A 71,130-nucleotide genomic window follows, 5' to 3' on the forward strand; every position below is an offset into this window, starting at 1 on the left:
ATATAACAAACTCATACATTGTTGAATACCTTATAGGCAGCATTGTTATTATTTTCTGTCTAATAACTCACGGTTGATTGAATATCAAATCTTTCAATTACAAGATAAACAATTTGCAAAATGGTTCAGAACACATGTAAGTACTATCACAAACTTATTATCTATCGAGATGCTTAATTTTGTTACCGAATTTTTTATTACTATTCATTGTTGTACTTAATGTACAAGGTTTATAAAATGAGAAAGAATGCTAACGTTACATTATCTTAACTAAGTCTGGATCCTGAAAAAAAAAGTGAAGTGCTACAACAGATATTTTGTAAATAGATATATGTTTCATACTAAAAAATATGGGCAAGGTAGAAAGACATATAATAGTGGAGTTTGTGTTCAAAGATCGAATTCTAGTGAGTTTGAAGTTGACTATTATGAGAAATTAGAAGATGTAATTGAACTGCAAAATCATAGCGAGCATAATAGAGTCTTTTTATTCAAATGTTATTGGTATGACACCACTGACAGAGGAATCAGAGTAGATCTCCATCATAGTTTGGTCGAAATTAACTCAAAAGCTAGACTCCACAACGTCAACGATGTCTTTGTTTTTGCTAGACAATGCTAGTAAATTTATAACACATACACCCCGTCTTTTAGAAAGGATCGTTCAAGAGTTGATTGGTTATCCATATTGAAAACCAAACCCAAGAGTTATATCGAGATTGTTCAGGATGAGAACAATGACTCAAATGTCGAAGATAACGTCTTTCAAGTAAGTGAGTTGGTTTAACTATATCAAGTTGCTCCATCAATTGACTTGAAAGAAAATTCAAATTTTCATGTTTTTGATAATATTTTTGTTGATGTTGACGCTGAGGAATTGAATGTTGTTCTGAGTTCTAGAAGACAAGTACAAGTTGATGAGGATGATGATAATGATGATATCAATGTATAAGATTGTGTTAGAGCTGACGACGAGTCAATTGAAGAAGAAGAAGACAATTCTGACTAACTATGAAAACATGAAAGTACTGTAATGCCATAAACAATAATGTAATAGTTATTGATGAAATTCTTAACAAAGAAGTATTTATTTTATAATTGTTATGTGAATTGGTGTTATTGTGTTATGCGTGCAACTTTTAATTTAAGTATTTTCAGGATGAATTGATAGGAAATATAAATACAATCTATCATTCACTGTGTAAAACATCGATGGAAACATCGACAGTTTGTGTTCATCAGTGTATTCCAGAGGCGAGCGAGACTGTTCTCGCCCCCTAGCACTGTTCATTATGCAAAACATCGATAGAAACATTGATGGTTTGTGTCCGTCTGTATATTCCAGTGGCGAGGGGGACTGTTCCCCTCCTCCTGACATTATTCACAGTTAATAACACTGATGGAAATATCATCCATAACACTGATGGAAACACCAACAGATGGTTTCCGTTGGTGAATTTTAGAGGCGAAACGAATTGTTCCCCTTCTCATGTCGATGATGGCAATTACTGAGTGTCAAGTTTTCGAGGGAATTACAGATGGATTGTGAATTCCAATGCCTTGTTAATTAATGCATCTCTGACTGTGTACTGTTTATATTTTTTACCGATAGAATCATAGATAAACCGCCAAAAATCTAGAGGGTTTTTTGAAAATTTTAGTGCGAAATAAAAATTTTAAGGTGAATTTACAAAAGGGAATTACCGAGGGATTAATTAAAAATAATATTATTTAATAGTCTGTCGGTGATTCCGTTGGTAAAAACATAGTATAAAGCCGAGCGAGACTCTGAAAGTTCATTTTTCTCTCTCATTTTCATTCTCTCTTCGCTCTCTCTCTGCTAATCCTCTCACTCAAATCCTCTCTTCTTAGTTTCAAGTAGTAGAACTTAAGGTTTTTACCATCAACACGATTAAAATGTATGTATGGTGAATCTTATGACTTATAAGCATTTTTCATTCCTAAAGCTTATATTTGTTGTTATATTTTTTTGTGTTTATTTTATTGTCTACATTACAATAATGTTTTATTGTGTTTGTAGAATTTTAATTGTTATTGTTAAATTTGTGGTATAAATGTTAATTGAATATGTAGGATTAAATTTTATTTATTTTCTATTTTATTGTCTACATTGCAATAAAGTGTTATTGTCCTATGAATTGTAATTGTTATTGTCAAATTTGTATTATACATGTTAATTGATTATGTAGAATTTTTTTTTTCTATTTTGTTGCCTACATTGCAATAATGTTCTATTGTTGTGTTGAATTTTAATTGTTGTTGTCAAATTTGTAGTATAAATGTTAGTTGAATATATAGGATTAAATTTAATTACAAAAAAATTCTTGTCAATTTAGTATACAAAACTTTATCACATTAAAAATGAGATGAAATTGAACAATCCAAAATTATTGGTAGAAGGAAATTAAAATCAACAGGGTTTGTTGGATATATTTTATATATTTACTGGATTGAAAGTTCCGGGTAGTCTCCAATATAAGGAAGGTGTTGCCAATTTTATTTTTTAAAAAATAAAATTGATTATGCAAATATTCATAAAATTTGTGTAGATGTATAGGGTAAAATCAAGTGCACGTCGTGAGCACATGATCACAGTTAGTTCATCTAGTAATGATAACGACAACAACGTGTCATTGAGTGCTAACCAAGAGGAGCCACCTACATCAACTCACGACACTGCCTCTTCTAGTGCTGTTCCATGACCTAGAGGTAGTGTCCTTTCATAGCGAGATCCATTCATCAGCAAATACGAGTTACATTGGAAATGATCTTTCAATATAAGTTTGTTTTGCTTTGAGTTGGTTTGCGTTTAATAATTTATAAACAACTAATATTTCATTAATTTTATTTATTTTCAGGTTCACAAACAATGAGGTCATCCGGGTAATAGCATCGATATTTAAATCATCGATGGAGATTCCTTATTTCAATGAAGTCAGGTTTTCAAACATCCTGATTGGAAACCTCATATATGCACGATTTACAAGATTTCAGGTTAGTGTTAACTTAAAATTTTAATTATTGTTTATGTAAATTCATTTACTTTATTTAGATTATTGATTTATTTTTCATGAATTGTTAATGCAAGGGTAAATTGAATGGGATAGAGAAAAAGACAATGTTGCGAGGAGGGTTTGAGAGAATCATTCTGCAATTAGGTAACAACAAAAACAATACAATAATTATTTTTTTTATTTTAAATATTAAAATTTCATTTGTCACTAACTCATATAAAATATGTTTTTATCATGTAGGTTGCGTGATTTTTGGTATGAGATGCAAAAAAAAAAGCTAAGAAATATGCTAGAGAAAATGCTCTGCCATGCTGGAATGGTGTGGCGGTTTGGAAGGATTTTAGGTCGCCATACATTCCAGAAGATACATGGGCGGAATATATTCAGCACATGATGTCCAAACGTTTCACATGACTCTCGCAGTCCGATACGGGGGACCGAAGTCTGCAAATGCACGACTCAGTTACCACGCACACCGACGACTTTGTTCCTTTCATTTCGCATGCGAAGCGGATGATAATATTAATTTTAACCACATCTATCTTTAATTAATATGTTGTTATTTATAAATACATTTAACTTGCAACATTTTTTTCCAGGTTATGGCTCTTGAACGTGAGCCGAGTTTAATGGAGCTTTTTGTGAAGACACACGTGCGAAGTGAAGATCGTCAAAATAGGATGTAACAGTTCGTTGACAACCATGCTCAACACTTTGTGGTATGTTCGTTCAACCATTTTCTTTTGTAAGTTATTATTTTCTTGAATTGATTTGATGATTTTAGTTTTTATTTCTAGGAGACATATAACAGCCGATTGATGGAGAGATATAAGGATGATCATTTGACCCACCCAGATTTTGATCCGAATTTGTGGATGGAGACAAGATCGGCATCTGGTGGACCCAATAGAAATCAGGTGTGCGGACTCTCCAACATTACAGCCAAGAACTTACGAACAACTCGTTATGTCTCAACCGTTAGGAGCTCGCAATCGGTATCGAGCACCCAGTCTCAAGAGTTTGCGGCCTTGCAATAACATACGACCCATCTCGCCAAAAAATATGAGCGACTCCGCCAAATCATCATGGACATAAAATCACATATGAGTGGTACGTGTGCGCTCCCTTTTTAGCCGTATGGTCTCGGGAACGACCAACCTCCTTCTCCTCCTCCAGTGTCGTCATTGTTTTAATTTAATTTTATTGAACATATACATTTGTAATGATTATTTGGATTGTATATTATTTAAATTTATTTTATACAATTTTATTTTTTTGTTCAAAAGATTTTTTTTAAATATATTTTTTAATTATTACAAACGGATATACTGACGGATTATATCATTCAGTATATTTTAGAGATTTTGAAACAATTTACTTCATACGCCACTATCGTTGACGGAATAATTCTATCGATATTTTACAGAGGGTTGGAATAAAATTACAATAAATTCCACTACCAATCACCGATAGAGTAATTGAAAGAGAGTTAAAAAAATTGGTGAAAAAAATAGACAGCAGTTGCTTAGTATATTCTAGCAATTAACAAAGACAATGGTTAATTACAAAATAATAAAACTAAGAAGAGCAACAACAATACCTCATTTTTCTTAGGCAATGTTTAGACATTTTCTTACATTTAAAAATAAATTGTCAGACCCATGATAAAACAGGGGTCAATTATCAAGTCTACATCTAAAACAAATCATAAACGATATTTTATATTTTGGTACAGATTAAAAAGGGAAAAGGAAAAAAAATACCTACTCAAGTTCAAATATTGGTCACCATCTCTATATGTACATATATATTTTTTATTATATAATTAATTCCTATATCCATACCAGGACAATTAAAACTAATTACACAAACTATACTCAGTTGGCACGATCATTCTTGTCAACAGCAGACGCGGATGCATTCGTAGGAGTAGAAAATGGCAATGAAGGTGGCGCAAACATTGTCATCGAACTTGGAGCTGGCTGAGAATTTATTGAAGACGTCGTTTTGTTGAAGTAGCTTGCACATGGATTACCGTTAGGAGGTGATGATGAGAAGCTATTAATAACCGGTCCCCGTTCCGACTTTGGAAATAAATTATTAACAGCACCTAGATTTGCAACACCAGTGGCGCTACTGCCAGTTCCAGTGCCAATGATAGAAGTGAGAGCAGCTGCTAAAGCAGATTGGAAACTTGGGTCTGCTGTAATTGCCTTGGTTGCAGCAGCTATGGTATCGGCTGACAGGGACTGCTGAGAAGTAGCAGCTGCCAGGTCATTAATCTTTTGCGTGTAGAACTGATCATAAATGTTACTCTGATCCATAGCTGGTCTTCCAATGTTTAAAGTTCCAAGTTGGTTAATCCTGTTGTGAGACTGGCCGGAAGCAGGGAGGAAACCATTGCCCCAAGGCATTGCATTAGACGAATCAGAGGAGCCAAAGTTGAGGCTTGTTGAAGCAAATTTTTGAATGGTAGGCCGGTAGCTTGAAGTTGTAAATCTATTGAAATGAGATGAAGCACTGGATGGGTTTGAAGTGAGGTCAAGAGTGATTGTAGGGTATGGAGATGAAGATGACAGTGAAGAGTTGTGCAAGTAGAATTGCTTTGATTTTGAGTTATCGGATAGATAGTAGTTTAGTCCATGGAGGTCAACGGCGATGGTGCCGGAGTTATTGAAACCTGCAGTTCCTGCAGGGCTCGATGATGATGAGCCAGACAGTAACATGGAAGCAGCTGCAGAAGTTGTAGACGCCATAGCCGTGGCAGAAATAGGAAGTGGGTGGTTGTGCGTTCCTTCATAGGTGGTGGTTAAGATGGACATATCTTCAGCACATCTTTGTACCTGAATTTACACAAGATGCTATGCTTACTTAGAGTTATTGAAAAAGGTAATAAATTACATACTGCAGGTTCAAGCATTGTCAAATAAAAAATACAGCACGTTCTGTTTTAAAAATGGAAAGGAAGATGGCGCATCAGGCCGTTCTTAATTTTTTTTTTATTTTATATAAATACCGTTCTTATTTGAGAAGGTGATTTGTGGTTACCTGTTTCCGTACTGGGCATGATGGTGCAACAGTGCAGCGATAGTATGCTCGAGGACATGGGTTCCCTTTGGCAATTTTTTGCCCATATTTTCTCCATTGGCACCCGTCATTCATCTGTGTATATAGGCATCCCTAACTTGTCATTAATGCAATATTATCATAACAGACTACATTCATTAAGGAACAAATTTCTCTGAGCCTCGTAGCTTAATTTGGGTGTTAATTATGTTTATATATATAACATTTATGTGTTATATAAGATTTTAAAATATAATTTATATTATTTTTTAACAATTAAAAGTTTTTTGAACTTAAAAACTTGTAGATAGACATATTATTTTATACTTAATTTTTATCAAATAAATAAAATAGTAAATCAAACTCGTAACCGCTTGATTATCAAGATTCTAATATCATATAATAAAATTATCTCAATCCAAAAACTTAATCTGGTAAATGAGGTTTCAAAATATAATTTATGTTATTATCTAATATTAAGCAATGTGTGTTTTTTAGTAGTAAAAATATATATTATCACATAGAATCAATCTTCTAACTAATTAATTAATGAATCAATAAGAAATTATTTATATTTTTATTTTATTACTTGATGAGGAAGTCTCGTTTGTTGAAAAAACATAGATAAAAGAAAAGGATTGAATATATCAAAGCTTATAATGACGTGTGTGTGTGTGTGTGTGAAGTTAACGTCCGCATATTAATACTCAGTATATACTAACCGTTGGGGTATCGCATCTAGCTCTGACAGAAACCCTAGCTTTCTTTGCAGGGTTTTGCTGGGGAACTTCATCATCTCCTCCTCGCATTGTCTTGAGAGCTTTACTGGGTGGCCAAGTCTCCCCGGCTTCTTCCTTTGGGTCACCAAAACTGTTCACGGGGCTTGGATTCGGCAAAGTCTCATTCGTAGCAGATTTAGACGCTTCAAATGTGCAGAGTGATCCAAGAGAGAGGCTTTCTTTAACTTGCTCATCGTGATTTTTCCCCTGGCTAGAAGTTTTATTATTCTTTCCATCCCTTTTAGGTTCACTCGAAATTCTTCCAAGGGTAAGCGACACGAGCTCGTGTTCTTCAGTTCCTTGATCATGATCATCGACAGTATCTGTAGATTTCTTAGTTTCTTCTTGCTGCATAATGTCATAGAATTGCACTTGAAGGGTCCGATAATCCTTCACTACACGATCCAAATGTATTTTTAGCCTTTGATTTTCTTTTCTTGCTTCACCCATCTCAGCTCTTGCAGATTCAAGCTGATCATCCTGCACATGCAGATATTGAGAAAACAATCTTAATGTTAATATTGTTTCTGATGATAAATTAAGCTACAATCTACAAGTGTGAATACTACATTAGTGCCACCATCCATATATATGGGACCATTATCTTATATTAAAATTTAATTTAATTAAAAAAATAAAAATTATAAAATTCCAATTCATAATTAATTCAGATACTAAACCAAACAATTATTTCAATTCAAAAACATAATGTCCTGAACTCTAGCTAAACCTCGAGATGAATGGCCTTTCCATATATACTCCATCGAGTACTTGAGAAGTAGGTATGTGGTCTTACAATGGCCACAAAAAAGCTTTGAGAAATATTAAACTTGAGATTTCATGGATATGATGAGCTTAAATTTGATTATTATTATTTTTTGAAAAGGAGAGAATATTAGTTCCAAATTGAGTTAAAACTCATTGACATCTATCCTCATGAATTTAAAAGCAAGTGTGCCGATTCATTTAAATAGGATCCAAAGAAAACTGAGAGGAATAAGGAAATTTCAGGCATAATTGTTTAGTTTAGATATTTTAATATTTCTAGGAATATATATATATATATATATATATATATATATATATATATATATGATTGGCAATAAAAACGTGAAGAAACGATTCTAACCTGTTCCTTTTGTTCCTTTTGGCAGGAAGATTCTTTTGCATCAGCTTCCATGGTGGTTCTTTCATTTTTAGTAGCTACAATCACCTGTTTAAGCATTGTAATTATCAAAAAAATTATCCCAACTTAATAATTTAAACTGTTAAGTAAGATTTCAAGATATAATTTATATTATTCTCTAACACATTTTCTTAAGTGAAAGCCTTTGGAGCTTGAAACTTACACAAGTTCACACTACTTTGTGCTTAATTTTTATCAAATAAATAAAGATGATGAAATTCAAACTCATAAACACTTGATCATCAAAACTCTGATATCATATCAAAAAACTATCTCAACCCCAAAGTTTAAACTGTTAGGTAAAATTTTAATATATGATTTATATTATTCTCTAACATTAATTAATAAAAAAAACCAAAAGAGAAAAAACATGGTGTTAAAATGGGTAGGGTTTTGTCAACCCTTACTAGTTTGCAAAACTAAACAAATAAAAAAATCTTTCTAGTTTGAATTCAAAAGTCAAATAATGGAGTAAACCCAATGCTTCATTTTTATTTAATCATACAAGAAAAACCTAATGCTTCATTTTTATTTGATTTATAGAAGAAAAAAAAGAGAGTGAAGCTTCTTGATCGGTAGACCAATCCCTTGAAGTTATATAAACAAAACTATACCACCAAGTTCATAAGACTGTTAAATATAGATTCTTAGGTCTCAGAATCTTAAAAAATCTTTGATATATATTCCAAGAAGTCATTTTCGTGTGGTAATATGGAAATATGATTGGTGTGGTTATAGTTCTTGATAAGAATTGTCTGATCGAAACTTTATTAATTCATGGAAGGAGAGCCTCAGATCCAGTCTATTTATTTATATAAATCTTAAACTTGTATTCAATACTGTAAAGGAGAGCCTCAGGAAGAGAGAGGGGGTGTCACAAAGACTATCTGCTACCTGCTTGCCTGAGTCTCTGTGTTGTGGTGAAGATGATCTCCGGTCATCATTTTCCTGGCATCCTCTTTGACTTCCGACCTGTAGCAAACAATAAGAAGGGCAGCCATGAAGATCTTGGCATAAATGTAAACTTTAAACTGTAAATCAAGTAGAATTTTGCATTATACACAAAAAAAAGAAGAAGATCTGCTCTACAAAGAATTAGTTAACTACCATAAAACAAATTGAATAAAACAAAGATTTTGGAAAATAGTTTCTTGATTCTATATATATTCGGTCCCTCATGTATTCTTGAAATATCTCCATGTAGTTTTTTTTTTCTACTTTCTAAAACTTAGTTGATATATATTTGATCGGGATTCATAGAACATGAACTTCACTTCACTTGTGATATTCAAAATAAGATTTTTAATCAGAAGAAAGGATAAGGGGGCGGGCGGATGAATTCCAAAAGGGAAAATATGAATCACAATTAGCAAAAGAAAAAGCTTAATTAACCTTAGCAGCAGCAGCAGCAGCAGCAGCAGCAGCCTCTTCTCTGCAACTACCTTCATCACCACTAGAATCAACTCTTTCATCCTCCTTCAGCACAACTTCATGACGAGGTCTTCTCATGGCATCCTCCACATCCATTTTTATCATTTCTTGTTCCTGTTTCCAACCTCTTTTCTTTATGGCTCTCAATAACACCCCCCCTTCTTATATATATTTAGAGCATGCTATATTTGACTCTTTATATATATATATATATATATATATATATATATATATATATATATATATATATAAAGAAAAAGAAATTCAACCCTCGATAGCCATACAAGAAAAACACTCACATAAAAAAATGTCAACCTCCAATCCAACACTACAAACAACTATTACATGCATCCTTCTATCTCCAGCCATTAAGAGTAAGACAACATGTTAGAGAGAGAGAGGGAGAGGAGAGAGAGGCGTTGAAGCCGCAATGCTCGGGCCCCATCTACTTTGAAGTTTCCTTCATTACAAAAGTCACAATACATTCATGGTCAAACTTTAGCTACCTCCTGTATTACCCTTTGGCGACTGCAGTTTCTATCCAGATGTGGGTACGCATGATTGTACAGTTAAGATCGAGGTCAAACATGGGCTAATGAATCGATGCTATTGGTCCAAGCAATTGACCTTCAGTAGCGTATTAGTAGCCAAGATTCATGAAACGACAGAAAAATAAATAAAGAAAGAAAGAAAGAAAGAAACAGGGATTGGTTGATGGAGCGTGAACTCGGTACAGCCTACTTAATTGGATTCTTGCACGTTTCGTGCTATTTGAAAATTGAATGATATATAGTTTATTTATTAATTACTCGTCGATTATTAATATTGCAATTTGTGGTCGATGACATATAATTAATTAACTAGCAGCAATGATAAATACTTTGATGATAATAAAAAAAAATAAAGTTTTATTATTATAATTTTTATGTGTTTAGTTAAAAAGAACAAAATAAAAATCAGAATAGAAATCAAGAAACGACACATTAATAAAAATTAAATAGAATATTTTTTTAGAGACTCGATAATAAAGATAAGAATGAGAATGAATTTTTTTATTTAATAAATAATATATTACTTCTATTTAAGAGTTTTTGTATTTGATATTATAGAGTAAAATATAAAAGAAGGGCTCATATATATTGAAATTGACTTTATATATATATATATATACACACACACATACATACTAGTTTTTATTGAGTTTAAAAGCATTAACAATTCATGTTGCGAGGATCAGTCTAAGGCTTGTTTGAACACCTTTTCATATGAGTTCTGGAATTAAAACGTTGACTTTGTGATAGATACCAAGAGCAATGAACCATTGTTCCAAAAAATAGTTGTGATTAGTAATTTGATTTAATACAACTAGATATCCGATATAATTTATACCAATTGGAACAAAATAATACTAGAAAAAGCCTTGCAAACATATACATTTTATTATTATTATTATGAAAAATTTATCGACCGAAATCTTATTTTAAAATTAGTTCAAAAAATGGACAGAAAGTCTTCAACTTCTTAATTGCTTGGTTGAAAGACAAAGAGATGAGAGAAAGGCCTTCAAGAGAGTTGACTCTTTTTTCTTTTTCTTTTTCTTTTTAATATTATTGATGTAGAAAAGGGGTTCACCTCGTTTTTCTTACCGGAAGTTTTGTTTGAATTTCAAAAACTGAAAAACCTATGTATGTTCCGGGAAGGTTAATATTAAGCATAATTAAATCCAAGATTTCGAGCTTGATATTCTTTGTTTTGATAGAGTCAGAGCTTGTGTGGAAATATCGTGAACGAAAGAGACTGGTAAACACAAAATGATGACGAAGATCATAGTGGAAAATATCCTGGCTGGCTACCTAAACAATGTCTGGATATTAGAACTTGAATGGATTTCACTGTGTCTCTAGGGTTTAATCAAAGGTCAGAACTTGGAAAGCTGCGTTGCGTTTTGTTGGTTTCTCTCTGTCTATTTTTTATTTTTTATTTTTTATTTTTTTAATGTGCCTATTTTAAATCTTATAATAAAAAATAGCATGGCAATCTCTATGTTTTTTGTTGTTTTTTTATTTTATTTTTATTACAAGTCGATCTATATATATATATATATATATATATATATGAGTAGCTAGTTGTTAATGTTGCGAGAGAGGAAAAACTATATTTAATGCCCATCATAACAAAAATGAAAAGCTAACTTGGACAACTCTTCTTATACAGGATGTATAAAAGTTCAATCCTAGTAGTTGTCTCTGTAGCTGAACTAAAGTTTTTTCTTTTTTTTTTTGCACAAGAAATGATATTTAGTTGCTGCAAGTATATTTTAAAAAATAAAAATATATACAAATTAAATTATAAACCCGACTGAATCAAATAAGCTGGCTTTATTTTAATTAGAAAAAAAAACCGACAATAGATAGATCAAATTTAAATTAGGATAACTTAGGGAAAAAATGCTTAAAAAACAAACAAACGATATATCTCAATTTACAACCTATTAAATACAGAAGAATGAAATTGGGTAAAAAAATATCATTAAAAATTGGTTCTGGTCAATCCGAGTTAGCATGATAAACTTGTAATCTTGATCATTAGAGTCGAGGCAACTTGAGATATCCTATCAAACCCGCTGCCCAAATCATGAGATTAAAATAACCTGATAAAAAATAAAAAGAATTATAAAGCTTTTATTTTAAAAAAAAAAACTCGTGTTAACTTTTCAAACACGTGACTCGAGTCATTAGACCTAAAACACTTTATCTGGAAAAAATCATGAAGTCCAATTTGCAATCAACCAAATATTAAAAGATGAAATTGAAAAAAAAAATTAATTATACGAAACAATTTAAAAAATAACAATTAAAAGAATGAAGATCAAAATTGAAATAAAAAAATAAATTTTATATTATTGAAGGGTGACACTGAACATAAAAATCAATTTAGCAAAAGGATAAAAAAAAATCAAAAATGAGGATTAAAATTGAAATAAAAATAAAAACAAATTTTTGATTGAAGGTTAAAATTGAAAAGAATAATAACTTTTACAAAAGGAATAAGAAAAAAAATAGAAATCAAAACAATAAGAACCAAATTGAAAAATATAATTCCATAAATTTGGATTGAATGATGAAATTAAAAACCAATAAATTTTTTACAAAAAGGTCAAACAACAAAATTAGAAATCAAAAGAATAAAGACCAAATTGAAAAATATAATATTTGATAAATTGGGATTGAAGGATGAAATTGAAAACAAAATAAAACTTCTACAAAAGAGGCAAGAACAAAAAATAAAAATCAAAAGAATAAGGACTGAAATTGAAATACAAACAATAAAAAGTGCCAAACTGTAATTTTGTAGGGAGAAAAGGGAAAAACAAAAGGTCCATCATTGACAAACCATATCACCAATGTCAACATGTGTCGCTCTATAGGGAAAAAGACATGATTGTACTTCAAACATGATAAAATGGTATTTTTGGATGCTAGGAGGAGCTGCACACATTGCCCAAAGTACGCGCATGCCTCTTATACGCCTTCTAGTGTCGTGCACATGCATGTTCTTTTTTGTTGTTATTTTTATATATGTAGCCAAATATGAAATTGCTCTTGAGATAATATGGTAATAACGAAAAAAATCATTGTGAAAAGATGAAAAAACCCTTTAACTCCAGTTTTTAAATTTTTCCCAGTCATGTTGTTTGTTGTGTTTTTCTCCCCTTTAATTGGATCAACAACAATGATTGTGTGGTTTCTAAGGAGTTTGATTTTTCCTCGTACATTAGCTAAAATAAGATTTCTTTAGCTCTTCTGATATTAAAATAGTATTCTTTGTTATTATAAACTGTTTTAGTAGCCTTTTCTTCTTTGAAAACAAGTTTGTTAGCCTTTTTAGATTTTTTTAATGTAATAATTTTATATGGTCTCCTTTCTTTAAGCTTCACGGCTAATATGAGGTCTCACTAGACTTCTTCAAACTTTTTATAAGAGTTCAAGTCAATCTTTAAACGAGTTTTTGAGACATAATTTAGATAACAATTAGGTAAGTTCCCTTAAGTAGATTTTTTTTGCTGTTTATGTTAAAATCTTCTCATAATAAGCAACATCATCTATAATAATGTACATGTCTTGGTGTTTTGTTCCCATAAACCTTTTCCTAATGTTCTATTACATCTTCATCAGAATGAGTTTAATGCATTTTTTCTCTATATAATTGCAATGTATTTGGATTTAAAAGTTTTAAAATGAAAAACATAGCTTTTTGTAGCTTTTTATAGACTATTTTGGATCCTGGACTATATTGGTTAAGTTATTCAATGTCATTTTTGGTTTTGTTTTATGAAAGTGTTCTTGACAATGAGTCTCTATCTCTTTCCAACTATTGATAGAATTAGGTAACAACGTAGAGAACTAGTGAAAGGTTGTTTTAGTGAATAATGAACTAAATAAAAGGATTTGTTGCCCAGTCACCACATTGGTCATTGGATTTAGGAACGTGCTCCTCTGTGAATTGTTTTTCCTTTTTATAGCTATTTGAATCATCAATTTTTATACCTCTAGAAATTGTATGCAACCTATCAACTCATTATGAATATGAATGATTATATATGCAAGCTTAATTGTTTATCCAATTTCTATCCTTTTTTTCCTTAAGTGTTAGGATAGTTCAACTTTGTCTATATTTTCCTTAGCTTGCTAATAGACAGTAGAGGTTTGTTGTGCAAAAGAATTAGAATTTTTTATTGCAAAACAACCTATGAGGCATTAATTTCCTTAAGTTGTTGTGATTTGTAATATGGATTACTAAGCCTTGTAATTGACCTATGGTTACCTATATACTTGTGAGGCATCGGTGTATCAATGACGATTATGACTAGGCTTGGCTATGATTACTATATCAATACATGTAATAAGAATATTTGATATATCAAATTCTTTCTCCCTTAAAATCTCAAATGTTCTCAAATCACACATCTACCTATGGTCTCATTTGTATTTTGAAAAATAAATTTCTTTTAGAAAGTGAATTTCATAGCAAATAGTTTTGAAAAATTATTTACTTCCAATATTTGGTTGCATCACAATACAAAATAGCATACAACCATTTTTGCAATAGAAAATAAGACAAACAAAAAATAGTTATATTTTTTAAAATAAAAAAATTTCTTAAAATTAATATCGAACATTTCCCGGTGATAGTTATATTGTATTAAAAATAACTTGGTTTTCTATATGGCAAGCTATTTTTTTTAATAAAATTTATATGAGTTAAGCTGTACATATTGTGTATGATAATGTTTTAATGTATATATAAAGAATAATAAAATGGGAGGATGTTTCCCTTTTGCATTAAGAAAAAAATTCCTTTATTAAAGCTTTTTTTTAAAAGAAATAAATTTAGCTGACTAATTTTTCAAAATACAGCCAAATGTATAAAACATAGTAAAATATTAAAAAAAAACATATTTCAACAAACAATTAAGAAGAAATTTATTCTCCTTTCATTTTTATTGTTCATTATCTCACAAGTCACTCTAGATTCGCTTAGTGACTTGCATTTCTTTTATCCTTCACATTTTTTCTAATATATTTTTTTTCAATTTATTCATTTGATATTGTGTTTATTATGGATTGAACTTCATAATTTATTTTTATTTGATTTTTATAAGGCTATTGTGGTCTAAAAAAAGTCCAAACTTTAGGTTGGTGCTTAATTTTTTTTTAAAAAATTAATTTTATTGTTTGCAGGAGATTAAGAGTTAGGGAATAAAAAAATAAAAAAAAAAGGAAATGACAGCCTTTTTTAGATAATTTTTAGTCAACATTTTTTAGCCATAAGATTTATCCAAAAATCATTTTTGGTCCTTTTAATTTGATAATTATACATTTTTATCCCGAAATGATATTTTGTTCACATCTTAGTCTCTGAATTTGAAATAAAAGAAAAAGTTATGAAAAATGATGGAAAAGAGAGAGAAAAGTCAATTAGTGGATTTCTATTAACAAAAAGGCCAAAGTTGATATCAAAAGTGTTTCCCTTGATGGAATGAATGTGATTGATGTGTTTTGGGGTTTCAATATTGTTGGAAAAGGCAAATTCAAGGTTCTGAAGGTTTTTTCTCGATTTGTTTATGTGTTATTTTAACTGATTTGGGGTGTTGTTTTTGTTGGGGATTGGTTTTTTAAGGTTATAAAAGTGTTTTATAGGTTTATTAGGTGAAAATAGATAAAAGAAATCAAATTTTTGGGTAAAAAATTACCTAGCTTAATTTTTCAGTCACCTCTACGGTGATTGAAAATTGAGCAAGTAGATGATGAGCTATCTGTCCTTTTGCTATGATAAAAAAAGTAAAAGGCTAAATGCATGGACCTAGTCTTTAGGCCTACAAACAAACAATATTACAAAAAAAAAATTGAAACAAACAAAAAAAATTACAAAATGAAAAGAATAAAAAAATGTAATTAGAAATGATATCAAGAAAAAAAAAATGAGGAAAAGGCTTAAATTAGCTAATTAATTAAAAATTAAAACGCTAAGGACTGAATTGGAAAGTGAAGCAAAATACAAGAATAAGAAAAATGCAATCATGGAAGAAATTGTGAAAAATATTGAGAAAATAGTTGAAATATACTAAATAATTAAAAATTAGAAAGCTAATGATTGAATTGGAAAAGACGACAACATGCAAGGAAAAAAAATGCAATTAGGGTTGAAATTATAAAGAAATATTAAGAAAGGGTTGGAATTGGTTATTTAATTAATAATCAGAAAACCAAAAATCAAAATAAAAATAAGAAGAAAATAGAAGGATCTTTTTTAGAACATGAAAGTTCCTAATTAAAGGAATCAGAGTGTTTTATGCATGAATGGCATAAAATGATATTGTTTCGTGCTTTAATTTTTTTTTTAAAAGAACCAACCTAAAAAGACATTGTTTTGGGTATGCATAGGAGAAAAATGTCTTCTTTCCTATGCAGAACACATGTAGCCTTGCAATTCTTGTGTTGTATGAGTTTTTACAGAATTTGGCCTCATTTTATCTTTGCCTCATTTTATCTTTCTCATGCCTCTAGAAAAATCTAAACAACACACCATTCTCCTTCCCTGCATTTGTACTTAATGCTCAACCAAAAAATACATGTTTTGACCTTTTGAAACCACTAAAAAACTAGTGCAAAAAGGTAAACACAAACATGCTTAGTTAAAGTGTACAACTATGATTGAAGGTTGATATTATCACAAGAGAACTATTGGCCATGATTAGTCCACCAATAAAGATTTCAGGAGCTTTATTATTACCCATAAATAAAGGAGCAAAGTAAAAAATAAGAGGAGTCAAACTAGATAGAGAAAATATCAAAATAGAGAGAGAAAAAAGTGAGAGTTTGAGATAAGAGAAGTGAAAGAAAATATGAGAGGGAGAAACAAAAAAGAAAATATGAGAGGAAGAAAAAAGAGAAAAAAACTGTAAACCTAAAAAAAAAGAGAAAAAAAAAGAGATTTGGGTTGAGATAGGAGGTGTTCTGAACCAACTAGTAGTAGAGGAGAAAGAAGAAATAAAAAAATAAAGAAAAAAAATTTAAAAAAAGAAGAAAAATTCAAAGAAAAAACCACACTACCATCAACATGCCACTATCTTTACTGTCACAGCAACTCCTCCTTCATCTAGAACCAACCTAAGGTAAGCCAAATCATTTTTCCATCTGTTTTCTTTTTTTATTTCTTGAAAGTTATGCATGATTTACTACTCAGAAATACAAATAGTTTACTTATTACTATTCATGCATGGCCACTACACATCCATGCATTTTTATTTGTTTTGTATTGATGTTATTTATATTTTGTAAAACTATGTCTTCTTTTTTTAACGTATGTGCATTTAAATATTTATTTTTAAAAAGGAACAAAAAACATAGACGAGTTTTTGTCAAGTTAAAGTCATGTTTTTTTTATATATTAATTTCGGGTCTTAACCGCTAGGTCAATGTGCCTCGTAGTTTTAGGGACCAGCATAGGCCTAGAATGATAGTCTCAACCTTAAAATAAGTTTAATAATGAGTCAACAAGTTTTCATCAGGTTTTTATTAGGCTTAAATTTGTGTTTTAAGGGTTAGGTCGACATGTCTTCTTGTTTTAAAGATTGATATAAATCTAGTGTGATATTTGTAAACCAAATACGAGGTTAATAATAAATCCATGAGTATTCTCAAAATAGAAACTAACGTTGGACGATCATAGTATTTTTGTTTAATTTTTGTTAAAAAAAATATAATAATATTAAAAAAGGTCAAATATTTTTAAATAGATAAATAAATAAACTAAAAAATAATTGAGTTGTGAGATTCTTGATTCAGGATCTAGCATTAACTCAATGAATTTCCATAAATAATAAATGACATGCAAATAAGCTTAAAAAATACTCTGGACAATTAATAACATGTGTAAAATAAATTTTAAAAAAATACATAACAAATATAACTTTTTATTGAAAAATTATAATAAAAATAATTTTTATCTTTTTTTTTAATATAACTAATCCCTTAATTATATCTCTCGAACCACTTCGTATTGTATTATTACTAATCTCAATCTCGTTAAAGAAGTAGGTGTTGACATCATTATCCATGTTCCCCTTTCATTTTGGATATTATACTAGTTATATGCCCCGCACGATGCCGCGGGTCAATTATTTTTTGTATTTCAAAAAAAGCTAAGATCTAAAAATATTAGGTTTTTTTGCAAAGTTATACCTAAGAATCTTAAGTTTGGTTGCAACGCCTGATCCAAGAGTAATATTTATAATATTAACAATAACATTAAACTTGGGTTAACCCTTAGCATAAAAGTGTCTGGATTGCAATACCAGACCCAATAGCATTGGACGTGGGTCTGACTGCAAGGTCGTGTCATAAAAGTGTGATAATTAAATAGATTAGTTAAAAAGAAAAAAACAAAGAAAAAAAACCAACAGGAAGAAAAAAACTAATGAAGAAAAAGAAAAAAAATGAATTAATTGGGTTAACCTGTCATACCTTGAATTCGCATCGTGAAAGTTTGATAATTAAAAATAAAAAAACAAATTAATGGGTTAACCTAGAATTAACTGAGCTAACTCGTTAAACCAGGTTAACCTGTCAAACCCGGAATCCGTGTCATAAAAGTTTGATAACTAAATAGAAAAAAAAATTAACATCAACAATTTAAATTAAACGAAAAAAATTAATTTAAAAGAAAAAAAAGCAAAAAAAAAAAATTCAGGTTAACTCGTCAAACCAAGTTAACCCGTTAAACCTCAGATCCGTGTCATGAATGTCTGACAACTAAATAAAAAAAAAGTGAACATTAACAAACTGAACTAAACGAAAAAAATTAATTAAAAAGAAAAAATCAAAAAACAAATCCGGGTTAACTCGTCAAATCATGTTAACCTGTTAAACGCAGGATTTGTGTCATGAAAGTCTAATAACTAAATAAAAAATATTTGATATTAACAAACTAAATTAAACAAAAAAATTTATAAAAATAAAAATAAATAAAAAAATTGACGGGTCAACCCAGAATTAACTGGGTTTACAAAACATTAATAAACTAAATTAAAGAAACAAATTTGCTAAAAAAAACAAAAAAAAAGCAAAAAATAATTTTCCAAAAGGCATAAAAAAAAAAAAAAAAAAAAAAAAAAAAAAAAAAACCGTAAAGCAGCAGGGACAATAGATCAGTGTTTTACTGTGGACTGCACAGTGCAGTCCACAGTAAAACACTGATCTCTTTTAGCTATTGTTATAATTTTTATGTTGAGTGCGACAATATTTATTTGCATATATAAACTTAAATTATTTTATTATGACTCATGTTTTAGATTTCGGTTTCATGCTTCTATTTTATTTGGTATTTAAAAAATTTGGCCATTGATCTAGTACGGCGTCGCACCAACAACTGATCTAGTGCGGCCTAAGGCTGTACAGAGACAGATATGTGTTCTGTGCAAGACATTTGAATTAATTATCTGGGTAATGCTTCAGTAATAAAAATTTAAAATTAAAAAATTTATTTTTTTTATAGTTTTAAATTTAATTTTTATAATTATTTATATGATGGTCACTAGAAATTTATATAGTTATTAATTTTAAAATTTATATGATTAGATAAAATATGTACAAGTTGACCCTCACAATAACCTAACAATAAAAAAGATTTGGATTTATTCATCGGAAGGAGAATATATCCGGGTATTTTTTTCTTTTCTTTTTATTTCTAACACATTTTGCAAAAAATCTTGGGAATCACGGGTTTGATACGCGATTGGGAATCGCGGGTTTAACGAAGAATCTAGCAGCAGTGAAAAGGGAGGAACAGATCAGAAGCTCTGGTTTTGAACCAAATTATCACAATGGCAACACACCAAAAGTGATTAGCAGAAAGGGACATGAGGAACCCAGCCTGCGGCTTCCATGGAGTAGTGCCGCCGCAAAGCCTGTTAATGTCCTTGCAAATCAAAACCCTCTTCAAGCAGCTTAATAGCAAGCACGCTGACATACCCATATCCATATCCACAATTGAATTCTCTCCTAAGAGCACCATATTATGAATGGAGTCGGAAAGGATATGGCTGCTGTATACTGCTGAGAAACAGGAAAGAAGAAAGAATCTGACAAAATCAACACCACCTCTTCCAACAATCATCGCAATGGAGTCGGAAAGGATATGGCTGCTGTATACTGCTGAGAAACAGGAAAGAGGAAAGAATCTGAGAAAATCAACACCACCTCTTCGAACAATCATCGTTATTGTTTCTATTGTTATCCTCGTTCTTGTTTGCGCCTCTCTCCTTGCTTCCGTGTAGTTCCATTCCCACCAATACAAGAATCTTTAAAGATGTTTGAGTTGAAGTAGGATAAAGATGTTTGAGTTGAAGTAGGATCCACCATGGTTAGAGGGGCAAACCTCAATTCAACTCCTCCAATTATATTTGTTTTCCTTATCAGTCCTCACACTACCACTCTTTCAATTGGATCCCCATCCTTACATCTTTCCTCGTTCAGATCCTTCTGCAATTTCTTAAAAGTAATCGGAGACAACATTATGTAGTGCATTAACTTACCTTAATTTCTATCAACTCTTAGGTATGAAAATACCCATGCCCTAGATATAAAAAAAAACTGTGAATGTGAATTTTGGCATTGAAGAAGAATTGAAATATTGAGATTAATCACTTATTAAAAACCAAAATATTCTGAGGATTTTCTGACCAAACTAATAATTAATTGGGTAATTGATTTGATATTAGATATGAAAGAGTAAAATACCATTTCTTTTGAAAAAAAAGGAATTTAGTTTGAGTAAGGAAAACAAGCATGTGCACTGTTTAACGTTAATTCCAATTATTTTAACAGAAGGATGTAATTGGAGAAAAGCTATACATATGGGGATCTAATTGATAAAGTAAAAAAGTCAGAGGACTCAGTAGAATAACTATGAATAATTGGGGACTAATCTAATCTTTCCAAAAAAAACAAAGAAAGTGGCATTAGAAAGTGACAGGCAGAGCGGCTAAAAAAGTTCCAGATTACCACAAAAAAAAAACTTATAAAAGCAACAGCCGTAACAAGGCGTTGAGAGAAGACGGACCATTCTTACCAAAAGAGCAGGATGATGTATGGATTCCTAGTATGCAGAGCATCCCAAAAGGCTACAAGAAATTGGCTTGGCTCATTCAATCTCTCAAGGTGTCCTTTGTTTTGTTTTGTTTTTGAATTGAGGATTTTGTAACAATTGTTTAAATGAGGGGGGAATCTGTTGTTGCAGATCTGTTCATTCCTTACCTTTTGCAACAGTAGATGCTGAAGGTATTTCTGGCTCTCAACCTGCTAAAGTACACAACTTGGGTACGTACTAGCTAAAATAGATTCTCAAGTTTTGGAGGAAATGATGATTGAAGAATGAATGAAAATGTTTTTTTTTTGGTATAATAGTGCAGGGTAAATGGATAGGATCTTCAACCTGGAATACAATTGTGGATCCTTTAAATGGAGAACCATTCATTAAAATTGCTGAGGTAGATGAAACTGGAACTCAGGTATGCGTGTGTCACAAACATCCTTTTAATATGTTTGGCCTTCATTTCTACTGAACTGTTGGGATAATTATTATGCAGCCATTTGTAGAGAGTTTGTCGAAGTGTCCGAAGCATGGACTGCACAATCCCTTTAAATCACCAGAGAGGTTTTTTCTATGTATTGTTGATAGACTATATCATGATTTGTTCCTTGGAAATGGAAACTTGATGACCATTTTTGGCAGGTATCTTTTATATGGAGACATAACTGCCAAGGCAGCCCGCATGCTTTCGGTTCCAAAGGTTAATTGTTCTGAGTCAAAGAACGATGTCTTCATTCTTCTTTTTAATGCTTTTCAATTGGAAATTCTATTACTGATTCTTTTTTTGTTTAATTTTCTTTATCAATGTTGATGTAATCCCTTTTGTGATTATTTCAGGTTTCTGATTTCTTTACCAGGTTAATTCAAAGGGTCGCTCCTAAGAGTTACCAGCAAGCTCTTGGTGAAGTGCAAGTTACTCAAAAATTTCTGGAGAATTTCTCAGGTGATCAGGTAAGTTAAGACAAACTTTTCTAAACAACAATTGCCTCAGAAAGGTAAATTCCTGCTGAATGGCATATTGGTATTGAATTACCTAGAATATGATTTATTATGCTTTGTTTCCCATTTGAGATGAATGGGTGTGGTATTGATCATTCTATTTGAGAATTTTTTCTGCATGCATAGCTCCCTCTCCTGCACTCTACAGCTAATAACAATTCACATTTTCTTGATTCAAATGGTCCATTTATAAGATATTTTCTATCCTACATGTTCTTTTTCTTTTTTGAAGATATTATTTGCAATGTTTTGCTGACTTTCCTTCAAAAACATTTCTCTGCATGTCACAGGTTCGTTTCCTGGCAAGGTCTTTTGCAGTGCCAGGAAATCATCTTGGACAGCAAAGTCATGGTTTCCGGTGGCCTTACGGTCCTGTAAGTACTTCATGTGCCATATTTTTCAGTTAAATATAACAATTTGGAGATCAATAAGGGATCAAATTATTTCTCAACCAGTTTATTCCATCTGATCTTTAGTCTAGCTTAAGTTACTCAATATGCAATCAGTTAATGCATGCAAAAATTTATAAGAGAGCAGTTGGATATTTTTTAAATTCTTTTTTTTTTAAATGCACTCAGTTCACCATTCACATGTATGAAATAATTTGTATGCAGGTTGCAATTATTACTCCGTTCAATTTCCCACTAGAGATTCCTCTACTTCAGTTGATGGGTGCGTTATATATGGGCAACAAACCCATTCTTAAAGTTGATAGCAAGGTATGATAGTTGAAGATATGTACAATTGTTGTTTTGTTTCCACTTTCCATTTTGAGGTGTTTTTGTGCAGATTATGACTTCATGACCTGATACATTTCTTAGGTGTGCATTGTTATGGAGCAAATGATACGCCTACTTCATCACTGTGGAATGCCTTTGAGTGATGTTGACTTCATAAATTCTGATGGGAAGACGATGAACAAGCTTTTGTTGGAGGTTGGTTCTATAGGATATGACCAGGCCTTTTCTTCTTCTTTGAACAGTTACTGTTAATATCATCCAAGACATTTTTGATGTAGCATAATGCACTTTCCTTTACTTAGTTTAGTTCATATATTTTTGTTTAACCTATTAGGTCCGACTTTTCTGGTGAAATTGTTCTATGCCGTGGAGAAATTGCATTTCTATTCTTCCCTCCTGTGTTGTATCATAATTAAATATTGTTGTCATTACTAAACTGGAAATTGGAAGAGTTTCTTGAAGCCAAAGTTTTTGTCTGTATCTTATTCTATGATTATTTATTGTGGAATTAAGGCATTGGAAGTGTGGTGGAGGCACAAATGTACATGATGATAGTTTTATCAGACATTGTACAATAACAGATGATGATAGATATTTGTGGATCTGTCCTGGTGATTAAAATTTTCACAATAACGAATTCAGGAAAAATCTCAATTTTTTTAATAGATGTCTCTATGTAACTCTTATAGGCAAATCCACAAATGACCCTCTTCACCGGTAGCTCAAAAGTTGCAGAAAAGTTGGCTGTTGACTTGAAGGGTCGGATTAAATTGGAAGATGCTGGATTTGACTGGAAAATTTTAGGACCAGATGTTAATGAGGTATCTGTAGTTTCTTGCAAATATTATTTACTTTCAACAATAATTTTTTTGTGGATCAAGGCTGATTTCAAATCATCTCTTTCGGTTTCTGAGTGCAGGTAGATTACATTGCTTGGGTTTGTGACCAGGATGCATATGCATGCAGCGGTCAGAAGTGCTCTGCACAGTCAATTCTATTCATGCATGAGGTTAGCTGCTTTAGGTTTCTATGTTTGGTCTAGTACGCCACTCGTTTGTATCATGATGGCTGAGTTATTATAAGTAAATCTACCTTTTACCATTTGTGTAGCTTTGCTGCCACTATCTTAATTCAGTACCTTGACATTTGGTTCTTTTCTTTTCTTTTCTTTCTATTAATATGCATGTGCACTGGTGTAGAACTGGTCTGCTACTTCACTCATATCCAAAATGAAGGATCTCGCAGAGAGAAGGAAATTAGAGGATCTAACTATTGGCCCTGTTCTCACTGTAAGTATGGATTTTATTTATAGAATGGTGTTAGGTTCACATATGGTTTCTTCTTTCCATACTTTTCATCAGTTAGCCAAAATTATTTAATAACTGAGTTATAGCTTGTTGATCTTACTCATAATATCATGATTCAATATGCTAACTGCAGGTTTTTCTGTTCACTTGTTGCAGTTAACAACTGAAGCAATGCTAGACCATATGAATAAATTACTTCAGATTCCAGGTTCGAAGCTGCTTTTTGGTGGAAAACCTCTGGAGAATCATTCCATTCCTTCCATATATGGCGCTCTCAAACCAACAGCCATTTATGTTCCTCTTGAAGAAATTTTAAGGGCCAAAAATTATGAGCTTGTAACAAGAGAAATTTTTGGACCATTCCAGGTAAACGGAGAATTCTTTTTTCAATTGTCATGCTTCTAGCTTTATTGTACCTCTTACTAAATATTTCTTATGAGGGCTATTTCTCATAGCAAAGATGGAGAAGTGTGCTGATGAAACCTGACCAAGCCTTCTAATTGAAATTTGTTTTCAAAGTTTTACCATAAGGTTAATATTATTCTGTGACCTGTAAGTTGGTGATGAGGGGTCCATATGAAACTGGTAGTGAGATAATTTAAATTGTGTTAATTTGTATATCTTATTTAGTTGAGAGGAAACAGCCTATGACTTTTATGGGGAACTACCAGGAAATAGGACATGGATTATCTGCTGCTCACCTCTAAGCCATCTTTTACAGACAAAAATACGGGATTAATATAACTATAAAATATAAAATGACGGGGTGGAAAATTGTGGTTTACTGCCTGTGCCATATGGTTTGAAAATAGTCTGACTTTTATGGGGAACTACTGCCAGGTTACTTGTGCTTGCCTAAGGATCCTGTGATATGTGTAATTCATGTAACTATTAAATAACAAACCAGGGTTTGGAAAACTGTTGTTCATACCTGTTCCTTGTGAAGGTATATTATGAGTGACTTGATATTAAAAGGTTTTGTTATTCACCCCCATGCAATCCAATGTTGTGGTACCCAGGAAGCATGGATATAGCGTTCGGATACAAATATGATCAGTACAGAAGTGACATTTACTTTCATGAGTTTAAGATATGATATGGCAAGGAGTCGGATAACTGATAAAAACATTTTTTTCTTGTCATTGTGCATGGAATATGGCATTTTGTTTCTGAATTATTAAATATATCGAGGTTGCTATTCATATTAGCTTAACTTCAATAAGTATTATGCATCTGCCAATTTCTTTCCATTACATATTTGAAGTATTCGATTCACATCAGGTAGTGTATCTATGCATCTAATATGGAGAGATATTATTAGAGAAATATCTGTGTGCTTCATGCTACTGAGATACGACATCGTAGTAGAGAAATATCTGTGCGCTTCATGCTACTGAGATATGACACTTGATTTTCTTCTCTAGTAAATATGTGAGTGTATTTTTACAAGAAGATAAGTTCTATCAACATGATGGATCCATTTCTATTTGATTCCAGGTTATTACTGAATACAAGAAAGATCAACTCCCAATGGTTTTGGATGCTTTGGAGAGAATGCATGCTCATTTAACAGCCGCTGTAGTTTCAAATGATGTTCTGTTTCTTCAGGCAAGACTCGAAAACATCTTTGCCTCACACCCCACCCCACTCCCAATAGTGAATTTGCTATTGAAGTTTAATGTTTCCCTAAATGATAAATCTAATTACTCACTTTCAGTTGGTTTATTGACTACATGTATATCCAGGAAGTTATTGGCAAAACGGTGAATGGGACTACTTATGCTGGATTAAGAGCAAGAACAACTGGAGCTCCACAGAATCATTGGTAGGATATCGAATCAGAGTAGTTTTGTTGTTCAAGTAAGCTGAACTGCTTATAAATGTCAAAAATACAATGATGTGTGGCAGGTTTGGACCGGCTGGAGACCCGAGAGGTGCCGGGATTGGCACCCCAGAAGCAATAAAACTTGTTTGGTCTTGCCATAGAGAAGTGATATATGATTTTGGTCCCCTTCCAAAGCTTTGGGAAATTCCACCGAGTACTTAAGGAGTTGTTTTGACTAGAAAGAAAGGCTGCAATACTTGATTGCATACAGAAAATTATTGCATGTATCCTTGAACCAATCAGAATTTTCTCTAGTCTTGAAATAAAGTGAAATTTTGTGACAAGTTAAAGAAAAGATTGTTTAGACCTTTGTTTTTTTTTTTTTTTTGGATTCGAGGAAACCCCACCCCCTGGAAAGCGCACTTTGTGGGCTCAGGTGAGTGAGTAAAACCCGGGCTGTCCCAGGCTCTTACAAGAGGTGCACGCCCTGACTCAAACTCGAGACCTGCTGTGCAGGTCTTAAACCCTTTGTCACCACGCTACATCCTTTGACGCTGCTTACTTTAGACCGTTAAATCATAGGTTACATAACAAATAATATTTATGGGTCTAAAAATTATTCATGTTTTGGATCAAAAATAATATTTTTAGGTTTAAAAATTATTTTACAACAAATTTAAACAAATTCTAACTCAATCTCAAGATCTAGAATCAAAGATCTAAAGCTTGAAGCTTAAGGCCTCTAGGCCTAAGGCTTGGGACTTAAGGTCTAAGGTTTGAGACTTGGGGCATTAGGTTTAAGGCTTGAGGCTCGGGGTTTGAGGCTTCAGCTTAAAGTTTATTTTGTTTAGGGTTTTTTTTTTGTAGATTATTAATTGATCGAGTAAAAAAACTTCAAATTAAACTTGTGTTTTTTTTCACAATTGGTGTGATAGGTTTTGGAATTTTTTTTTTGTTAGGCTTGTGGCTCATGAACTCCTGTAAATCAAATCTCTTATCATAGCAAAGACTCTCTGATACATAAGTTAGTAAATTATAGTAGGAAAATAATATATAAAAAGGGAACATAAAGTATGTGTTGTGATTATTGTGTATGGTATTGTATTGTGGTTTGTGTGATGTTACTTGGTTATTTGAGATATTTATACACCTTAGGTAACATAAAATTACATTGTGGAGAGTAAAGTTGCAGTTATGTTGTGCAGGATTTAGTCATTAAGAAAAATTGTCTTTACTACCCAAATAGCCTATAAAACGAGCTATTCATGTAGGTACTATACTGGACAAGGTAAGCGTCATACTAGTAGTAGGTGAAAAAGTTTGGCACTGACACTAATAATTATGCACCCATACTAACAAAGTGTAAGAAGAAATAAGTTGGTGCTTTGTAAAAACAGTAGGGGGTTAAAGTAAGACAAACACGAGTATGATAATGTTTTCTTCTCTTCTTTGTTAGGTTTGGTTGGGCTACATTTGGGGGGTTGGTTGGGCTATTTTTTCTCTCTTTTCTCTTTCCTTCTTTTCTCCTTGGTTGGGCTTTCACTGGGCTTGGTTTGACTAAATTTTAGTACTGAGTTAAAGAGTCATTGGAGAATTATGAACTTAAATGAAAAAAAAAAAGGGTGTGTTAGCATGTATGGAAGGTTGTTGCCAATTGGTGGTGTATGGCTCCATCTTAGCTCTAATAATAGTCTTTCTTGATATTGTTGAAATCATCTCAACAAACTCCTTTCAATGGTATGATGCATACACATAGCAAAGTCACGATGATACTCTAGAAACCTATTCTTTCTTTATTTTTCTCTCTCATCCCCTCGATTTTCACACTTGAATTCATTTGTTTTCTTATGACACGCTAGCCTTATCTTTTAATTTTTTTTCTCTTTTAGGCTCAGCCAGGTCAAGAGAGGGCTTGGTTGGGCAAAAACTTAGGCTTAGTTAAACCTTTTTTCTTTCTTTTTTCTCTTTTTCTCTTTTTTATTTTATGCATGGTAAGGCATGTTTGGGTCTATTTATGCTTTTTCTCGCTCCCTTTCTCTTTCTTTCCTTTTTATTTTTATTTTTATTTTTATTTTGAGCTTGATTGGGCCTTTACCCTCAATTGCCCACCTAGTCTTTGAGAATGCTTGCATTTTAGAGAATTTTTCTTATATCCAAATTAAAAGTATGTCCAATGGATAATAATGATGAGTTTTCATAAAGGCCATTTATATGGTAATTTTTTTTTTATTATGAATGTTATTTCAGGGAGGTCATTGTATAAAGATATGGACACTTCATTTGAAGATATAGAGATTTCATTATAGAAATGGAGATTTCGTTGGAGGAATGAAGATATCATTCCTCCAACGAAGGTAAGTATTACCATAAGAAAAACACATAAAGATAACTCGAGAGATGATATTGCTTCTTTCTTATATATAAAAAAGTTCAAAATATTTTCTTAGGTTAGTAGAGGTATAATTCTTGAAAATTATACAATATCAAGCAACACATTATAGGATACAATGGCCTCTTTCCTTTTTTTTGTTTGAGTTGCATTTTTTTTCTTTATAAACTATTAGAGGTAACCATTAATGATCAATCTTTATATTTTTTTAGGGTAAAACAATTCTCAATATCATGCCTATTATTGTGATGAAAGAGAAAATGTATTGGGATCTTGTGTGTTAGCATAACTCTTTATAGGAGGGAGATATTGTAAAAATTATTTTCTTTTTATGAAAATCAATATCTCAGTATGTATGGTGATCAAAGGTATGGTTATGAGTTCAAGAAATGTTAGTTAATCATTATTGGACTCTTTCAAGTTCCTTTTGGATGCTCTAAAGCTGTCAGTAGACTAATGACGCTTATGAGATTTTGCTCTTTATTTTTGGAATGATATTTTTCCTTGGTCACACTCGTTTTCTCTATGCAAATGTGACTTTTCATTGCTTGTTTAACTTTAAAAAGAGTTCAGTCGAGAAGCTTGTACATAATAGTTGCCTTCATTTCCATAGAGAATAGTTGTAGACCTTGTTAATCAAAACTTCAATGGCAACAAGTTCGAGAAGACTCTCCATATTAAGCGTTTCTTTGTTAAATATTTTAAGATATACTATTGTGTTTTCATTTTCTCGTTATGTGATAATAAAAAGATTTGTTATGCTCATTTTGACTGGTATACTTGTGTTTAAGTGAGATATGATTTTAGCACATAGATCATAAAAATTGAGGACATAATCGGGCTCTAAGTTATAGTACCATGCTTGAGCAGACCCACAAAATGTCAATGAAAATATTTTGTACGTAGCACTATTATTTTGTGTTACAAGTTTCGAGCTACTTCATACATTTTGTAAGTGTTCTTTTAGGTCTAAGTCCATCATTGTTGTTTAAATTTACCTTCTTGAATAAGCAATTCTTAGAAAGATGGACATGCAATACTCAATTTTAAAGTGAAAATCTCTCATTTAGTAGGGACAACATTCATTTTTAGAAGCTCATTTCATAACTAAGTATTAAGGTCTTTTATGAAAAGGAGTATATAAGTGAGAATCAGATGAGGGTCAATGGTGATAGCCACTCTTATGATTGAGACTTGCTAATGTTTTTCTTTTAGATCTTTAAAGTTCATGCCTAGAGTGTCTAGTTTGAGGATGTTTATTTATGGTCATAATGACTTCTTTGTAGGATTAGAATACAAGTGTTCTTACATGAAGTGAAGCTAAGTATTGTGTCACCACTTTTTCTTCTTTTTTATTTTATACCCTTTGGGCCTCTACCATTATTATCTTTTCTCAATTCATCTAAACAAAACTCAACATAACAAATTATGACATATTTTGGTGAACAAATTAATTTGAATTAAAGGGGCTGAAATAGCATAAAACTAGTCTTGTTGCTTAACTTTGGATATGGATTTAAGTTGTCAATAACATTATTGCAAGTTTTTTTTAATAAACTTTAGTTGCAATCTTATAATATACAAACAAGACTCAGTTGAGACCTAATATGAGTAAAAACAAATCTATTTGCTAAAAATCTTAATCAACATTGTTATCTTAAACGTAACAAAATAAGCTTGAAACCTCTCGACTTGATTATTTGTATAAGTCAAGCTTCAAATTAATAATGAGGGAGTTGACCTGACATGACCAAATCAATTTGATGGGATCAAAGACAACTTGGATCATCGATTAAATTGTGGGTTGACTTAAAAAAAATACCATGACATATTTTCTTATTTAGATTTTGAGGCAGAGACGAGACAAATTACTCCATAGTTAACTTGGGTTAAAAGAAAAAATCGTGACCCGAGTAATGAGGAAAATCAAAATGCATTAGCCTAGACGGTTATCTTTCATTTTTTTCTTCCTTGTCCATTTTCTCTCCTCGGCTCATCCTACACTAGGCTTGGGTCGAATTGAATTCGAGTCTAAATTCAAGAGATATTAGATAATAAGAGATTAAATTGAAAGAAAATGGTTTAGACTAAGGTGGGATGCAATTTTGGACTTACCTGAAGAGATCCTATACAATCAAGGACCAAACTTATCGAAGGAGTCAAAAAATAGTCAACGCGTGTCGAATACACACTAACATGTGGGAGGACTTGCCATGTTTTGACGACAAGTGCAAAGTCATTTGGCCTCCAAAATCGATCATCCTTGGTGTCCTTAAAAGCTTCTTAACACTATCTTCAATTATAGATGGTGTATGTCGATATTTGTGTTATTTGATGGTGTTTTCAACGAGTTTTCTTTTCTATTTTTTCTTCTTCATTTTTCCTCTCTCCTCCCATTGAATTTTGTAGCTTTTTTCTTTTTTTTTTTAAGTACTGATTTTTGCCTTATTTATTGATAACAATCCCTTGATTTTCAATCCCTTGAAAAATTGAAAAATCCGAACAACACAAATGCAAAATTAAGCCCAAGAAAAATGGTAGAATTGTTTTTCCCCTAAGAAATCGACATCAAGCTTGTGGAAATAAATCATAAAAAACGATCGCAAATAAATAAATGCAAAAGAATTAAATCAAAAAACAAACTTTGATATAAAACATTTGGCATTATGCTATTCCAATTAGTTTTTCTTAAAGCCAGGAGGGAGCAATGATTTCTTATCAATTTGCTTGGCTTCGAAAATATTATGGCTGCATTTACCTTCTTCTTCTCCTCCTCCTCTCTCTCTCTCTCTCTCCCTCTCTCTCTCTCTCTCTCTCTCTCTCTAAAAACTTGAAGCTAATATTCTAAAAAAATTATATTTTAATAAATAAAATTGAAAATATCTTGTTACGGGAAATAAACTTAATCCTATTCCTTAAAATTATGAGGCGACTAAATCAACTTTTATATAAAATGTTCTCATGTATAATTAAATACCATCAATTATACAAACAATAAAAATCAAATATATTTTTTAATAATTTTCTTTAAATATAAATTGAACGTGCTAATAATATTTATGCTGTTATCAACATATATAACCTATCCTTATAATCATTATTGTGATAAATATAATATAATTTACAAGTAAATATTATATAGTTTATATTTTGATGATAATAATTAAAATATAGATTACTTGGTATATATTATAATATAAGTGATCTTAATACGTTTTGTTATCTAGACAAAGTATAACATATACAGAATTATTGTATTAAAAGATAGAAAATAATTTAAAAATAATACATTTTACAATACTTTTCATAAATTTAATTTATTTATAAAAAAAGATTATCATAGAAAATCTCATTGATAATAAGATAGTTTTAATCTTTTAAGCATGATTTAGTCTTTGTCTATAATTGTAAATTTATCATGTTCTTACATGATTATAAACTAAATAAATATGCTTATTTATTTAATTATTTTGTGAATTATGGACAACAAAGGAGACAAATCTATGCTAGGATGGTGGTGATTTTTTTTTAATTCAACTCCAATTGTTTTAGATAATTAATAAAACCCTCTTATAAAAAATTAATAAAATATTTTTTTTTGTATCCATCTAACTCCAAAACAATTTCTCCACACTAAAAAATATATTATAAGGGGATTTTCAGTAATTATTATTATTATTATTTGTTCTTTCATTCACAAATAAGAGCATCTTATTTGTGAAATGTTAACCCGGTTCAATGTCTGAACCGGGTCTGAGAAGCCTGGGAGAGAGCCACTAATGAAAAACCTCTTAAGCCTAAAACCCTAGCATCCAAACTTATACTCACTTCACTGAATTCCCCGCAATAGCCGCTCCAACACTGCTGCTCTCTTCAGGTTTGCTTTCCCTTCTCTTTTCTATTCACTAACGTTTTGCCTTCTGATGATGATATGATATACAGATTTTTTGTTTAATCAATCTGAATCAATCATGGGTCTCTTTTCTTTTTCTAACGTTGTTTTGTTTCATATCGCCTTAAGCTACCATAACGATTCATGGGTCTCTTTTCTTTTTCTAACGTTGTTTTGTTTCATATCGCCTTAAGCTACCATAACGATTCATGGGTCTCTTTTTTGTTCCCATTGTGATATATTCTTTGGTTGTCAGAATTTCGTAAAAATTAATGTTGGCATAGAAGTTCTTGTGAATTTTATATACTTTCGGATTAGTTTCTAAGATTATATACTGCTTCTTTCACAGGTTTTGTGAATTTCTTGTCATCATGTCTTTGCTCCAAGTGATCACAAAGGCCTCGGCTGATTCTGACCATGTTGTCTCCCAATCTGAATACCCAATAATTTTAAACACAGATGATATTTTCTCCAATCTGAAGCCAGCACTTGAGAACCTGGATGCCACATCACTTGCCAATCCTGTTACTGGATGGCAACTCTCACAATCTGATTCCCAACTCATTGATTCTGGAAAGAAATTCTACACTAAGCTAAAGCGGAAGCTCAAGGATCACAGTAATTTTAACAAGGATGGCTTCTTTGAAATTCTTATTCCATTTCTTGAGAAAATTGGGCACAAGGCTGGTATTGCAGTGGGGATTGATTCCTCTGATGCTGCTTATACTCGTGTGTTGATTGAGAAGGTTGGTTTTTCGATGGGTAGAGATGTGGCTGGTTTGGTTATGAAAGCGTGTATTAGTTTGGAGATCTGGGATTTGGTGGAGACTTTGATTGTTAATCGGATTGTGGATCACTCTTCATATTCGGATTTGGTCATGAGTCTTGTGATGAAAAAAAGGTCTGACTTGCTTTCCCTGACCATTCAATACGCTTCGGATTTTGGATTGTCTGAGTTGCTTTCCATTTTGAAATATTTTCTTTGTCCTTCGAAGGATGCTTACAGTTGCATGGTGAATGTGAGGAAGGAATGGGAGAGCCAGGCACTGTTAGCTATTGAGATGGCAACCGATAAGAATCTATCGGAAAAGAAATCACAAATAGCCAAAGATGCTTCAATATTGCTTATGCTTGCACATGATGGGTTCTTAACATCTGAGCTTTGTTTGCATTATTTATTGGCATCGCCAATTGTTGATGAAGCGATATTGACATCTGCAATTAGTAAACTGAATGGTAAAGAGATGATGAGTTTGATTAGGTATTTGGGGAAATGGCTCAGGAAGTATGAGATGTTTCCTCAGGCAGGTCCCTGTCCAAAGGCTTCATCTGCATTGGGTCTAAAGGCCTGTGATTGGGTTCCTAAACTTGAAGATATTGTCAGATGTCTTGGTTTAGTGCTGGATGAAAACTTCTCCTCACTGGTGTTGCATCCTGGCTTCCATGAAGAACTGAATTCTATTGGGGGATTTGCTGCTTCTCTAGCCTCAGAAGCTAAACTCAGTTGCACTGTAGCAAATGTCATTGAGAATTTGAGAACCCAAAGTAAAGGTGAGCAGATTTAGGAACTTGGTAAAACGATTACTGTTCTACAATCGATGTAATTTCGCCTTCATTTTGGATTTAAGCGGGGTTAATACTAACGTCTCTTGTATTTTTATGATTTTGGGACCAAAATTTTGTCTTCGGTGTTTATCATCTTCTGGTAGACAGAGCAGCTAGTGATTGCCTTGAACAGCTTAAATCAAATTTTTTGTGTTACCCTGTTTGCGAATTTCTGTGTGGTCAATTCGTGGCTCACCTATTTCAGATGGGTGACAAAATGTGGGCATGTATTAGCTCATAAGATGAATGTAAAATTTTAGTTTGCCCACGTTTCATTGGTTTCCCGAGGCTTTTAAGTATCAGCTTTCGTTGAAAATTTTTGAGTGCCAGGTCCCAGGCTTGGATCTAATCTTCCGCTTGTTAAACCCTTTGTCTCAGGACCTGTATTAGGTATGTTACCATGCATATTCATGAATCAGTTTATTTTATATCGATGCTTCTACACTACTCATTATTCATCGAAAAAAAAGATTTAGATTTCTATATGAATTTCAGATTCCACTAATGTTCCTTGGTCAGATGGGGCTCGACCACTGGTAACCAAGCAGCATCTCTATGGCAAATCCATTGGCTATCAGCCTCGTATTCATTTTTCTTGGTGAAAATAGGTGTACCATCGGAAGAAAAGTTCAGGTGTAAATTAGTACTTGTTGATATTTGAGATTTTGAGGACTGCAGCACATACCCCATGCGTTTGTTTGAGACGCAAGTTGACAATAGCATCAAGTCAGTCAAACTACCGGACAAAAATTACAATTGATGCGAACAAAGTAAAAGACATTAGTGCTGGAAACACATCACTGAAATTGTTGAGAAAACCACCATTGAAAAATGGGATGCAATGCGCATTTTTTTTCAAATTTGACATAATTCGCGAAAGTGAAAACAAGATTTGTGTGAGACTGTTTAACTAAGCTGCAATTTCATCAATCTAATAGGCATTCAATTGTAACAAAACCCAATAGAGAAATGGGTACAAGAGAGGGCACCATGAATCTCAGTCAGTGGCGCATGAGATGATTTAAAAAAAAAAAAAATCGAATGCCAGCTTTCAGTGAGCTAACAACATGAGACAGCTATTCTTGCGTTTAGAGGGATACAAAAATTCTACAACGAGACAACATCCCTCATTAAATGAAAGCTTTGGGTAAGAAAATAATAGAAGCCCTGCCTATCACCTAAATAGATTCTTTTGAAGAGTGTGAATGAAAGCCAGGAATCCTGGCATGAGTTTGCGGTGTGACAAAATACACCAAGAAATATGCTTTCTCAACTTCTTTTCTCATCCATCTCATCAAAAACCTTCTGTAAGTGCAAAAACTCGGCCAGCTAAAGGCTGTGGTAGTCTTTGTACAGCTTCTTGGATTTCCTAGTAACCACAAGTGAAAATCAGCAATTTACTTGGGAAGATTGAAAACACTCGACAACATTGCATGTAAAACAACAAATGAGAAACGAATAATGTCAGATTCACAATCTAATCAATTGGTCCGTTCCAAAGAAATCATCATTAGAATATAGATAGAAGAACTAGAAGAAAGAAAAAGTGAACGATTCCTACAAGTCAAATGGTGCTATCTAACTATAGGTCAATATCCAAGCACAAAGCTGATAATTTCATCAGCTTGAGATTGAAATTCTAACATTTAATCAACTTCACAAAGCAATACAAGACGTTGTTTAAGGGTGAAAGTTCCTCATTTCTTGGAGCCCCTTTTCTTTACTTTAATGGTTATTCCTAGAGTTTGGATAAAGGCATCTAGCTATATCCCATAATAAGCACAAGGAACCATCAGAAATATACCTTCACTGTGTAACGAGCTGAAAAATGAATTAGAAGGATTGCTTTGTTCTGAAATTTGTCTGCATAGTTAACTATCTGAAAGATGTATATCAGAAACATAATGTTACTAGCTTAAAAAGATATGCATTGCAGGCAATAAAGAAGAGAGATAACTTTACCTCAAATAGATGAGTGTGCCCATAATCTCTTGCATGCTCAACTGTTACTGTGCCATCAACAAAGGTGCTCTGCACGAGACAGGGGACAATGAGATGATAAACATCCATATGTCTTATGTAAATGCAAACTAAAACAAAAAATTTTTTATCAAAATTATTCCCAATCACCATGATGTTAGCCAAGTTAGAGTTGGCAGTTTCATAAACAAAAGGTTAGACTATTTCAGTAATAATCAACAAAACTAAGGCTTAACAAGCACCGTGTGGAGTAAACATGCGAGTTTAATAAAATTAACTTTGATGCGTCTTTTGTTCCTTAATTGTTTTCATTTTCTTATTTCAAACAAAATATGTTAGGGCCACTTTATGCATAAAAGTTTCTCTGAAATTCTTTGCAAGTAAACATGAAGTTTGCCATTAAGAGTTGGCAGTTAGAAAACAAAACACAATTCTTTAAAATATCTCATTAATAATCAACCAAGCCTTAACAAGTACTATGCAGATATGAATTTTAAAAAATTATATTTGATGAGTCTTTTGATCATTTTCTCACATGCAAGACACCCACAGAGGCATTTCAATAATTACTAGCCTTATTGAAGTTCATGCAAATGAGAAAAGAAAATGATCAAGTCTCCCAACATTTAAGCCATTCATTCTTGTTTGGTCTAATGATTCGGAGATGCACAAACCAAACACACATGGTTGAGAAAACTAGCAGCTTATAATCACCAACTAAAATCTTAAAGGCACAGCATGAACTCCACACATACAATAGATAGCAGAAAAGTCCAACTCAAAAAGAAAGTGATCAAGGTAATAATATTCAGCTACCAGCTGTAAGCTAAGCAGACTTTTACAATGCATGTGATTTTACTCGTTTATGATTACTATACTTAAAAGCGGAAGTTCACTTCATAAACATAGGAGTTGAAGATGAGAAAGATATCAAGTAACAAAATCAAGAAATAATAAAAGGGATGTACCTCCATAACAAGAACCTTGGCCCTCAAAACATCAATATTGGTTTCATCGATAATGAAGTCTGACATGGTGTCACCAGTAAAGGCGATCTCAGGAGAAGTTACAGTGTTTGTAATCTGCCCATGAGCTTTTTCAGGTGATGAATGACATATAGAAGAGCAACTAATCTATAATAGCAGTAAATGCAAAAATCACAATCATGAAAACCTAAATCTCAGTGATTTACTCTCTATCCTCCCCTCTTAACATGAAGAGAAAAAGGGGTTGTTATAATAAAAAACATGCATCATGACTTGGATTAAAAATTTGCGAGAGAAATGCCTTAAAGTTAAACTTAAAACATCTGTTGGGGAGTTTGGAGGGGGAAAATGAACTAAGGCTTTATGAATTTGGTTGAAAAGAAAAATGTTTCTTCCCGTCCAGTAACTGTAAATACGAACCTCAACACCTGATGACTTCAAGCTTTTAATCTCATTCCCAGAAAGGCCAAGGTACTCCTGCTTAAGTTTCTGTTTCACAGAGTAAACCACATAACCCTGCAATACCTCAAGTAGAGTACCAATCAAAGAACTCAGCATGGCTAAAATTAGATGCTCAACCAAAAGAATATTTCTTAAAAATTAAGAGAAATATAAGAGCAACCTGACTTTGAATTGCGTGGTACGTCTTGAATGCTCTTACTTTAAGGTCCTTTCTCACATGAAACTCTTGTCCTAGAATTACAAGCTATGTTATCAACACGAGTCAAAATTACTAACAAATGTATGTAACCAGGGGAAACTAAAACATACAGCTAAGGACACAAGACATTACCCACATCGAGAGCGATAAGGTGATGCTTAAGCTCTGATCCATCAAGTCTCCTATGCACCTCAAAGAGTTGCTCGACAGTTTCTTTGATGCAAGTGGGCACAACAACTGTTGGAGGCTTCATTCGGTATAAGCCACGGGTGGCAACATACATAGGCAGTCCTCCCTAACAAAAAAGCTTGGATTCAATTCCCTTGCAAATACATTACATATAAAAAAAAAAATTGAAATCAGAACCAAGAACATTTCAGAAGGATAAAAAAAGGAGCTATATTGAGAGAAACTTTCTTGAAAAAGAAAAATTGAAGGAAAAGAAAGAACTGACAATATGATCCATGTGAGCATGAGAGATGAAAAGGAAGTCCTGTGAGATAGCGCGTTGTGGGCATCGACCAATATCGAAAGCCATATTGAGAGAAGAGAAAATAATGCAAGTTTCATGCCCTCCTATTGACAATCCCTCCACTGGGTACCCTTCAATTATTCTTTTCGTCTCTTCTTCCTTTCTCTTTTCCCGAACTGAATCATCACTCTCGTTCTCTTCTCCTCTTTCTTTTCTTCTTTCCATCTCTTCTCTTATGGACAAATCCCCCACGGAGCACGAGCTAGAAGGGAAGAACAAGGGGTTTAAATTATTGGGCAAATCTTAGATTAGTACCCCAACTACATGTAAATTCTTAATTAGGTCCCTTAACTACTGATTTTTCAATTATAGATATGTAAAATAACACCGAAAAACAAGGACGGTAGTTAAGAGAGACGATCTTTAGATACCGTTTGATAGTGTTGTTGCGTATGAGGTTAAAGTAAGTCACATTAATATGCATTTGGTTATGTTAAAATCGAGTTTTATTTTGGTGGGACCTATCAAGAATTGAGGTTGTACTTGTGATTGAACAAAAACAAGAAAATTGAGCTTTGCAACAACAACTCATCTCATTTTTCAAGATTCACCTACAAAACACATATCCCCTGAAGAAAAAAAAAGTCGTTGGAATATCAAACTTCCCAAAACCTTAACGATTCATCTGAAAAATTACAGCAAAAATACCTTGTAATTGTTTTTTGACCGATTATATCCCTCGTCTCTCTCACAAAAAATTCGAGATCTTTGTCTCCTCCAACTATCTTCTCTCCTCTACTGTCAAAAATAATTTCCCTTTCTTTTTTCTACTCGATACGCCTTTTCATTTTTTTTGGTCTTGTTGATCTATTTAAAAAGGTTTTTTTTTCATTTTTTTGTTGCTTTCACCGTAAACAGTTTTGTATATCTTCTGTGCTTATCTTCTTCACAAACGATACCAAAATTAATACATGATATGGAATCTTCTTGTTTTGTAGTTGCAAAAAAAAATGAAGTCCATTTTTTTTTATTGTTTCTCACAATTTTATATTTGTTGTTGATGAATCTATTTGCAGATCTGAGTTAGTTTTGGAGGCATAAGAACAAGTTGATCCTGAAAAATTGTTTAGGAACAAAAAGAGAAGGTGTTGTAAAATTGAGTATGTGTTTCTTTTTCTACAAATATTTAACTAATTACTTGTTTTTAATAATACATGAATTAAAGTTTTGGTGTTGTGTATTGTTGTTGTTTACAATATTGTGAATATATGGTGTTGTGAGGTAGATTAATTAACTACAACCATTTATTGCTTGCATACCAATATGAAAAAAAAATTGGGTGTTGTGAATTAGGTTAATTAACCATCTGTATTTCTGGGTCATTTGCATTTCTATCTCGACAATATTGTAAACTTTGTTGATTGTTCTCATTTACAATATGGTTAATTCTGATTTTACTGTTGTCATTTTAGGCCAAAACTATGCTGCTTCATTTTAATTCTTTTAGAACTTGATGCTACAAAATGCTATGATTAGTGGTCTCTTTCGAGATTTAAGAATTGGGCTACGAGGGTTTATAAGAAAGAATCAACAATTTCTTGGTCTAACATAAAGAGTAATTGTAGTCAAGCTATTCGATGTTTGGTCTATAAAGGGTTTTGGTTGAAGAAATTGTGATGTCTGTTTATTTTTTTCATTACCTTGGTGAAGGACTACAACAATTATCTCATGTTATATTAGATCAAAAGGGCACTTGCCTTGTTAATCAACGCATCACTAATATCAAATACAAATACATAATATACCTTATCTCTTATTTTGGTACCAATTTTTCATGAAGATTTGCAGAAGTGATGTGTAATGTTTTTGCTAAAGTAGCTTGTTTTATGGAAGGGCTAGAATTTTGATAGAATGGTAATTAATTTTAGCTGATGTCATTATATATTGCATTACATGTTTGAAACTGGAAGTCCTTTTCTTTTCATTTCAATGTTGTTTACTACATTGATTGTTCGAATACTTGTATGTTAACTATACTTTCATCCAAGATTAGTCAAATTTTAAGCATGTTATAATTCATTATGTTTGCTTTCAAATATGTTATCTAACTATGAATGGAAGGTCCTGAAACTATGGATAAAGTTGCTTGGACTAAAGAAATGTTACATGCTTTTTGTGACCTTTGCATCAAGGCTATCGACATGGAAATGAGACCAAATACTCATTTTAACAAAGCTGGTTGAAAATATTTGTTGACAGTTTTCAAAGAACAAATTAGTCATGCATTCACCAAGGCACAATTGAAAAACAAATGCGATGGTTGCAAAAAGGATTACAGGATATGGACAAAGCTCATTTCTGAAACTAGTGTAGGCTGGACTAATGAATTAGGAACAATTTCTGCTAATGATGAGCGGTGAAAAGCAAAACTTTAAGTTATTGTCATGATCCTTAATCTTTAATTTGTTTAAATCTCAGTTTAGTAATTACTAAATTATTTGAAGTTGCATGAAATAATTTCATTTGTTTTGTGTAGGAAAAAAAGGAGCAAAAAAGTTTAGACAAGCTGGTATCGAATTGTCTTTACGTATGAAGTTTGACAGAATGTTCTCAAACATTGTTGCTACTGAAGAGTATGTGTGGGCACCATCATCTGGAGTTTTATGTGATAATAATGTTGGTGTTGATGGCAATCAAAATGCTAATGTGAAACAGCTTGATTTGAAAGAAGGAAGCGGTGATTCGAAAGGGGATGGAATTCCAAATTTCACTGATGATGTTTGTAACATGGTTAGAGGGGTTAATATGTCCAGCAACAACAATACACACAACGGTGGCTAGAGAAAAGAAAGAGAAGGCTCTAAGGTTCAAGCTGAGAAAAAAAAAAGGAATTATGGAATTGGGTTACAACTATTGTCACGTTGGGATCAATTGGTTGACAACATGTCAAATAATAATGATTCAACATCTATTTGAAAAGATAGAAAAGGGTATAGTATTCTTGAGGTTATGAGCGGGCTTTACTCAATTGAAAGAGTTAATATCGGAGATGATTTTCATGGGTTTGCTACTGAGTTTCTAGGTTTGAGAAGGAATAGAGAATGTATACACGATGTAAAACACCTTAGACGGAGAGGTATATATTGATCTCAAATGCATGATTTCATTTATTCTTTGGTAATATTATTTAGAATGTTATTTAACATGTTTTGAAATTTCATGTCATTTATATAAATTTTAGATTAATATTGTGGCAGTTTTCTCAAGATGATATGAAATAATGATTCCTTTATGTTAGTTCAAGAGTGTAAATAAATTTAACATTTGAATCTATCAATTATTGGCGGTTACAATCAGTTAGGTTATAGAACATTAATATTTATTATGTTCAAGTTATGAAAGGTAGAATAATTTAGTTAAAAACTTTGGTGTTATTTAATCATTGTTGAATATGATGAATTTTGATCTTGTTAAGTAATTCTGGGAAAATACTATTCAATTTCCCGCGAGATTGGTTGATGATGTAGACAATACTTTTAGTTTTATTTGACAAAACAAATTTGGCTTTGAATTTCACTAGTTGATGATATGGATAAAGAGTGTAGTTTTATGTGACGAAACAAATTTGGCTTATGAATTATTCTACGCAGGTAATCCAATTATAAGAAAGTTGGATATATGCACAATGTTATAAAAATATTATATTTTTTTAATAACAAAATTGATTTAAAGCAAAATATAAACTATATATGAATGTAATTAATTGTAAGGAAAAGGACAAAACATACAAAAAATCAAACATGTTAAAAAAATATCAATCATATATCATAAGATACATGAATCAAAAGCTAGGATCTGAAATTTAATAAGTAATCAATTGTGGCAAATTGAAGGGATAGAAAACCTTTTCATATGCATACATTGCATTACATGTTATACGCAACTTGCACAAGAAACAAATAAAAATGACATGACATGACATGATAAATGAATTAAAATGTTTATAAATGGTATAGACAAATAAAGTTCTGAATGAATGAATTATTGAAGAACAAAATATGTACAATAGATCACAACAAATGCAAAGAATTATTGTTATATTGAAATTTTCCATACAATAGCAACAATATCAAAGTCATACCAGGCATGATGTCGATATACACTTGCAATTTCATCAATTACATATGTCTCTATATTCTATATAAGGCAATGCTAAGTTAATAAATTATTGTTGCCAAGGAACAACTTTTCTACAAGAATTATTTACACCTCAGAGCATAATAAAAACACAGAGGTAAATAATCAATTTTTTGTATGTTATTATTCATTTATTTTTTCCATGTATGTGTTGGTTTTTGTTATTGTGTTTGATTTGAAAAACTGGTTTTTAACATTATTCATTTTTTTAGCATTATAAATATGGAAGATGTATGTTTTAATGAAATATTCAGTGAATATCTTGATGATGATTATGAAAACATAATAGATCGTGTTGTTGATCACATTAATTATCATGGTGGTGATGAAAACAGTGGCTCAGGAGGGGATGATGATGATGGAGAAAATGATGATGACAATGACGACGACGATAGTGATGAGGATGATGAATAAATTTGGAGGTGAGAATTTGATAGGAAAAAATTAGTTGTGTGTATATTATATTAATTATATCCATATAGAATCATGTATGGTTTCATACCACACATACATGTGTTGGTTAGCGAAAGTTTTAAGAGGATATTGGAAACGATACATCAACATGTTTAGAATGAACACATTAACTTTGTTAAGCTTGTACAGTGATTTAGAAACAAAGTATGTTAAAAACCTTCGAGAAGAATGAGTGTTACTGAAAAAATGACTATATTTCTATATATAATAACATTAGGAGCATCGAATAGGGAGATTCAAGAGCAATTTCAACATTTAGGTGAAACTATTAATATATGTATTAAAGAAGTCATAACAATAATATGCTTGTTTGTGGTGGATGTCATAAAACCAGAGGACCTCAATTTTACAAACACTCAACGAGAAATTGCAATGAATCCAAGATATATGCCTTATTTCAAGGTAAGACAAATTGTTTGTTAAATGTGAAACTAAATTGTTTTCTGCATGCCAGTAAGTAATGGCATTATAATTGTTATTGGTTTTCATATAGAATTGTTTTGGTGCAATTGATGACACACATGTGTGAGCTTGCATATCAATTGAAAATCAAATTTCATTTATCGGAAGAAAGATGTATCGGCTCAAAATATAATGACTGCTTGTAGTTTTGACATGTAATTTACGTTTGTGTGGGCAGGATGGAAGACAGTGCCCATGATACATATATTTTTCTTGAGGCTATTAACAATAGAAATATAAAATTTTCTAAACCACCATAAGGTAGTTATATGATAGAAATTGTTATGTAATTATAAGTATAATAATTTACTTTTTATTTACTAATATTATGACAAATTTAAAATGTTGTTTGTAATTAAAGGTAAATACTATTTGGTTAATACTAGATATCCCAATAAGTATGGGTATTTAGGTCTATATAAAGGTGAAAGATATCACTTATAAGATTTTAGGCGTCGTGGACAACCAAGAAATCAGCAATAAGTTTTTAATTGTGCACACTCATCGCTACGTAATGTGATAAAATGTTCTTTTGGAGTATGGAATAGAGGTGGATGATTTTACAAAACATGCATGCCTATCCATACAAAATGCAAGTTGAAATTGTAATGGCATCAATGACTTTATATAATTACATTAAAAAGAGATCACATGATGACGTAACATTTATAAAATTTGATCGCAATCCAATTTTGTTCCTAATTATATTTTACTTGATGTTGTTGCACACTCAGGAAGTCATAAAAACTGTAGGCCTTGTCAGATGTGTTTCGTACTTGATGGAATTGTAGATAGTTTAATGGAACAATAAAAAATATTTTGCATAAAGTATTGTTTATTTCATGTTGTAATAGTAGTAGTTAAATCTACAATATTTTAATTAAAAATCATAAATATTAATATATGTCTTTTTTAGTCATTTTATAACCTTAATTTGAAAAATATTTTTAACCAAACAAATTAAATTACTTTTTGTTTAACCTCAATTTCAACTATAGTTTTAACCAAACATATATTTTATCAACCCAATCTCAACTAAAAATGCTTTTTATAAAAGAATTTTTTTTCAAACTATAGCCATAAAAACTCCCACAATACCATATACATTTTTAATGGGATCTCCAATTATCTTAGAAAGAATTTGTCGTAACTGAAAATTCAATTTTTTTTAATTTATTGTATCATTTCTACTCATTGTATTTTTTTATGATCTTGGCAAATGATTCAAGAGTTATGTTTTTAGTTACTAAGCCTTAAGTTTTATAATTTTATGTACTTGCTTGGAAATTTTTTATGATAGTCAACTCGACATAATTGAAAATTTCTTATGATAGTCAACTTGACATAATCGTAGATGCATTTTTCTCTTAAATATTATTGTTTTGATATGACATAATCAAAATAATTATAATTTAGTATATGTCAAGTAATATGGTTCATAATGCTTTTAAAAGTACTTTTAATTGAATATTTATTAAATATTATTTTTTATTTTAACATCAACAAGTTAAAATCATAAAAAAACTTAAAAAATAAATTTAATTATTCTTTAAGAGAAAAATAATTTAAAAAATAAACTAAACCACATCAGTACACTCTTAGTTTACACACACTTATTCCTAAATAGAAGTATTTTTGTACCTAACACTTGAAGAAATTGAGATTTTTAGGTAATGTTTGGAAATGCAATCTAAATAGTGTTTGAAAAAAAATTAATTTTTTTGCATAAAATTAATTTTTTAATTTTTTTGAATTATTTTAATATATTAATATTAAAAATAAATTTTAAAAAACTAAATTTTTTTTATTTTAATATATTTTTAAATAAAAATACATACAAAATACTACCTTAAATTACTTAGCTTGTGCATAGGTGCTTAAATTCGAATTATTTTACCACAATGGTATGTATAAGGAAAGGTTGATAGATGTGGCACCTAATTGACAAACCCGGTAGTTGAGGGACCTATTCGAGCAATTATATATAATAGGAGGACTAATCGTAAGTTTGCCAAACAAATTTAAGTAGCCTCCTCTCTCTACTGAATCAAATCAGTCAATAATGGATCATCAATGGCGACCCCTACCACCTCCTCACCCTACCAGTATCTGCCCTATCTGCTCTTTTTCTCACTTCCCATTCTGTCCTCCTCCCCCCCCTCCCCCTCCTCCTCAATACAATCAAAGCCCTAGATTCCCACCTCCACCACCGCAGCCCGAACACCCGTATCATTCTGGCCCACCCAACCCATACATGGTCGTCAACCCTAACCAGGGGTGGCACTGGCACAGAGAAGACGGATATGGACATCCCAATCCCATGTATGATTATTATAGGAATAGCGCTGCGAGTTGTATTAATGGTGAAGCTGATCGGAGCTATAAGAGGCCAAGGGTTGATGGTAGCATTGGATCTGGTATGTTTGGATACGAGAATAATCAAAGTCCAGCTAATTTTTTTTCGGATGACGAGCGTAGATTGAAGCTGATTCGCGAGCACGGCAACACAACTACTCTGTATAGTCCTTTTCCGCCCACACATGATGATATGAATAATAATAACTGGAAAAATCAGCCAATGCCTAATTCCGCCGAAATGAGGCGGCAGCAGCTGCCAATTGAAAGCGTTTACCATGAAAATAATAGGGTGTTTGGAGGACATCCGCCTCCGCCTCCGCCTCCGCCAACTTCACCGCCACCGCCTCTTCCTATGGAACCACCACTCCTCCCTTCACCCCCCAAGTCATCATCTGCTTTGTTTCCTGTTCCTATTAATTCCGCAGCTACCAATCCTTATCTGCATAACAACTCATCTGGGTTTGTTTCTGAGGTACTGTTGCTTTGTTTTGCTGTTTGTTTTCACTTCGGTCAATTAGAATATTTTGTTATAACCTTTTTGGTTGGATGTTTGAAGGAATGGAAACAATCCTCTGGAAAAACTTTTTTGCATAAGAAATTGTCTCCAGAGAGGCCAATAGTAGTTGATGCTTCTCACTTGTTTAAGATGCCTCATCGTGCAACTCGCCCCAATCATATTGTGATAATTCTTAGAGGGCTTCCAGGTGAGAAACTGTTTTCTTTGCTAGAGTTAAGTAAATACCAGATAGAATACACTTCAATTCCTATGTTTTATATTCACCATGAATCTGTTTTGTTTCCCCCACTTCACTTGAGTTCAAGTCAATCATCATCTGCTGCTATGTTTGGAAAATTGATTTTCATACTTCTGAGTGCTAGGTTTGAAGAAGCTGGCTTGTTATCTGAACAAACTAAAGATTGCTGTTTCATTTTCTTTCTTTCTTTTTCTTGTGTAGTTTAAACATATAAAAATCAATTAAATGTTGTTCGAAGGAACTTGATGCCCTGAGAGGTAGGGAAGTATTGTACTAATTTTCTTAGTTTAAAATTCACATTTGTTGGGTTAACATCTAGCAAAAATATTCTTAGATGTTAATTTTAACTAACTTTTCATTGGACATGTGTTATGCCCTTGAAAGGCTTGGTGGGTTTTTTAAAATTTCAATTGTCTGCTAGCTGTAATTCTCTTAAGACAAAAATCTCAAACAAATAATGGCAAATCTTAGATGGGTGAGGATGACATGTATAGATGCAGTGCAATGACCTTGGGTGTCAGCTTCTCTTTTGTCATTCTAAATTTGCTTATCACTTTTTCTAAGAAAACTTATTTGCAAGGTAATGGATAAGTTTATGCAAGCATCTGCATTTGCAGCTATTCAAATGATAAGATGTTATATGCTGTGTGCATAAACTGTAATTAGAGAATTGAAGATGCCTGTTGCAGCTTCTAGTTTACATACTTACTTCACTTCATATACTTAAAGGCAGTGGTAAAAGTTACTTAGCAAAGACGATGCGTGACCTTGAGGTTGAAAATGGTGGTAATGTGCCACGAATTCATTCCATGGACGACTATTTCATGACTGAAGTTGAAAAGGTGCGTCGGTTTTGTTTGGTCTACATGAATGACTATAAAATCTCCTAATTTCATTTAAGTTTGTGTATTTTCAATATGCTGACAAGTATTATCTTCCATGCAACAGGTTGAAGATGGTGATGCTTCAAAATCTTCAAGCTCTACAAGAGGCAAGAAACCAATTGTAAAGAAGGTGGTCATGGAGTATTGTTATGAACCTGAAATGGAAGAGGTAATGCTAATAAATGCTTCTAGATCTAAGAAATTTGGCTAAAAAAAAAACCAGAATATGCCTTTTCAGTCTCCTTGCTTTGCATTTATGTATTCATGAGAACACAAATTTTATGGTAGAGGTTATGTAAAAAATAATATTTCTGTCATTGATAGTATCACAACATGCGTAGAAATGTGCTAGTTGGTTTGTCTCGTGCAAAAAATGAACTACAGAACAACTACAATTATAAGTTGCTTGCTCTATCTTCTAAGAATTCCAACCTGCTGGAATTATGCTCTGATAACTTTATCCAAACGCTTACTTTTATCTGTCTGTTACTTATTTTATTGTTTTCTCAAATCTCATGTTGTCTATCCTTACAATAGGCTTATCGAGAAAGCTTGTTGAAAGCATTCAAGAAGACCCTTGAGGAGGGAACTTTCACCCTTGTCATTGGTATGTTTTTTGTTTTGGAAACCATTTAATTGATGACAAACGCCTTTTATTATCCCTGCAAAATTTCTCCATTTTCAATCATCTTCTGAAATACCTTTTTAAAGTTATTGGAACTCTTTAAATGTTCATTTATTTCAAGATGGTAAGTTGCAATTTATATTGACAATATGTACCAATTTGGCAGCATGGTTTCATTTCGCTTGATGCTAAGAAAGTACTTTATCTGGTTTAATGTCTCATTCCATGTTTCTATGATAGTTGTTGCACAAACTCAATGTTCTTTGTGTCTAATGGGCTTGACTTATTGAGTAGATTAGGAAGTGAAGATCTCTTGTTCATTTTTTTTTAATTTTTTTTTATGTCTTCAAATAAATTTTCAAACCATAGGCTTGAAACAAAAGACAAAGTGATTCAGGGTTCTTGCAGATATATTTGGTTTTTAAGGCACCCAACAAATTAAATCATCTAGCCTCATTATAGATTTAGTGGTGATGCAGTGCTCCATGCACTGCTTTCATTGTAACTAACTACAGATGCAGTTTTGTGCGGCAATTGACCCTTTTGTGCTGGTATGTGTGCTTCGTCTTAGTGGATGACCGCAATCTGCGGGTAGCTGATTTTGCTCAATTTTGGGCAATTGCAAAGGTATACCCTCACTTCTCTCTTGTGACAAGCTCTGCGAGTAAATATGTTCTGATTTCCCGATGTCCTTGGAATATGTTGAAGAATGAGGTCTTCGGGTCCTCATTCTTAAATGTGGATCTTTGTGTAGTTGGATAGAACTAATGTCTGTATGCTGTGCTTTCACTTTTCTTTTTAATTTTGCCTGGGCTTCCCATTGCTGGACTTTCCTCCCGTGGTCAGTGTTCACTTTTCAGTACAGTTTATTTTTCTTTCTTCATGATCCTTTGTAGTTCGATTGGATGATAGCTGAGTCTGCTGTGTTTTTCATTTTTCTCTTGTAAATTATGATTATGAAACTATAACCAACTTGTAGCTTTTGCAAAAAATGTTTATTTAAGCTGAAATACAAGAATGAATTTCAGTTCATTAGTAGATCAATTAATCATATTTCTGTTTATTGTTCAGAAATCCCTTTGATTAATATATTATTGATCTACTAAAATTAATATAACTGATCAGAAATCCATTCAATTGACATAATTGATAAATTGATTAGAAATCCCTTGGGGGAGAAATATGAGAATGACATTTCATTTCATTAGTCAATCAATTAATCAAACAGATTTCTGCTCGAGTTTTTGAAGTGTAGCCCTTCTGTTTATAGGTTGAGTCAATACTCGAAAAGAGGTTGGGAATTTATTTGGTGTATTAGATGCAAGTCTGTAGTCATCCTTTGGGGTCATATGATGATCATAATTTTAAAAGACTTCAACTTCTTATTTTTCAGAGGCAAGCCTTCTTTGTTAGATATGTAAATGTTGGTGATTGAAGGAATGTTGGCATGCCTTGTAATATATCTATGATGTATTAGCTAATACCTTGGCAACTATGTGTAGTTTAGAGTTGTCTGGGCTGCAGTAATTGTAATTTTTTCTCTGTTGCGCTACTAACTCCATATGAAGTTTTTGTTGTTCTTCCCCCATGTAATCACCAGAATATTGGTTTTTGTGCTTCTGGATGACGTCTACTTATTAAAAGCATCAGCGAACAGTTTTACATAAAATGTTAGTGAAAACATGGTTTACGTCTCTTGTTTTGGGGCTGCTTTGTATACGTGCCTTGTTGTTATTTATGTGGATGATTTTTAGAATTTCCAGGTCCATATGATGTAGTTTTTGAAAAAGTTGCAATTTTACCTTGTTTGGTGAATTGGACTTGATTGTTGCTACCTTGCTGATGCCACTTATCAACTCATAGAAGTTTGATTCTCATTGTATAGCTAATGTGATCGGTCTAGAGTGCCCAATTTTAATCCGATTGCTTGCATTTCCTTAATACTACATTCCTAGGAAACCTAGTGATGAGAGCATTGCTCAGTGATAGTCAATGCAAAGAATCTATTGGGAAATTCAGGATTTAGATTTTTTGGCTCGTCAATTTGTTTTATTCAAATTTGAGGTTGCTTGGAAGATCTTTTCCCTGAAGTCTAATTTATTTACAAGCTTTGTGAGTTTCTAATAACTGGTCGCATCCTTTAATCATAATTTCAATTCAGTAAAATGCAACCACCTAATTCGATTCCTATTTGCCCCATGGCACCCTTAAGTTTTTTGAGATCACAGGCCTAAGGAATGGGAGATGGATCTAAAAGGTGTCATATATTATACTCTTTCATTTAATGTGTTCATCTGAAAGTGCTACCCTCTCTGAGTATTTGAAGCAACTTTTGTTTGAATGGTGGTGGTGTAGAATCAGAGAGTTGTTGATTAGTTTTATATTTTCTTATTAGTTGCATCACTTACTACATCTTTTTCTTTTTAAAATTTTTCTCTCAGAGATCAGGCTATGAAGTTTACATATCAGAGGCTACATATAAAGACCCTATAGTGAGTTTCAATCTACATTCTAGTTTATTTTGGGTTGATTACGTTATATCTTCTTCCCACTGCACCACACTTGCATAATATGCAATTAGCCATTCAAATTTGTTGTTCTTACACTTTTTGCAATTAATCTAATAGTAACCGAGGCCTCAACATTTAAACATAAGTCTAGTTTCGAAGCCTAAATTGGAAAGAAAATTCATTTTGCTAGATAGTTACATCACTTTGATAATCCTGTGGAATTGCAGGGTTGTGCTGCTAGGAATGTACATGGTTTTACCATAGATGAAATACAAACAATGGCCCGGCGGTGGGAAGAAGCTCCATTGATTTACACTCAATTGGACATCAAGGTTTGTTATGTCTAGTATCTTAGTTTTACTCTGGATTAAATGATAGGAAGTTCGAAATGGTTCAAAATTGTGGAATACAAAACTGAATATGCTATCCAAAAGTGCATTAACTTTTCAAGCTTGACAAAATTGGGAACCCACAAGTGTATTTATCAGACTCTTAAACTTCAGAGCCAGTCTTTTGACTTATGGTTACTTCTGTGATATTTTGCTGGCTTGGCAGTCATTATTCTGTGGAGATGACCTGAAGAAAAATGGAATTCAAGAGGTAAGTGAATGTCATGTTGTTGTATTGATGCCTTTTATTTTCTTCTTCCGAGTTAAGAGAAATTTTATCTTCATGCTACATTGATGCTTTCTTTCTCTCCCGAGTAGAAAAAAAGTTCATCTTGATTTATGTGGTCTCACTTGGATGTATTTAATAGCTGTTTTAGTGTACAGGTAAAAGCAAAAATAGTTAAATAAATTATTATTATTATTATTATTATTATTATTTTGTTGTTTCATAGTTCTTCTGAATATCTTTATTGATATGGCAATAATGGACACCATAATTGACTTTTATTAGTTAGGGCAAATTATAATTGTTGTGGAAGTGTGATCCTACTCTGAGTGTGGGATGAACTGCCTTGAGTAGCTTTCCTTTGTGCACTCTATGTGCTGTTTGGTGCAAATATCTTAGCATAAATGTTGCCTAGGACACGGAATTTGTAGTCAGTGATTTGATTTTATTTCTTGTATTGAATCTGCCAGGTTGACATGGACACTGAAGATGGAGACTTTGGTAATCCATCAAACCTGCAGGAAGGAAAGCCTGAGAAGACAATAGTTCCTCCCATAGAAGATGCACCTCATGGTATATTTTAACTCTCTGCTTTCAACGCTTCCATATAATCTTGTTGATCTTTTATTGGGCTTGAGGAGTTTTTAATATCCAGCCTTCCATGGAAAAAAGGTGCCTTTTGCATAAATTCCGACTCACTGGTCAGTTCTGGGAGTTGTAAAATCTAATGAGGTTAAAAATGATTTCAATTATGCCTCAAGTGGTTGTGGATAAGTGTTATTAGCATTCCAGAGTTAAAACTTTCAGGTTGAGAAGTTTTCCCTAGGATTATGCTGCTATTTCCACACATTACAAATACTAAACTATAAAAAAGTGCCTCTATTTTCAACGTAATATAGTTGAGTCCCTCTTCATTGAAAACCTAATGTTTAGTACCCTGACTGGCTGATCAGAATTGACTATTTTTTCATTATCTAAATTCTTGATGCCTTAAAAGTTAACAATCAATTAACAAGACAAACTATAATGGCACTAAAAATGTCATCAGTTCTTAAAATGCCAGAACTTCAATTAATGGAACAACATCAATGCTAGTCAAGGTACCAAACAATATGTTTTTAAAAAAGAGGGACTTCTATATTATTTACTGACCTTACAGCTTTCCAATGCAAATTCTCTTCTGAATCAGTAAATGTACCCCTCTCTGAAATTTGTAATTTGCCAAGGTTTAATATTCCCTTATGCACCGTACATTTAGCTGAAACTGTCTTATGTTGTCAATGTCCAAAATGGCCATGTGCATGATCTTCTCAACTAAGCTAAAGATCAGGAGTTCCTAACTGATGGCTCAATTTGTAAATGATTTGGCAGAATTTCTTCTAGGGGGAATGCAAATAACTTGTTGTACTATAATTAATGAGGGAGATTGCACTTATGTTGCGTGTACTATGAATATGATCTAAATGTCCATCTGGATTGTGAGGATTTTAGTCTTGGCAGTTTGCATGTAATGAATAACATATTTGAATAAGATCTCTACTATTAACATCCTATTTTCAGTTTTCTGTAAAGAGATTTATTTGTTGAACGGTTATATATTCCTGTTATGTTTCTCCAGTTCACTGTGAGACAAACTTTTGCGTATAACTTTGTTAGATTCTTCTATTTACTATCATTTAAACTTTAGTTCCTGCAAAAGACAGTAAGAGATGGGATGCTGAAGTGGACCATCCTTCAGGATTGAAAAAATTGGGTAAAAGTAAATGGTCAGATGATTTAGATGAAGCTGACACACAAGGATCTGAAAGCATGAGGACTAATAATGCTCTTTCTGGGTTGGTTCAAGCTTATCAAAAGCAACGAAAATCAGTGCATTGGAGTGACCAGGTAACTATAACATGTGCTGCTATTATTTTGTTATATTAAGTTCTCATGTGAACCCTATTCTAAATTTCTTTTGTTATTCTTATATGTATCCTTCTAACAAATCCAACATGACAAGCTTCTTATTGACTCAGTAGAACTATTGAAATCTCTCAAGTATATTGTATTACATTGTCTTGAAACAGTAGACATCCCCATTATCATTAGGTTTGAATGATTCATTCTTTATTAAAATATAAATAAATAAATAATACAAACTTAACTATGTTGTCATATATTAGTAGTATATAGAATTTAAATGCATGTACAAACAACAACAATATATCATTCTTAACACGAGGCAGTGATGAAATCACTTCCGGCATCAATCTTTTGAGATGTACTCTTGGAAAGCATAAGCCTCACGAGATTAAGCATATGTCTTCACTGCAATTTCCTTGCCTTTAATCTTCACATTGATGTGTACAAGTTTTTTGGACAAAAGACTATAGTAGACGACTGTCTGCTTTTGGCAGTCATTGGTGAGACATGATTGAAAAGCAGGACCTTCTTTCTTGCTAGGGTACTTGCAATGTAACTGACAGGCTTATTTCTACGCAACTGAAGTTTATCTTATTTATAATATGGAAATGTACAATGCTTGTCTGTTTTCCATCATTTTTGGTCGGTTGCTTTATACACACTTAGACTATAATTATATGCGCATTTTGCATGTTATGTGCTTACATATTTGTAGTTTCACATTTGTCTTTTATTATAGTCAGTTATGCTAATAGGTCAAGGCATTCCAAACAATTTCATAGTATATTTTTAGTTTTCTATAACGAAGTACTATGTTTAAGCCAAAAAAAATGTTTTTTTTCATGATTTTTTAAATTTTCCAAATGTATATATTTTTTGTTAGGCTTAGTCTTCTTGAAGCTTGTGGCATGTCTTGTAGGAGGATAGATGGCTTGTCTTATGCTTTCTTTTTGTAAAACCTGGCAATAAGGAACAGTTAGTAGAAAACTTCTATGTCGTTGAAGGTCTGTAAGCATTACAACCTCATTATAGTACTTGAGAGCAGCCCATCAGGAACTGGCTGGGCATATCTGAAATTCTTGTAAGAGAACCACGATGATTTGCTTTACATTGAAGAAAATATCTGAGAGGAGTCCACATAACATGGCTCTATGTCAGGGACACTATCAATATTTTAACATTTGTCAATGACTTTGTTTCGTTGTATAAGCGAGTGCTGCACTGAATGAATTGAAACCCACCACCACATGAATAATTAATGCTCTACTTAAAAGTTATTGTCACTGTACAGGTTGGGGATACTGGGTTTTCTATAGTTGCAGCAAAGAAAGCAAATATGTTGTCTCTAGTTATTGGACCGGGTGCTGGATACAACTTGGTAAGCATTATGGCTATCTCGGCTTCTTGTTCATTATTAGATGTTCCGTTCTTGAAGAAGACTGCTTTTGATCAATTATCAATCTTTTGAAACACTATAAAATGATATGCTAAACATACAATCCCTTGTGGTGCCTGTGCAAAGCGCACCATATTAATGCTGTGCAAGGCTATTTTTGCTGTACCTAACATGGAGCCAAGCTGGCTAAATGATCTTCTTATTTATGTTCTTGTGTTTTCAACGCCTGCAGAAGTCCAACCCATTATCTGAAGAGGAGCGACCAACTTCAACCGCAGGCGTTGGCAAGTCAAAGCAGAGCATATTCCAAGAGCGACTTCGCGTGGAGCACGAGTCCTTTAAAGCTGTTTTTGATCGGAGGAAACAGCGCATTGGTGGATTGGATTCCGAGGAATAATATTAGATGTGAGAAACTTCAATTGCAAGCGGTTCTTGAGATTCTTTTTTAGCATTCTCGTCTGTAATTGTTAATTTCACGAGAAAGAGGGGTGGGGGTTTATGCTGTAATTGCCCAATCATGGCAAAACCAAAATTACTGTACATGCATGTCCAAATTACCATCCACCCCCTAGGTTTTTGGCAATTTTGATTTTCCATGCAATAACAAACACAATCTTTTATGAAATGGTTATGAGAAATGAAAATCGACTTGAACCTTCAGTTTTCTTACAGACGACGGAGAATCCATTTTCACCTTGAACAGTTTCTGCACGTCATTTGTTCGGCCCGCATCAATATATCAACTGCACTAAATATATAAATAAAAGTTGAGTCTGATGAGCTCGAAGAACGTTCAATGCTTGCGACAACTTTTGCAAGGGATAATGCGCTTTCATGGACATGGGAACAGGCTGTTGATGCAGTTCTACTACAATGACTCATGTCTGTACTGTCTACCATCACCATACATTTGCATGCATGCTTAATTTTCAAACTATACAGACCATTGTGTCTTAAACAATACAGATTTCGTTAGTTGTGGTCAAGTAGTATAGAAGCTACTAGATCATTCATTCTGAGCAATGATCACATTATTCCCATCAAGATGTATTGGGAGAGCTTCGCAAATCATCAACAGAAGCAGCTCATCATCACTTTGTTAAGGCATCTGAATGAACCTACTCCATTTATATCTCCAACCTTTTTATCAGGCATTGACTAGGTATAATATTTATTGGATCTCTTGAAATTTCAGTTAATAATTTTTCTCAAGTATACTTGTTCCTTTAACCATTTATAATAGTTGTTCTTTGATTGGAACTTGTGTGCAGGTAGAATTCCGAAGAACTTGTGTGAGTCATGTTTGCATCATGTTTGAAAAAAGGAAACTACTCGTTCTTTGATTGGAAATCGGGTGCAAGTAAAATTCTAAAGAACTCGTGTGTGCAGGGATGTGCATCATGTTTGAAAAAGAAACCTCTAAGTACATAGAGGTAAACTATGGAGAAATCTATACTTAATTTTTTTTCTTCTAATAGGTGAAGAAATCTATGGAGGAGGAGCTTGTACTTAGACAATTTTTAAGTGCATATATGAACTATTGAGACAGTTCTAGACGTAATAAGGAGTCTGATCATGTCAGACTAGAAAAACAACTCAAAAGGCATATAATTTTTGATCAAATCGTTGGATTACGCTTAAATTTTTATAGGATATTCAAGAGATCATTTCTCTTATAATAACTACCGTGTCGCTACGCGTACTTTCAAATCTTTAGATATAAAAAATCTCGCAATGAAACCCTGATTTTGGTAGTTTTTATAATTTTTCTTGTTATTTTTGGATTTCATGCTATTTTCATAAACTTGCGAACTTAGGGCTCACATCTGCAGCCCTTTTTGCCTATAAAATAATATTGTGTTCTTTGTTGAACTACTATCTTTAGCTTTAAGAACCCAATGAAGGTGATGCTATTGCATCAGAAATACTAAGTCAATTCCTTTCTTGGAAAGTTATTGCATTTTCTTAAGAGCTAAAGGCTTGTGGCCTCTCTAGAGATAACATGGGGGCATAAAAGCCTCATACTAGAGATAGATCAAACCTAAGAATGAGAGATTCGAGATCATCCATGGAGATATCATCAAATATGGGAACCTATTTAAAGAATTGTGTTAGTTCTCTTGGGTCCAGTTAGCCTTTATGGTGTTTACGTGTCCATAGAATGAGGGTCTTGTTGCTTTGTTGAGGTTGACCATCTCAAGCTGTAATGAAAGATGAATCAATCGCACTATAGAGTACTCTTTATAAGGAGATTGTGTTATCGCACTAAGAAGAACCCTTTTTAAGAAGATTTTGCAATTGCCCTAGAGAAAACCCCTTCCAAGAAAATTATGCAATCACATTAGGGAGACACTTTTTCAAAGAGATTATACAATCGCGCTAGAGGGAACCCCTTCCAAGATGATTGTGCAATCGCACTAGGAAGAAACTCTTTTAGGGAGGATATGCAATCGCACTAGGGAGAACCCCTTCTAAAGAGGTTATGCAAGAGTTTAGAAGCCTATTTTAAAGATATGTAGATAAGAAATGTATGTCAGAGAAACAATTATTTTAATTTGTTAGATTTTAGAAAGCCATTTAATCCATCCTTTGAAAAGTGGTGCTATTGCACTAGAGAGAACCCCTTCCAAGAAGATTATGCAATCACACTAGGAAGAACCTCTTACAAGGATGGGGATGCTGCGAGTGCAAGGACTTGCAGGGGTGACAAGGTCTGATTCTACCCCTGGGCAGCCAACACAATGTGTGTACAAACTTGCTCTTGGTTGATGGGTTGTTAGAGTTCAAATGGGTAAACGTGTCTACTGTGGTAAGGAGGTCTATCACATATTCTATTCTAGAAGTGTTTTGATGAGCATTTGTTTTTCATTAGAGCCCCTCAAATCTTGATGACACCTTTTATATGTACAAGTCACCATTAAAGTAGTTTGTGGGCATAGCTTTGACAAATAATCATAGAGTATAGTTGCGAGCGTAATCGTCAACATAGTCGTAGATGTAACCGTGGGCGCCACCACAGATATAGCTATGTATAGCCACTACCATTAGCATATACATATGGGTGTAGCCGTGAGTGTAACCACTGGCGTAGCCACATGAGGCGCAACCTAGACACAATCATTGGCTTAGCCATTGACGTAGCTATATATGTAGCTGCTAACACATTTTTTGTTACGTTGGGGTTTCGTCAGTCATGGAAAGAGCTTTTAAGAAATAAGAATGAACTAGATTTTTATTCAGTTTCCACAAACGGTGTGAATTGATGATGTTCCAAAAAAACCAAGTAGCTTAGGGGGGCAAGACTTATGTTTTGGATAATTGGTTAATCTCTTGGTTCTAGAAATGTATTCCTTTCTCTTTAGTCAAGGTGGCTGGTGCTTGATACCTGCAAAAATATCCTCTTTGATGAATTTAGAATCTCTTCGATGATAAAGTTAGAGATGTTTTGAGAGAAAATACAATAATATTATAAAGAGATACTCTGGAAATAAATATATAGTAGAGAATAACGATTCTGAACTTTTTGTTTAAAGGATTCATGGTTTATTTATAGCTCATAAGTTTTTTTTATGGAGAGGAGGGGTTAAAGTGTATATTGCCCTTATAGTATTAAAGAATGAAAATATCTCTGTCAATTAAGTATTTTGAAAGTATTTTTATGTGTATATTGTTATTGGTCTTTAAAGTTTTAGACTTATAATAAATCTTTTATTTTTCGCTATCGTATGCATTACATTTCAGGGCCACTTTGAATGGTCATATGGTGATTATCAATGGCCCTCCCATACCATTAAGCAAGATTCTCATAACTAGCTTGACTCTGGCTCATGATGTAGCTTCTCACAACTAGATTGACCTCATTAATTTGTAGGACATGTTTAAGAACTTAAATGACATATCTACTAGGCTTTTTTTTTCATGCTTAGATAATCTAATAGATAAAAATGAAAGCCTAACTAGCTTTAGAACCAAGCTAATTAAATGTTAAATTCATGTTTGATGATAACTTGAATCCTTAGTGCCTACCGGTAGTTGCTGAAGAAACTGTCCCCCACTAATCAATGTTGTAGAAAATACAAACGATATTCCTAAACAGATAAATTGTTGCAATAATTTTGTAAATTAATCTTCTCCAATAGAGTTACAAAGATATTCGAGTTACTTAACAACAGAAAGTGTTGAAATTGCCTTTCTAAATTAAACCTCTATTTTTGGAAAACAGCTAGGGTTCGGTTTTGAACTTGTTCCCCTAGCTAGCTAGTTGTATATGCAAATACCAGGTAGTGAGGTACACAAATTAACAAGGTCTACCTATAACACAATCGAGAGCACCCGAGAAGCGTGTGAGCCTGCTCACATATTTACCAGGCTTTGCATTGATCACATCCTGTTTGTTCACATGTCTTATTACCGTACTGAGTTCAGAGTTTAAACTTCATGATCTGGGTAATGCCCATTATTTTTTGGGGGTTGAAGTCACTCCCACTAGTATTGGCCTCATGCTTAGCCAACTTGTATGTTTTTGATATCCTTTCTTGTGCTAGTATATCGTCTTGTAAACCTGTTGATACACTAGCCTCTGCTTCCAAGATTGACCTGTGGTCTAATGAGTTATTTTTGGATCCCACTCGCTTCTGACAAATTGTTAGTGTTTTTCAGTATCTCACTTTTATTAGACTGGACATATGTTATGCTGTAAATAAGGTTTGTCAGTTTATGTATGCTCCTACTGAGTGCCATTGGGCTGCTGTTAAATGTATACTGAAATACTTGAAAGGTACATCTTCTTTTAGCCTCCACCTTGCTCGTGGCTCCTCTTTATCATTTTATGATTCTATTGATGCCTATTGGACGGGGAGTATTGATGATAAAAAATCTATTGGTGGATATATTATCTTTTTTGGCACCATTACCATTTCATGAAAATCTGACACACAACACATTGTTGCTCGCTCCTCTACTGAAACGGAATTTAAGGATTTGGCTGATGGTAGCACTGCGGTTCTTTGGCTTCACTATCTTTTATCAGATTTATGCTTCTCTTTTAGTTCTGTTACTACTATCTGGTGCGATAATTTGGGTGCTACTTATCTGTCTGCTAATCCATTTTTTCATGCTCGTACAAAGTATGTTGAAGTTAATTATCACTTTGTTCATGATCGAGTGGCTAAAAAGGAGATTTAGATTCGCTTTATCTCCTTTAAAAACCAATTAGCTAATGTTCTTACGAAGCCACTCCCTCACTCTGCTTTTGCGTATTTACGTTCCAAGCTTTATGTGCATAACCCACCTTCAGCTTGAGGAGGTATGTTATTAAATGTGTTGTAAATACATTTATCCTGTGTAGTATGCTACACCATAACACATGTATATTACCTTAGTCATATAAATAGAAAAGGTGGCTACCTAATTACGTAGGCCTCGTAATTAACACAAACTCTGCTTCAACTGGTTGTAACAGTCTTTTGGCAAGTGGAGACATGAAAGAATAAAATTAAGTGTTTTGAGAGACTTTCTATATTTATAGTGTTATTGGTTTTTGAGGGTTTGACATGTAAAAAACTCTTTATCCGTCACTCTCATATGCAATAAGTGATATTAGAGCTCAACAATCCTTGATTGTTATTTTATTTTGCTGTGTGCTATAGAACAACTATGGCTAGAAGATGTTGCAGAACATGATGTGCTTATATAGAAGGGGATGAAAAGATTCCTTGTTTTTCTTAGTCTGTTGTTTTTTCCTATAATAGTTGTTGTCATTTGAAATCCTCAATGGTAGGATCCATGATGAGGTGGTCCACACTAATGTGTTAGGGACCTACAATGGAGTGACTCATGCTCAGAAGAGATTTTATTTCTTTCTATTTTTATTTTTTATTATGATATTCTTTTTCTATTTGAATAGAATATTTTTTTCCTAGTTTATTTTTCCTATTCAATATTATTGTGATTTTCTATCTATATATATATATATATATATATATATATATATATATATATATATATAGAGAGAGAGAGAGAGAGAGAGAGTTGATAAGTTGAGATATACATAAAGAAATAAAATTAAATATTTTGAAAGTATTTTTATATTTATAATGTTATTATTCTTTAAAGTTTTAGAATTATAACAAATTACTTATATTTTGCTCTCGTATGCATTATACTTCAATGCCAATTTGAATGGTCATATGGTGATTATCAATGGCCCTCCCGTACCATTGAGCAAGATTCTACTTTGGCTCAAGGTGCTGCTTCTAACAACTAATTTGATCTCGTTAATTTGTAGGAAATGTTCAGGAACTTAAACGAAATGTTTGCTGGGCTCCTTTTCATGCTCAAATAGTCTAATAGATAAAAACGAAAGCCTAACTAGCTTTAGAACCAAGCTAATTAAATGTTAAATTCACGTTTGATGATAACTTGGATCCTCAATGCCTTTCGGTAGTTGCTGAAGAAACTGTACCCCACTAATCAATGTTGTAGAAAATACAATCGATATTCCTAAACAGGGAAATTGTTGCAATAATTTTTGTAAATTAATTTTTGCCAATAGAGTTACAAAGATATTCGAGTTACTTAACAACACAAAGCGTTGAAATTGTCCTTCTAAATTAAACCTCTATATATTTTCAGAAAACAACTAGTTAGGGTTCGGTTTTGAACTCGTTCACCTAACTAGCTAACTATATATACAGATACCAGGTAGTGAGGTGCACAGATTAACAAGGTCTACCTCTAATGCAATCGAGAGCACCTGAAAAGCGTGTGAGCATGCTCACATGTCTACCAGGCTTTGCATTAATCACACCCTGTTTGTTCATTGTCTTGATTGCATTACCAGATTGAACAAAGAAGGCTCCGTTGAGCATCAAATCCCCCTCTGATCTCCAATTCCAGGACTTCCACACACTTTCAACTGCATAGTCCCTCTTGGTCACCTACATAAACGTATATAAAGAATGTTATTGTGTAATGGACCTAATTTAATCTTAATATAGAAATGCTATGATCTCTTTTGTTTGCTACCACAAATATCCAGGTTCCATCCTTGACATAATTAATACTCACTTTTAAGCAAGAATTTCGAAGATTTTAATTAAATTCATCCCAAAACTGTATTTTGGTACAGCAATGGCCCTTCATTAGGGTCATTAATTATTAGAAGGAATTAAGTGTACCTCTTTGCATGCTGGATCAGGAGGAGCAATAAACCGATTACCCTGGCTAACGATAGTAGGATGTTGGCTACCACCAATAGCATACATTTCCCAGTGAGTATAGTCATTGTTTACAACGTGCACAAACCCCCATCGGACCCTCGGCATTCTTTGCACTAATCCACGACCAAAGTGGTTGAAAGCAACAGTTATTTGCATCACTGAATCGCCAGAATAACTATCGCTTGCACCAAACAACATTACCTGCGCAACGAATTTGTGTATTTGCAAATTACACCTTCTCCATGCTAAATTGTAATATACGGCACATTAATAGTCAATATCTCTTTTAATTATTATCATTTTTGTGCCACAAATACGATCCTCCAATCCATAATAAATGGTTATACAATAAGAGGATTAGCATTGGTGGTTAGTAGTTGTCAAAAAATCATCTCAACCCAATAGCTCAAGATATAATTTATATGAGATGGTGAGATTCGAATTCGTAACCACTTAGTAATTAAGGTTCTGATACCATATCAAATAATCATTTCAATCTAATAGTTTAAGCTATTAAATAAAATTTCAAGATATAATATTATTTTCTAACAGTAGTGAACAAGATATGAAAATTGAATTATTTGGCTATCATCACAAAAATAATGGATATTAATCTCACATCAACTTTTAAGTAATTTAATTGGGTTAATTTCATAAAAAAGAAAAAGAAAATGGATACGTACATCATTATGTTTGGTGAAGTGGCAATTAGATATGGTGATGGCATTGGATCCCATTATGGCATCAATGAGGCCATCTTCGCAATTAGACATGGAGATATGATCAATCCAAATATCAGTTGACCCAAATATTGAAATCCCATCTCCATCGCTCCGAGAACGAAAGCCATAATGATCCACCGAGTCTCTAATCATCCCACCATTTCCAGCTTTAGCATCATGAATGTGGATCCCATGGATAATCACATTTTTCACAAATTGTAGAGTAATTTGAGCACCATTGTAAATGTGGACATTAGCACCGCGCCCATCAATAGTCTTATTTGATGCCACCATTAGCTCTTCACTTAGCCTAATAACCATATCATGAGCAAATATAATCCAAAGCGGTTTGTCCTGAATCACTCCATAGCGCAATGTTCCTGCCTTAGGATTCACCATGTCATTGTCTGACGGGTCTGTTACCCGGTAGTATTTTCCATGCTTGCCTCCTATGGTTTTGCGTCCAAACCCTAGAGCACAACCTCCCAGCTTCTTGCGGTTTTTGGCCCAGTTTTTATCACATCTCCAGCATCGGTCGATAGGATTTGTTGCTAGGCATGGCCCTTTGTTTTTTCCTAGATTCCTTCTTGTGCTATTGCGACCTTCCAATGACCTAAATAAAGAACATGTACAATATTTACACTTACAATACAATCAACATTTTCACAAAGAGAGGTTGTTTTCACAATTATTAATGTTTCACATAAACGTACTTGTGCACTTCATCGTTGAAATGTTTAGTGACTTTCTCTGGATTTGGTTCGTAGGCCTCGCGGGAAGCCTCCTTGGCCTCTTCAGCTCGCTTTTTCCAGTACTCGTCGAAATTGGCAATGCCGGCCTTTAGAGTTGAAGTTTGCATGGCTAATGCAAAGAAAACTAACAACATGTAATTTTTAACAGCTCCCATAGCTTTCTCAGCTAATTTCTTCTCTCCTTCAATCTATCTCTCTCAATCCTCTCTTTGCTTCTTTTGTTTTGCTATTTTGCCACCTCTTTTTTCGTCTCTGATCTATTGCTGTCGGTTATTTCACAAGTTTAGGATTAGGATTGAAGCTTAAACGATTAATATTTACAAGGGAGAAGCTAAGTAAGGTATTAATTCTGCTCGGCCCTTTCCATTTTTAGTGATTTTAAACTTATTGGTTCTCCATTGTTTGTATTGTGCGGTAAAGGGTAGAAAATCTAAGGTCCTAGTGAGTGGTTATCGGAGCCAGATACCCAAATGAAGAAGATAGTAAAATTAGACTCAGAGAGGGATGGGAGGGGAGCCACTAACTACACCATAACGGTCAACTTCTCTTCTTTCTTTCCACATATTCAAGACAAATTACATTTTAAAGGGCATTTTATTTTGTCTAAGATAGAAATATCATTGATCAAAGTAAACTCACAAAAATAATTGTTGGACTCTTCCTAAGAGTACATCCTGATTTTCAGAACAAATTTGCTCTCTTAAGGCTGCAATTGTCATTTCATATAGAACCCAATTATTTGTACACGTGACTAAACGAAAAATGCAACCCTCAGAGTTCCTAGCCAAGCATACTCTATCAAGCAAAATTAAATGAATCTCACTATCATAGAATTCTTTAAAAGCCACAGTATCAAACAAAGCTTTGGCGTCCCTTTCAATTATAAATTTTGGAAAACCTTCCTACAACCCAAGTCGAACAGCCTCCTGCAGGGTAGAGCTTCATATGTTTGGGGTTCCAAACCGTTGGAGCAGCCAAAAACTCTAGCACAAACAATTCCACAAAGACAGTTCCTTCAGACTACCCTAATCTTACCTCTCAGAGTATATATTGTTTGAAAGCGCTATCACAATTCAATTCAATATCACCGCTTTCCAACTAGATTGATCCTACATCACAAAAACCCTACCATTCTTATGCAGTTTATCTAGTTGAATAGTGATGAATTACAAAAATCACGGGGAATATTTTAAAATATCCTTAAAGATCCTTGCAAATCATTCGTAGTATGTTCTATGACTTTTACTTTTAGAATATATCAGCCTCCTCTTGAATATATATCTTCAGGGGTTATAAATCTTTTCTTAAATGAATACCTGCACAAAGTTCCTTAGAGACCATTGAGGGGTATTGTTGGGGGATCCTCCGAAGATCAAGTTAGTACGAGGTATTTTGTATGGTAAAAAGACATTAATGAAGGTATTAATGAGCTTTTATGAAGATTGAGAAGAAGATGGAGAAAAAGATGTTGATGTAAAGGAAGAAGAAAATGAATGTGTTTATGTCTAAGAGCATAAGGTTTTCGAACCCCTTTTCTATGTAAACAAGCTTTCTTTTATATTACCTGTCTTGACTGGTTTCATACAATATGTGAAAGGTAGAGATGTAATCTCGTAATGATAGAATACTATTATTATATTGTTGATGTCATCACATCTAATTAATATAAGTATGGGCTGCTTGTTCATAATTAATGGGCTGTGATGGATATCATAGTCACTAGCCCCGACCTAGAGTAAAGGAAGATTAGAGTAGGGTCATTTTTCAGCTATACACTGAACCTAATAGGAGTTGGGGTCAGATGTACGCCGAACCCAATAGAAGTTGGGTTCAACTTTACAGTGAGCCTAAGTGGAATTGGGTTTAGCTGTACGCTGAAGTACCCAAAAAGGATTGGGCCTGGATATGTCTCAGAAGTTGGGCGTGAACTCGTCCTGACCCAACTTAGAGTTGGGCATAGAGGCGTCATGACCCAACTTAAAGTTCGGCAAGAACGTACTCCGACCCAATACAAGATTGGGTGTGGAGAAATCATAATCCAATTTTGGGTTCAGGCTTTCGTGTGATAGTCTTTAAATGTGAGAGGTTTTTAGAAAATCATGACCCATCAAATAGTATCGAAACAAAACTAGATTCTGATAATTGCATCCACTAACCATGTTTTATGCTGGAATACCACGTCATTCCATAGTTGCCATAAAACAAAACAAGGTAGTTCTTTTATGCCGTCACTGTTACCATTCTTACAAAAGAGTTGAGAGAGATTCCCTCACCAAGTTGCAAGGTTTTCACAATTAATAGCATCAAAATGAAGCTGGAAAGGAGATTGAATCCAAACCTAGTAAGCTTTATGTGATGTAGGAGATTTTCTTTAATGCATAATTTTGTATGAACAAAAATAATTTTTTATTCTACCATTTCATCGACCTAAAAGTTTTCTAAAAAAATTTAAAAGCTCTATTTTTAATAGGGTTAAAGTTCATAGTAATCAAAGTTTGGAAAGACCTTTAAGTCCATAAATTATTGTTAAGGATTTACTATATTGTTTTAGTTTAAGACTCTTTTATTATTATTCTACCTTTGTTTAGTACTTTTTTCTAGTATATAAGGAACCTATAAGAGCTCTAATAGGAAGTTCTAATTAGAATATTTATGGTAAAATATTTAGTAATAAAATGTTAAGTTAGGGTTTATGGTGTGACCTTATTCAACACAATTTTGTGTTGCTTGTTCTTGCTATCTTTGTTTTGTTGTTTCTATCTGTATCAGTTGAAATTTGAGCCCAACAATACTTGATTATTTGCTTGTTGTGTGTTGCTAAAGAACTATGGCTGAAAGAAGTTGCAAAGTAGAACATATTTGGGCAAGAGGGGATGCGGAGGTTCCCTCTTGGGAGAAAAATATTTAGGAGCTAGTAATAGAAGATATATAGACACAATTCATTGAGTTAATTCGATAATTAGTAGAGCAAATCCAAAAAAAAACAGGAGGAGAGTGGCCACGGGTCATTGGCCAGTATCGAGAACTTGTTCTAGAGGAATGATAAGAGGAGACAACCTCCTGATTTGAAGGATTATCATGGAAATTTAGGATTTAGATTAAAGATTTATGATTTATGATTTCACAAGAACTTTGCAAGTATAAAAATTCATTAACTCAATGAATGAGGTTGAAATAGTTTTTTAGTACAAAAAAAATCTAGAGAATATAAAAGTGAAGTTTATCATGATTAGATTGAAAATGCGAGCTTTTTCTTGGTAGGATAAATTAAAGCGATCTCAGGAAAAATAAGGAAAACATAAGATTAATTATTAGAAGAAGATGAAGTAGAAGATTAATAAGCACTTTTTTCCATTTAAGTACACTCAAACTTTATGCCAATGACTCCATACATCAAGTTAAGATGGGAAAACCGTTGAGGAATACATTGATGATTTTTACTAACTAGTGGCTAGCAATGATCTGCTCAAAATGGAAGAGCAATTGGTTTTTAGACACTTAAGTGAATCATGATAGTTTATCCAAGACGTGTTATGTTTGCAATCTTTATGGACAAATTTAAAAGCTTATCAGAGGGCTTTGACTATGGATAAACAACATGTTGTTAGGGTAAACAATAGAGAGGTGCATACTAGCGAACAAAAATAATTTGTTTAGCCTTAATCAATAGATAATCAAACTATATGTCAGGGTTCGAGTTTTGGATCTAGTTTTAAAATTTGATGTTTCAAATATGATGAGTTAAGGCATCAAATTTCTGAGTGCCATAAGCTAAAAAGTCATTTATATAAAAATCTATTGGTAGAAGAACCTGATGAGAAGGCGTGTGATCCTATTTATGATGATTTAGATAGTAGTAAAGAGGTCTTGTAAAGTGATGGCGATGCTACTTTAGTCATTCAAAAAAGTTTACTTGCTCCTAAAAGTGATTTAGACAAGGACTGTCTACGCACTAGTCTTTTTTATTCAACATGTATCATTAAGTACAAGGTATGTAATATGATCATTATTAGTGATACGTAGCTATGAACATATGGTATTGACTGAGGCATTAGAGAAGTTGTAGCTTAGATAAAAAAAAAACTCCAAGCCCTACAGACTGAACTAGCTGAGTCAATATAGTAAGAAAATCATTGACAAACACTGCCTTATTATTATTTGCAATAGTCAGAAGATATTTGATAGTATTTGGTGTGATATGGTTTTTATGGATGCATATCATTTATTGTTAGGTAGGCCAAGACAATATGATAAGATATGATGCATAATAAGCCATTCATAACTTATATTTTAGGAATTGATTATTGGCATACTTGACCTAAGTTAGTTAACTATAAAGTTCTTGCGCACTATAGGTCAATAGAACTTAAAGGGGCTAACATTGATTTTCATGGTCAACAATAATGACAATGTTTGGCAGATGGCTGACGAAAACTTGGGGACATGTTTTTCCAAACGAGGAAAACCGATGCATCTTAACATGCAATATTATATTATTGAAAAAACTTTTGTTCTGACTATTGAATCTATCAAAACTTTGCTAGAAGTTTTTAAAAGCTCTATTTTTCTTATATGGTTAAAATTTTATCGCAATCAAAGATCAAGAAGACCTTCAAATAAGGTTTATAAAGTATTGTTTTGCATTTACTTCATTTTTCTAGTTGAATTAAGATTCATTTTCTTATTTGGGCTAGAACTATTTTTTTTTTCATATTTGTTTATGATTTGTTTCCTAGTATATAAGTAACATATAAGAGCTCTAATAGGAAGTTTTGAATAAAATATTTGTGCAGTGAAATATTTAGTAATTAGATTTTGAATTAGAGTTTGTGGTGTAACTAATGTTATCAATTTCATTCTGTTATGGCTGGAATGACTAGTATGCCTTGTAGTACTTTAAAAATAGAACAAAGAGAAACAAATTTCATTTCACTTTTAATCTTGAGTCATTCTAAATTTCTCGGGAAAATTTTGGCAAATATATTTTGTTTTTATTTTGCCCATTCTATTCTAGGTTTAAAACCTTTGAAACCATTCAAACCAAACCAAGCCAGCTCAATTTGAACCCCTAGATCAATCTAAAAACCCAAGTATAAAAGAGTCCCTTTCTTTTTTGTTTGAAACCCTAATATCTAATTTCTTAGCTTCTATAAGCACCCTTTTTTGGATTCACCGTTAAACCATCTCTCTTTTCTCATAAATTTTCCAATAACCATAATTAACCTTATGGTGTGTTTGTGTATGTGTATATATATTATTTATTATTATTAATTTTGAGATCTTGTCATTTCTTTTATTTGTCAAGAGTAATATCATTATTTTTATCTTCAATTTCAATTTCAACTACTATCTTCTCATTTGGTTTGCTTTTTTCTTTTCTTTTCTACCCTATTTCATTTTTCTTTTTTTTTCTTGGGATGAATTTGATAAAAGATGTCATCACCTTAGAATTTCTTAAATTCTTATGCTGAATGATTTTTTTTGATTTCCCTTGAAAAAACAACAAAATGATATGTTAAGCTATAGTTAGTTGATTTTATTATCCAAACTAACAAATCCTTATGGTCAAGATGTCTAAGGTTAATTAATTATTAGCTAAAACTAAAATGAGAAATAGCTAGGCAAATTAATTTATTTTATAAGGAAAAAAGAAGTGAGTGAGAAAATTTGATTAGAAAATAATTGTATTTGATGGAATAATTTTTTTTTCATATCATGGACACACTCTTAAACGTGATCCACAGATAGGTGATCACTTCCAATAGCAAAATAACAAGGGAGAGCCCACCAACTCAAGGCCCCTAATGATCACACACTTAGATGTGGGTTGAGAAATACAATTGGTAAAATTCAAACTAAGAATGTCCTTTCCCCTAGTTGACTCCTTACTACTTGACTATTGCTAGTTGAGCTACTAGCTCACTTGTTTCTTTTTCTTTTTTGGAACAAATTGAAAAGCCATAATGACTAGGTAATAATTAACTCATTGAAATTTGATTAAACTATATAAATAATCAAACCTATATAAACTAACTTAATTCTAAATATTTGATTGTTAAAACACTTTTTAGATTTCTATTATGTACCTCTCTATAATAATTTAAATAACATCATTGGTATTCTTTTTCTAATTTGTGAAAAAATTACAAAAGAATAGAAAAGTAAATTTTGATTTGGTTTGGTTTGGGTGTAGACCCAACAGTGGTGGGTTGTGTTTGAAAATTGAGAATTGTAAATTTTTGGGTTTTGATTCAACTTTTGAGTGGACAGTAGGGGAATTATATTTACTGGTTTATGATTTTGGATTGTTTTAAAATGAAAAGTTTGTAAAACCATTTAACCAGGAGCTTTTTTTTTTAATGTAGTCTAAGAATTAGTGTGTCATTATTGTTTATTTCCTTTGAATTTTACCTTGACTATAACATTGACTAACTTTTTCATTAATTACTAGATGTTTTTGATTCCATATAAAAGGAATATATGAAACTTTCTAGTTCAATAAAGTATTCGTTTTTATTTTATTCTTATAAAATTTTATTAATAACCTATTGCAAGTGTAGTTTCAGACACTTTAAACTTCAATTCAAATTTTCAATCCTGATATGCATAGATTTTTGTTGCATTTTGCATTGGTGCTTTTTTCTTCATGCCTTTCCTTTTTATTTCTTGATGATTCTCGAATCATTCACACGGATGTGTAAGAATTTGCTAACCATATAGTATAAATAAGTCTAAAAAAATATTGTAGCATAGAGATATATATTACTCCTTTCATGATCATAACCATATATGAAGAAAATTCCATATTCAAGATATACAGAAAGAGAAGCATATCTAATATGTTTTTCTTTCATATTTGAACTTTGTAAAAATTTGAGCAAAATAAAAGATGTTTTATATCCCATTAGCCTTGATAACATTGACATATTAAATAATGAATTTATGAATAAGTTGGGAGACAATTAAGACACCTTTGTCTACTTTGATTTTAAAAGATGAAGAGATCTGTTTTATAGGGAGGATGAGCTTAATGAAAATGACAATCTATTGGAATATCTAAGCCATACTAGTTGTAAAGAAGCCATATTAGTTACAAAGAAGAGCAAAAGGAATCTAAGTCACGCGCAAAAGACTTCAAGGCAAGCCATACCAAGTTTTGTTTCATCTCTTTGATTTAGCGAATTAACATATATATTATCCTAAATTTTTGATGTATTACCAAATTTAACAGGACTAAAAAACCCTGAAAGCCCAAGCATCACACCTAAGCCTAATCACCTATGGGCTCAGGTATTGCGTTAGAGCCCAGCATTAGGTGTTATGCCTGAGCCTAGGCAGTTAGGCCTAGGTCACACAGTTGGGGCTATATGGTGCTAAGACAGCGTGCTTAGGCTTGTTTGGGTGCCCCTTGGGCTCAACCACACGACCTGATCAGTCTAACCCTCCAAGCTTGATTTTTTAGGATCACATGCAAGCCCTTGAGATTTTTTCAATAACCCAAGTCATTTTTAGCTCAAATCCTACTTCCCCTACACCTTTAGGTGTACAAAAATCTCTCATGGCATACCATATCTCTATCTCATTAATGCATAAAAGTGATAAGATGAGCTAGACAATTTTAGTGGGGGACATGTGTTTGGCTATGGAGTATTGGGTAGGCTGAATGAAATAGAGCTCACGACTAACAAGATTAATTTATAAAGTTGGAATAATTAATCTTCAGTATCTCCACTCCAGCATAATGACAAGATTCATGAGATATAAATACCACTTGAATCACTTAGATAGAGGATTTATAATTTCTTCATCCTTTACATATTATTTATAAAGTCTTTCTCTCTGCAAAATATTATTGTATTTTCTCAACAAAGATGCTTGTTTAAGCATCTAAGAGTCTTCAAATCCACCAAATAGGACATGTTGTAGGTACTTGGCTTCCCGTATTAAGCACACTCATCTTAGCTAAGAAAAATGGATCAAATTTTAAGAACTAAGTAATTAACCTATTATCAAACCATAAAAGCTTTATTCCTAACCATTTTATAATTTAAAACATTATCACCAAATAATGGTTTTTTTTAATCATCAATTACCAGAAATTCAACGAATACCAATGGAATTATCGACAGACCTTTTTCTGTCGGTATTTTGCGGAGATATTTACCTATCAAATTTTTTCTCTTGCTAAAACCATCGATATATACCGACTAAATGTTTCTATCGGTATATACCGAGGGAATTCCAGACGGA

At 32.7% G+C, this 71,130-nt stretch overlaps 6 protein-coding genes across 10 annotated transcripts; 3 read left to right on the forward strand and 3 right to left on the reverse strand.

Moving 5' to 3' along the window:
- Window positions 1-4,731: 4,731 nt before the first annotated feature.
- Window positions 4,732-9,676, reverse strand: LOC133675581 (WRKY transcription factor 72A-like). Of its 3 annotated transcripts, none has more exons than XM_062097005.1 (6): window positions 9,473-9,676; window positions 8,961-9,040; window positions 8,010-8,093; window positions 6,824-7,360; window positions 6,084-6,197; window positions 4,732-5,878 (listed from the first exon to the last, which is right to left on the reverse strand). In XM_062097005.1, the coding sequence occupies exons 1-6, from the start codon at window positions 9,600-9,602 to the stop codon at window positions 4,913-4,915; spliced, it is 1,911 nt and encodes a 636-aa protein (XP_061952989.1). In that variant the 5' UTR covers window positions 9,603-9,676; the 3' UTR covers window positions 4,732-4,912. The 3 variants fall into 3 exon arrangements, with proteins under 3 accessions (XP_061952989.1, XP_061952988.1, XP_061952987.1); XM_062097004.1 differs by having other exon boundaries at window positions 9,467-9,676; XM_062097003.1 differs by having other exon boundaries at window positions 8,961-9,038; window positions 9,459-9,676.
- An 11,363-nt stretch (window positions 9,677-21,039) lies between these two features.
- On the forward strand, window positions 21,040-26,364 carry LOC133675287 (probable aldehyde dehydrogenase). Its single transcript, XM_062096624.1, has 16 exons — window positions 21,040-21,217; window positions 21,297-21,376; window positions 21,464-21,567; window positions 21,646-21,713; window positions 21,792-21,849; window positions 21,987-22,100; window positions 22,439-22,522; window positions 22,763-22,867; window positions 22,970-23,083; window positions 23,578-23,709; window positions 23,808-23,897; window positions 24,088-24,177; window positions 24,352-24,561; window positions 25,693-25,803; window positions 25,941-26,020; window positions 26,104-26,364. Exons 1-16 carry the CDS (start codon window positions 21,141-21,143, stop codon window positions 26,240-26,242), a joined length of 1,656 nt encoding a protein of 551 aa, XP_061952608.1. The 5' UTR covers window positions 21,040-21,140; the 3' UTR covers window positions 26,243-26,364.
- Window positions 26,365-32,144: 5,780 nt separating this feature from the next.
- LOC133675321 (uncharacterized) lies at window positions 32,145-34,174 on the forward strand. Its single transcript, XM_062096666.1, has 2 exons — window positions 32,145-32,286; window positions 32,651-34,174. Exon 2 carries the CDS (start codon window positions 32,673-32,675, stop codon window positions 33,864-33,866), a length of 1,194 nt encoding a protein of 397 aa, XP_061952650.1. The 5' UTR covers window positions 32,145-32,286; window positions 32,651-32,672; the 3' UTR covers window positions 33,867-34,174.
- Window positions 34,175-34,817: 643 nt separating this feature from the next.
- LOC133675480 (tRNase Z TRZ1) lies at window positions 34,818-38,312 on the reverse strand. Of its 2 annotated transcripts, none has more exons than XM_062096873.1 (8): window positions 37,988-38,312; window positions 37,670-37,828; window positions 37,495-37,578; window positions 37,293-37,388; window positions 36,855-36,968; window positions 35,869-35,937; window positions 35,711-35,785; window positions 34,818-35,275 (listed from the first exon to the last, which is right to left on the reverse strand). In XM_062096873.1, exons 1-8 carry the CDS (start codon window positions 38,228-38,230, stop codon window positions 35,201-35,203), a joined length of 915 nt encoding a protein of 304 aa, XP_061952857.1. In that variant the 5' UTR covers window positions 38,231-38,312; the 3' UTR covers window positions 34,818-35,200. The 2 variants fall into 2 exon arrangements, with proteins under 2 accessions (XP_061952857.1, XP_061952858.1); XM_062096874.1 differs by having other exon boundaries at window positions 37,495-37,565; window positions 37,666-37,828; window positions 37,988-38,307.
- A 6,854-nt stretch (window positions 38,313-45,166) lies between these two features.
- LOC133676363 (uncharacterized) lies at window positions 45,167-54,811 on the forward strand. 2 transcript variants are annotated; one of them, XM_062098033.1, is made up of 13 exons: window positions 45,167-45,968; window positions 46,053-46,200; window positions 46,981-47,093; window positions 47,200-47,304; window positions 47,673-47,742; window positions 48,332-48,387; window positions 50,202-50,252; window positions 50,498-50,602; window positions 50,826-50,870; window positions 51,356-51,458; window positions 52,573-52,772; window positions 54,082-54,168; window positions 54,419-54,811. In XM_062098033.1, exons 1-13 carry the CDS (start codon window positions 45,201-45,203, stop codon window positions 54,581-54,583), a joined length of 2,016 nt encoding a protein of 671 aa, XP_061954017.1. In that variant the 5' UTR covers window positions 45,167-45,200; the 3' UTR covers window positions 54,584-54,811. The 2 variants fall into 2 exon arrangements, with proteins under 2 accessions (XP_061954017.1, XP_061954018.1); XM_062098034.1 differs by having other exon boundaries at window positions 52,585-52,772.
- A 3,672-nt stretch (window positions 54,812-58,483) lies between these two features.
- Window positions 58,484-63,035, reverse strand: LOC133676059 (pectate lyase-like). The gene is made up of 5 exons (XM_062097633.1): window positions 62,842-63,035; window positions 62,090-62,741; window positions 61,365-61,607; window positions 60,993-61,124; window positions 58,484-58,573 (listed from the first exon to the last, which is right to left on the reverse strand). Exons 1-5 carry the CDS (start codon window positions 63,033-63,035, stop codon window positions 58,484-58,486), a joined length of 1,311 nt encoding a protein of 436 aa, XP_061953617.1.
- Between the last annotated feature and the right edge of the window lie 8,095 nt (window positions 63,036-71,130).

The sequence above is a fragment of the Populus nigra genome, chromosome 16, assembly GCF_951802175.1.
Source record: "Populus nigra chromosome 16, ddPopNigr1.1, whole genome shotgun sequence".
Classification (NCBI taxonomy): Eukaryota; Viridiplantae; Streptophyta; class Magnoliopsida; order Malpighiales; family Salicaceae; genus Populus; species Populus nigra.

Bases quoted from the DNA above. Each gene is read 5' to 3' on its own strand.
- LOC133675581 (XM_062097003.1), bottom strand. From the start codon at position 9,602: ATGATAAAAATGGATGTGGAGGATGCCATGAGAAGACCTCGTCATGAA. The intron at 6,198-6,823 runs GTTAGTATATAC...CTATATACACAG, and splicing joins CTAGATGCGATACCCCAACG to ATGAATGACGGGTGCCAATG. The intron at 5,879-6,083 runs GTAACCACAAAT...GTGTAAATTCAG, and splicing joins CATGCCCAGTACGGAAACAG to GTACAAAGATGTGCTGAAGA.
- LOC133676363 (XM_062098033.1), top strand. From the start codon at position 45,201: ATGGATCATCAATGGCGACCCCTACCACCTCCTCACCCTACCAGTATC. The intron at 45,969-46,052 runs GTACTGTTGCTT...GGATGTTTGAAG, and splicing joins CATCTGGGTTTGTTTCTGAG to GAATGGAAACAATCCTCTGG. The intron at 48,388-50,201 runs GTATACCCTCAC...TTTTTCTCTCAG, and splicing joins AATTTTGGGCAATTGCAAAG to AGATCAGGCTATGAAGTTTA.
- LOC133675321 (XM_062096666.1), top strand. From the start codon at position 32,673: ATGTCTTTGCTCCAAGTGATCACAAAGGCCTCGGCTGATTCTGACCAT.
- LOC133675480 (XM_062096873.1), bottom strand. From the start codon at position 38,230: ATGGAAAGAAGAAAAGAAAGAGGAGAAGAGAACGAGAGTGATGATTCA. The intron at 36,969-37,292 runs GTTCGTATTTAC...GCTCATGGGCAG, and splicing joins TGAAGTCATCAGGTGTTGAG to ATTACAAACACTGTAACTTC. The intron at 35,276-35,710 runs GTATATTTCTGA...TGTGGTTACTAG, and splicing joins CAGCTCGTTACACAGTGAAG to GAAATCCAAGAAGCTGTACA.
- LOC133675287 (XM_062096624.1), top strand. From the start codon at position 21,141: ATGATGTATGGATTCCTAGTATGCAGAGCATCCCAAAAGGCTACAAGA. The intron at 21,218-21,296 runs GTGTCCTTTGTT...CTGTTGTTGCAG, and splicing joins GGCTCATTCAATCTCTCAAG to ATCTGTTCATTCCTTACCTT. The intron at 22,868-22,969 runs GTATGATAGTTG...TACATTTCTTAG, and splicing joins TTCTTAAAGTTGATAGCAAG to GTGTGCATTGTTATGGAGCA.
- LOC133676059 (XM_062097633.1), bottom strand. From the start codon at position 63,035: ATGGGAGCTGTTAAAAATTACATGTTGTTAGTTTTCTTTGCATTAGCC. The intron at 61,125-61,364 runs GTACACTTAATT...ACGTTTATGTAG, and splicing joins CTGATCCAGCATGCAAAGAG to GTGACCAAGAGGGACTATGC. The intron at 58,574-60,992 runs GTGATTAATGCA...GTGAACAAACAG, and splicing joins AGACAATGAACAAACAGGGT to GATGTGATCAATGCAAAGCC.